The sequence below is a fragment of the Cornus florida genome, unplaced genomic scaffold, assembly GCF_030987335.1.
Source record: "Cornus florida cultivar Cherokee Brave unplaced genomic scaffold, ASM3098733v1 CherokeeBrave_3.0.0_Hap2_Chr01, whole genome shotgun sequence".
NCBI lineage: Eukaryota > Viridiplantae > Streptophyta > Magnoliopsida > Cornales > Cornaceae > Cornus > Cornus florida.
In genome coordinates this window covers 117,123,728-117,195,372 of record NW_026775571.1, presented here as the reverse complement: position 1 = coordinate 117,195,372, position 71,645 = coordinate 117,123,728, and the positions used below count along the sequence as shown (strand labels likewise).

General features: G+C 33.4%; 7 protein-coding genes across 7 annotated transcripts; 5 read left to right on the top strand and 2 right to left on the bottom strand.

Annotated features, from left to right (window-relative positions):
• Positions 1–5,287: 5,287 nt before the first annotated feature.
• On the top strand, positions 5,288–8,416 carry LOC132316660 (probable polyol transporter 4). The gene is made up of 2 exons (XM_059815136.1): positions 5,288–5,734; positions 6,563–8,416. Exons 1-2 carry the CDS (start codon positions 5,545–5,547, stop codon positions 7,933–7,935), a joined length of 1,563 nt encoding a protein of 520 aa, XP_059671119.1. The 5' UTR covers positions 5,288–5,544; the 3' UTR covers positions 7,936–8,416.
• A 3,950-nt stretch (positions 8,417–12,366) lies between these two features.
• LOC132269730 (uncharacterized protein At4g19900) lies at positions 12,367–14,104 on the bottom strand. Its single transcript, XM_059771010.1, has one exon. It carries the CDS (start codon positions 13,876–13,878, stop codon positions 12,781–12,783), a length of 1,098 nt encoding a protein of 365 aa, XP_059626993.1. The 5' UTR covers positions 13,879–14,104; the 3' UTR covers positions 12,367–12,780.
• Positions 14,105–21,534: 7,430 nt separating this feature from the next.
• LOC132269648 (uncharacterized) lies at positions 21,535–24,642 on the top strand. Its single transcript, XM_059770930.1, has 5 exons — positions 21,535–21,845; position 21,943; positions 23,339–23,499; positions 23,598–23,833; positions 24,242–24,642. Exons 1-5 carry the CDS (start codon positions 21,561–21,563, stop codon positions 24,486–24,488), a joined length of 930 nt encoding a protein of 309 aa, XP_059626913.1. The 5' UTR covers positions 21,535–21,560; the 3' UTR covers positions 24,489–24,642.
• An 18,493-nt stretch (positions 24,643–43,135) lies between these two features.
• LOC132281568 (uncharacterized) lies at positions 43,136–45,455 on the top strand. The gene is made up of 5 exons (XM_059783268.1): positions 43,136–43,579; positions 43,646–43,736; positions 43,953–44,081; positions 44,188–44,354; positions 44,535–45,455. The coding sequence occupies exons 1-5, from the start codon at positions 43,136–43,138 to the stop codon at positions 45,453–45,455; spliced, it is 1,752 nt and encodes a 583-aa protein (XP_059639251.1).
• Positions 45,456–45,865: 410 nt separating this feature from the next.
• On the top strand, positions 45,866–48,982 carry LOC132316653 (uncharacterized). Its single transcript, XM_059815129.1, has 4 exons — positions 45,866–46,291; positions 47,612–47,779; positions 47,875–48,110; positions 48,428–48,982. The coding sequence occupies exons 1-4, from the start codon at positions 46,007–46,009 to the stop codon at positions 48,672–48,674; spliced, it is 936 nt and encodes a 311-aa protein (XP_059671112.1). The 5' UTR covers positions 45,866–46,006; the 3' UTR covers positions 48,675–48,982.
• Positions 48,983–51,943: 2,961 nt separating this feature from the next.
• Positions 51,944–56,021, top strand: LOC132316646 (uncharacterized). The gene is made up of 4 exons (XM_059815121.1): positions 51,944–52,426; positions 54,302–54,469; positions 54,556–54,791; positions 55,480–56,021. The coding sequence occupies exons 1-4, from the start codon at positions 51,959–51,961 to the stop codon at positions 55,727–55,729; spliced, it is 1,122 nt and encodes a 373-aa protein (XP_059671104.1). The 5' UTR covers positions 51,944–51,958; the 3' UTR covers positions 55,730–56,021.
• A 1,956-nt stretch (positions 56,022–57,977) lies between these two features.
• LOC132316638 (wings apart-like protein 2) lies at positions 57,978–71,365 on the bottom strand. Its single transcript, XM_059815114.1, has 13 exons — positions 70,430–71,365; positions 68,274–68,373; positions 65,800–66,136; positions 65,211–65,323; positions 63,789–63,917; positions 63,584–63,677; positions 63,370–63,480; positions 62,328–62,929; positions 61,554–61,831; positions 60,196–60,343; positions 59,245–59,342; positions 59,078–59,159; positions 57,978–58,388 (listed from the first exon to the last, which is right to left on the bottom strand). Exons 1-13 carry the CDS (start codon positions 71,005–71,007, stop codon positions 58,305–58,307), a joined length of 2,754 nt encoding a protein of 917 aa, XP_059671097.1. The 5' UTR covers positions 71,008–71,365; the 3' UTR covers positions 57,978–58,304.
• Positions 71,366–71,645: the final 280 nt, after the last annotated feature.

Genomic DNA, 71,645 nt, shown 5'->3' with positions numbered 1-71,645 from the left:
TATATATATATACACAAGGGCGGAGCTAGTGTATACCACGCGTCCCTGGCCCAACTTACAATAATATATATATATATACTAAATGTATATATGGAAAAATTCATATAATGACCCCTAAAATTTTTATTTTTTAAAATTATCTCTTAAATTTTGTATTTCTTCTATTTTTTTACTCTTTAAATTCGTTTAATTTCCTTTTTAAAAAGTCATATTTTCCTTTTTAAATTAAACTCCAATATTTTTTGTTACAAAATTCTCTCATTTTTCTTTCCTTTTTAAATTTTTTGTTAACTATTTATCTTTCTTAAATTTCTCATTCATTGATATATTATTTTGAGTAATTTTTTTTCTATCTCTTGATTTATAAAATTTATATTTATTATCGTGATTATTGAATATATTTTACACCGTACCCTCTTAAATTTAATTTTTGACTTCACCCCTATATATATATATATATATATATATATATATTAAAGAGATCGAGTCCCCCTTTAAACGAAAATGAACTACTCTATCATTTTTATATTATTAATGCTTGTGTTATATTTATCTTTTTTCATAATTTATACCGCATCTCGATCGATATTGAGTTAATTTTATGTGTTGTAAGTAAATTATCATGTTTTATTTTGTAGGATTTTTTTATGATCTTTTATGAAAAATACAGACCAAGCTAGGGATGTAACCTTTTCGTAATTACTTATTTATTTTTGTAAGTAGAATGTCAGATGGTAATTCAAATTTGTATAAATAGGGACAAATTGGGTATCTAAATTTTTATTTTTTAATTTAACATTAAATAATAAGATTAAATATCTCATTTTATAATACGGTTCCATAGTAATATTAAGACAATGTGATAAATTTTTTAAAGTGTAGGAAATTTTTTAAACAAGTTCGAAAGGAATTGAAATTTTATGATTTTAACCCTTATTATTATGTTTATTTCCATATTTGGGCATGGCCTTTCCGGGTTAACCATTAGTCAGTCTCTCTCTATGTCCTTTGTGTAAAGTAAATTTGAAAAAACCATTACTTGGTGTACTTATATAAGGTAGAATATGATATTTGAATATAATCAGTTTGTGAAAATAATATTAAAGTAATCAATTTATTCAATATGTTCCTCCATTGCAACACATTGATTAATCTCATTCAAGACGGTTCCATTAAAACATATTAGTAACAGCCTTTAAACAAATTGTTCGACCCCACTGACTTTTATAGAGTAAAAACTACATCAATACCGACTAATTTGCAGTAAAAGATAATTAGCATTTACTAAAATTTAATTTCAGTTATAATTATAAAAAACACTAAAATCCTTGAAAAACTATAATATTTGATATCCAATTCGGATATGGCGCAGCGGTTTACTCGTTGAATTTTGGAGCTTAGTAAGCCCAAGGTTTGGGATTCGAGTCCCGCTTGGTATTCTTTGTGACTAGTCTCCGTTGTCTCTGCAATGACTTACCTTGTTCAGGTGGGGAGGAGCCATTCCGGGTCCTTAGGAATTAGTCCGGTTGTTGAAGATCCCTAAGGGTTCGTGTCATTCCAGACACCCCGAGTTAATAAAAAAAAAAAAAAAAACTATAAAATTTGATATATGAGATATGCTTCAAATGGTTTTATCAAATTATAATAATAAAAAAAAAAATAGAAAGGGTTAATTACACTCATACTCATTTGGCCAAATATCACACTCAATACTTTTAAAAAATAATTATCACTTATATTACAAACGTTTATTCTATTTTTTACTTACATCCTAAAAGTTACTTTTTAAGTGTATCAACCCTTTTGCAGGTAAAATGACTATTTATTGACCTAAGAAAGGATTGAAATAACTTAAATAACCTTTCACTCTGATTATATAAATTTAAAATAGAGACCGGCCAATTCCACCATCACCACCACATTTTGTGACCCAACACCTATGGTTAAATATCACCATGACTACCCTGCTCCTCTATTCTTCTTCTTTTTCTCTATCGGTCCATCTCTCATCTCCACTTCTTATCGGCAGCAACAAAGCTATGTGGGAACTGATTGCTATCTCTTTTGCACTTAATTACGAAGTTTGTTAAGTTAGGATTTATAAATAAGACACGGAAGGGACTTTGCTGCAAATACATGCAAACTTTTGAATCTCCTTTTCAATGCAATGTTAATTACCTTTTACTTACATTTGGTGTCAGTTTATTGCTATCTCTTTTGCACTTAATTAGGAAGTTTGTTAAGTTAGGATTTATAAATAAGACAAGCAAGGGACTTTGCTGCAAAAACATGCAAACTTTTGAATTTCCTTTTCAATGCAATGTTAATTACCTTTTACTTACATTTGGTGAAGTTTTTTCCTCTGGCAAAGTATTTAAATTTTGCTCAAGTTCTTTGCATTTGTAACCGGGACAAGTGCATAAAATACTTTTAAAGTATATTTTGTATAGTATTTTTATCGTTTATTTGAAAAAGTATGTAAAAAAAAATCCCTAATCTTTTCACATTGTGCAAAAATACTCCTTACAGAAATTAGTAATGTAATACCCATTTTGCTCTTTTACTAAGGATTTGAATTTTTTGAGATTTTAGTTTACTCTTTTTTACTAATTTTTTTTTCTTCTTTATTTTATTTATTTATGTACCAACATTGTTTTAAAAAAAAAAAATCTTAATATCAATGTGCACTGATTTTCAGAGTTTGGAAAAATTTTATTTTCTTTAATTTTCACTTTATTTTCTATTTTTATCTTTACTTCTCTTTTATACTTTTATTTTTATTTTATATTTTTATCTTTACTTGTCCATTGCCACGTCCTCCAATGGTATCATTTTCGGTAATTTTTTAAAATTATTTATTTTTATATATTTTATAAAATGATACAGTAAAGACCTATTTGCATCATATTGAAACTTTAGGGGTATTTTTGCACGAGAGAGACATCCTAGAATAGTGTCTTTTTTGATCATTTTACAAATTTTTTTATTTTTATACATTTTATAAAATAGTAATTTAGTCAACTTAGAGTTTAAATTTGTTAGAGGGACCTATTTGCACCAAATTGAAATTTTAGAGATATTTTTTACATGTGAATGGTGTGATATACACTGTAAACATACTTTAAAGGTATTTTTTGCATTTGACCCTTTGCAATTTCATGTTTATAGTGTAATTCTTTTTCAAATAAGACAATTAGAACCTTGGTGGAAGTTAATTCTCTCTCTAAACTCAATTTGACCACACCAATACAACTGTGAATCAAGTAACAAAATCAATTTACCCAAAAAAAAAAAAAAAAAAAAAAAAAAAAAGAAGAAGAAGAAGAAGAGAAGAAAAGAAAAGAGGGTAACCAAATCACTCTCTTAAAAATTTTAGTTGGTTAGATGTCTCAAGTATTGTTGGGTTGTTTTAATAACAGTTGATTGTGAAAAAGAGTTATTGTCGATTTACATTATGGGCTAGTTTGGTGTGGTGGAATGAATTAGAATAGGGGTGGGAATGGAATAAGAAGAGAATGGAATATGAATGATGATTCTTATTCTATCGTTTGGTTGTAAACATGGAATGTGTAAAAATGAAATGCTCATTCTCATTCCTGTGTTTGATAAGAAAGTTGGAATGGAATGAATTTATATTATTTCTTTAGATTATATTTTATTATTAGTAAAAAAAAATTAGCTAAAAGGGAGAAGAGATAAGAGCGAGAGAAAATAAACAAGATAGAGAGAGAAAATAGACGTGAAAAAAGAAACAGAGGGACAAGAAGAGACGATGGAGAGAAGTAGGTGATTGAACAGAGGGGAGGCGTCGTCGCCGGAGAATTTGTATCGCGGTGGTGTTTCTATGTATCCGGCGGTGGTGTTTTTAATTGAGACCACCGATTATATAGCAACAAATCACAGACGAAAGTCTAATGTACCAAGACGACACGGTGCAAAGAACAACCCCATACGACGCTACGTGCCACCTGAAGTTCTGCATGTAGATCTCACTTGCCCGACGAATTTTTTGATCATCTTCTCCGGTGACGTTTAGCAAATTGGTCAAAATTATTCATAGTCGCCGCCGTTTCAGTTCACTTCATCATTAGATCAAACCCTTTTTTTGCTCGAAGGGGCCTGCTTCGCTTCTTTCTTCTTTATTCATCGCTGGTGTGTTTACAAGATTGATGTGGGTGTGTTTACGGGATTGATGTGGGTTCGTAATTTGTTGAGACTCAACTTTATTTTTTATTTTATTTTTAGGCTATTTTTTTTAAAGTGAGAATGAAATGGTCATTCTTTTTGTTTGAAGGTGGAATGATTTTGATTGAATGATTTTGATGAAATGGTCATTCCCAAGAATAGTGAGGAATGATGATTCCAACTTTAAAATTACGCACCAAACACCAGAATTAAAAAAAAAAAATAATAATTCCATTTTACTTTCTTTTATTCTATTTCACCTCACCAAACTAGCCCTAAATTCTTCTTCAATCTTCAATCTTCAATCTTCAATCAACACTTGGGCAATATGTCTCATGATGAGTCACGGTCAATGCATTTGGGTACTTGGGAAACAAAGAAAGTAAGGTTATTTTATTCCCTTCATTTCTTTTTATTAAAGTTGACTGGGTGTCAATAAAATTAATTTAAATAGAAATTTTTTTATCTTTATTATTTTTTATTTTTAAATAATTTAAATTTAAAAATATAAAAATAATTTTAAATAATCAATTTTTAGTTATTGGACTCGCGGGGTAGAGAATCCAAACTCCTATTCAACTCTCTCAAACAAGTTGAACCTTCAATTTTTCACATAAGTTTACTGTGCATTTGAGTATTAGGCTCCGTTTGTTCTTTTTCAGATAAAATATTCTTTTATTTTTACTTTGTCGGTATTTAACAAAAATCTAATGGAGATTAAGATCGAGTCTATAGGACTGGACATGTAAAATAACTTGTCGAAAATTTATGAATAAATTATTTTTGTTAAATTTTAATATTTTACACCAATCAAACACCGAAAAATAAAAAATATATATTTTTGTATTTTTAAAAAATATTTTACGTACGGAGCCTTAATGTATAATTTTCTTTAAAGTTATACTTGGTACAATATAATTTGAGAAATATTTTATCAAATTATATTTCTCTATTATTTTCATTCATAATTTTTAAAGTTTTGAAACAGAAGAAATCTGAGAACAACAAAATCATTCGATAAGTATAAGCAACAGTAAAGCATCGAATTGCAGGTAATAATATAATAACTCAGCTTTTACTTCCTTTTGCCGGAACAGGAGAGGTGTTCTTTGCTTCCTAATGGAAAAGACGATGTACTACCTAAACTATAATTTTAGGTGGGACCCACACTAACACACAGCTTCCCCTCATACCTTTCCTGGTCTAAAACCAAGAAAAATTTAGAAAATTCAATTGCAGTCAACATTCAGACATAAATTTTTCTCTATCTTTCTCTCTCTATTTCCTCCAATCTATGATCAGCTAATGTTCTTTTTGATATATTTGAGATAGATCTCAAATTTTTAGTGGAAAAGAGAGATGGGATTTCAGGAGAATGTTGAAGGTGGCAAAAACAAGTACAAGAGAATGGATCCTGATATTGTGGAAGAAGATGGTGTCTCACTCTCACATGATGATTATCATCAGCAACAAAGGACCAACAGTACGAGGACATATATTTTTGCCTGTGCCGTCTTTGCCTCTTTCAATTCTGTGCTTCTTGGTTATGGTTAGTGTCTCTTTTTTTTCTTTTTTTTTTTCTTCAAATCTCTTCTGTGTTTTGATCTGTTTCTCTAATTGATCTGTTTATTTGATATGTTTCGCATCAAATTATTATGGGATTGATGGGTTCAATCTAATTTGGATTTAGTAATGCAATATTAATTGTATTAGATTAATACTAATGAAGGGAATTCATAATTTTTTTTACTTGTAATCTCTATTCATAGGGTTAGATTAGAATGCCTTAAAAAGAGCATAATGAAAACATAGGATTCATGTAGCTGACTCCAAATAAACGGAAAAAGGCTTGGTTGTTGTTCTAATTACTATTCAATGTTCAAAGATAGATTTTTTCACATTCACACGCTACAAAACCCTATGTTCGGTTAGCTCATATGGAGAACTTTTTTGGCGAATTCGATTAAACTGTTCCTTGTGAAATGTGTGTGTGTAATACAGTGGGGACAAGTGAGAGTAGTTGAAGGAACGCATTTACATAACTACATTCAAACTATATTTGGGATCACCGAATTGGCTTCTTGGAATTAGATTGAACTAATTTTCTCCAATTTCAATTCTAAGATGCCAATTTGGTGCTCCCAAATGCAGCATTAGTGTCGCTACTCAACAGTGGGAGGCACCTAAAATGTAGTTGTTGCTGAAAAGTACCCATGTTGGAAAATTGATAACCAACAGCTTATTGTACTGCAGTCATCCATTATAGATAATGTTTAAAAGCTGAACTCAAGCTTTTTTTTAATCGCATTGTTCTGCAAACTAATTGCTAGTATTGACCTAATTTGTAGTTTGTTAACACTATATCTTCTATATGCAGATGTGGGTGTCATGAGTGGAGCAATTATATTTATTCAAGAGGATCTGAAGATAACCGAGGTACAAGAAGAGGTCCTTGTTGGAATCTTAAGCATAATTTCACTTCTAGGTAGTTTAGCTGGGGGTAAAACATCAGATGCCATTGGTAGAAAATGGACCATGGCATTCGCCGCCATTGTATTTCAAACAGGTGCTGCTATAATGGCTCTTGCTCCTTCCTTTTTTGTACTAATGATAGGAAGACTCTTTGCTGGGATTGGGATAGGCTTCGGAATCATGATTGCACCCGTATACATTGCTGAGATCTCACCTGCTGTTAGCAGAGGCTCTCTCACCTCCTTCCCTGAGATTTTCATTAATCTAGGAATCCTTCTCGGTTATGTCTCAAATTATGCATTTTCAGGACTTCCGGTACATATAAACTGGAGGATAATGCTTGCTGTGGGAATTCTGCCCTCAGTTTTTATGGGGTTTGCACTGTTTTTTATCCCGGAATCCCCAAGGTGGTTGGTAATGAAAAACCGGATTGATGAAGCAAGATCAGTTTTGTTGAAGATAAATGAAATTGAAAGTGAAGTGGAGGAGAGATTAGCAGAAATCGAATTAGCTGCCAGACATACTAATGCTGGAAAGTATGAAGAGAGAGCTGTGTGGCGTGAATTATTGAATCCTTCTCCTGGAGTACGTCGGATGCTGATAACTGGCTGTGGAATCCAGTGTTTCCAACAGATTACTGGTATTGATGCAACTGTGTATTATAGCCCCACAATTTTCAAAAATGCTGGAATCAGCAATAACACTCAGCTTCTTGCCGCAACTGTTGCTGTTGGATTCACAAAAACCATTTTCATATTGGTAGCAATATTTCTCATTGATAGGGTAGGTAGAAAACCATTGCTTTTTGTGAGTACAATTGGAATGACAACCTGTTTGTTCAGTCTAGGCCTTACCTTATCTTTACTGGGGGATAGTTCAATTGGGATCAAATTGGCAATTTTATCAGTGTGTGGGAATGTAGCTTTCTTCTCAGTGGGAATTGGCCCGGTTTGTTGGGTTTTGTCATCTGAAATCTTCCCTCTAAGACTTCGAGCTCAAGCATCAGCACTTGGGGCAGTGGGGAGTAGGGTCAGTAGTGGCCTGGTTGCTATGTCTTTCCTCTCCGTGTCCCATGCAATTACAGTCGCTGGAACATTCTTTGTCTTTTCAGCTATTTCAGCCCTCTCTGTTGCTTTTGTTTACAAATGTGTTCCGGAAACAAAGGGGAAGTCTTTAGAGGAGATTGAAATGCTATTTCAGAATGAGACACAATTGCAAGGAGGAGAATTGGAGCTTGGAGATGTTGAGCACCTAGTGCAAAAGCAAATGAGTAGCTGAGCATGCTCGGTTGCTAAACCATGATCTTACATTCTTACATGATTTGTCGAGACAAAAATATGCTGGCACAGAATAAAGGGCAAACACCCATCAGAAACTCTACATTCAGTCAGGGGCAACCAAGGGGGTAAATTTTTTAGTCCCAGAGTTGCATTGCTTTTGTTCAAGACTCATGCCTGCACTTGTTCGGAGCATATTGCATACATATCTTATTTTAAATTCATTTACATTAAATTTTTTTGTAAGATAAAGAGTTTAGATTACATGTGGTTCACAATGTGCTAGGAATTATATTGATGGCTTTGTTTTGTCCAAAGTAGGGCAAATAAAAGAATTTAAGGACAACATAGTTTGTGCTTCCAAAAAGTACAATATTTGGACAAATCACTTGTATTTGTGTTGATAATTTCCCGTTATGTTGCAAAGAAGATATGGGAATAAAGAGAACATATATTCATGGTCATATTTGACTATTTTCAGTTTTCATTTCTTTGATCTTTATTCATCTGAACTGTGTATGATATAAACCCATAATTTCAAAATTGCAACATTCCAGATATAAATATAGTGAATATATATATATGTGTGTGGGTGTGTAATTTCTTGAATTCCTCTAAAAGGATGAAACCTGGTGAATTCCATAGGGATCAAAATGCATTAAGAAACAACAAAGTATAAAAATTCATAAAGGTTTTAGTAGCTTGATTAGTAATGTTCGCAGGTTAGCGTGTGCCCACAAGGGATTTGGATTTGGATTCTCTTCTTTGCCGGACAGTCCTAATCTCCACTATTCTCTATGTATTGGACTGTTTAGTGCACAAGAGAGGATTCGAGTTCGATCCAAACCTACTAACCCCTTTGAATACCCTTGTAGGTTTGAGAGATCAACACCCTTGATTCATCAAGAAGATATCAACAACAATCCAAGTCCACGGGAAGATAGCGATTAGACAAAATATGTAGCCCTAGCACGGTCCGTACACAGGTAGGTAGAGAGAATATAGCCATGTGCAACCATAAATTATTGCAAATCTTCTCACCAACCACGATTAAGCATAGCTGCAAAGGAAGCGCTGTTACATTCAGAACCAAACTATTTGGTTCTCTTTCTAGAACTAATTTGAACCTATTACCCACTAACATCTTAATATCTATTATGATAATTTTTTTTTTTTTTTTTTCTCAGCATAGGCCCTATTTGAAAATTACTTCACATCGGCTCCGTTTGTTTAAATGTAAAATATTTTTCAAAATATATATATATATATATATATATATATATATATATATTTGGTATTTGGTTGTCGTAAAAGATTTACGAAATAAAAAAATATTAAAATTAAACAAAAATAATCAATTTTCGACAAGATATTTTACATGCCACACACGATGAACTCAACCTTGACGTATACTTTTACTAAACACCGAAAAAGTAAAAATAAAAGAATATTTTACCTGAAAAAAGAAAATATTTTCAAAAAAAAAAAATTACGTCCAAACAAACAGAGTACGACAAACAAAAATAGTACTCACCTTGTTTAACTCAATAGAACTTTTTTTCCAAGCACTTAGATAGAGTTGGTTACATAAATTCTATTTTTTTTTTTATTTATAATTTTGCTCTATCTGAGATCACAGTCCTAGTCGAACCACCTGCTAATATATCAGTTTTCTATATCATTACTTACTAAGTCTACTCAAGCTAGCTTTTGTTTTCTCCTTCGATCCCCCAAACATTAATTTTAATGCGAACTATGTCATTTTTAAAAAAAAAAAAAAAATTGATGCACTTAATGGTTTTTTTTGCAACGGACTAAAACCATCTTAGTCGACTTTCACTCAATTTGTTACTTTAACCACCCATTTCACTAATGTGTTAATTTTGAACTTTGATTTTATTAAAATATTGTTGTTTATCGAATTATCAGTGATTATAATTTATAAGCATTGTTTTTGAACAATTGAAAACAGAAAATATTACCAAGTATTTAGTAATATAGAAAGGCTTAAAAAATAGAAAACAATAAATGAATTAAAAAGGCGCAATGACCCGGTTTAGGAGCGAGACCCAGGGTTGTTCCACTTTAAGGAAGAGGCGCTGCTTATATATACTCCTACATATATACTGTATATAGTTATTAACTGATTATAGTAGATATATTTTGGTACGCAATGTAATTAAAAGATTGGATATTAGTGTCCACTAAATCTATCTGATGAGTGGTGTGTCTGCAGAGAAATCGTCATCCCTAATAGTCAAATATGAAATGAGGGCGTGCTAATGGTAAATTTTGGGCAGTGGTTACCAACTGCATGTATATTAATGCATTTCTCATTTAGTTTTTGTTCTGACTAATTCTTGATAACCCATATATCACAACTGTAACTACCCCATTTAAATATATATATATATATATATATATATATATATATATATATATCTCAATATAAAATACTGTAGATTGTATATATAAATAAAATGAAGAAAGCATATATGAAAAAGTCATCGACAAAGACGAGAGACGTCCCTATCCTTGAAATGCCTACGTTTTCTATTAAACAAGTAAAGCTTAGATACATGAAACTTGCTTAATCAAATGAACTGAGAAGATCAGTAATTCACGCGAAGATGATCCTTTTTTCAATTTTATTGGGTAAGTAGGCAATAATAATCTTGCTTCAACTTCACCTAAAAGTGTGTTTCAACTAATATTAGTAGTCATAGGCAGTTGGATCACAGAAATTGCAAGTTTAAGCTTCCAAAACCCCACACTATTTTTGTGAGGAATTGATGACCAGATGCTACAATCATAAATCAAAATGGAAAATTTGTATTTGTTCAAAAGATTTCTTGCCTTAGTATGTGTTTTACTACTTTAATTAATACAAAATTATTGCTGTAAGATGAAAAATAAATGAATTGGGCTATTTGAGATTTTTGTTACATAAAAATCAGAAATAAGATAGATTGAGTTGATTTTTTTTAGAATTTAATGAATTTCATTATTTAAAATACTAAAATTTTGTAGAATACAATTGTGAAGAAAAAGGGCTGTATTTATTAAACAAATTCTTATTTTACCAGGCTTGCAACTGACATAAAACAACACACAGCGTGTAAAGATGACACCTTCACACTCTAAACAAGCCAATAACTTTTAGCTAGTTCAAAAAAATAATCAGATAAATAAACCTGAAAAAAAAAAAAAACAAAAACAAAAAAACAAAAACTATGTAGCCGAATAGTGGAACCAGGAGGCTTATAAGTAGGGATGGCTATTTGTCCCGTGGGGATGGGTACTTGCCCCACCTCGCCCCATTTAGGTAGGGATGGCAATTTGTCCGTTTAGTTTATTTGGGCGGGGAATGGGAGGTCACTCCACTCTGCCCCGCCCTATTTAGGTAAGTAAATTATTAAATTATTCTTTTCTTTTCTTTTCTTTTCTTTTTTCTTTTTTTTTTTCCTAAATATTATCCTTATTTTCATAGTATGTACAGTTAGCGCTAGAAATCTTAAGTTATATTCACTCACTTTCTCAACCGTTTTAATGAACGACAAAACCCTGCGAACTAAGAATGCTTATACCTTTGAATTTTATGTTAAATTATTGATTGTGAACTAAACGGAGCGGGTGCATGCGGAGTTAAAAAAGTTAAACAGGCGAGGTGTGGTGGAAAGGTCCACCATTTAGGCGATTTTGGGCGAGGACGGACGGGGTTTCAAACTGTTGTGGGGACCGTTGCCATCTCTACTGTAAGCTAGTATTAGATCTAGGGATGTCAATTTTTACAGCCCCGTCCCGCTCCGTTAATAACGGATATGGGAATACTTTTATACCGTTGGGGCGGGCCTGAATACAAATTTTGTATCCGTCGCGGGTCACGGGGCGGGTAAGGGTTCAATATACATATTCTATGAGCCCTGCCCCGCCCCGCGAAGCATATAACTATATTATATATATATATATATATATATATATATATATATATATATATATATATAAACTTGGTATTAAATTTGCTTTTGTTTTGGTTATGGTGGAAGTTGGAGTTTAGAACTTCTTGTAATTTGGTTGTATTAAACTTTTATTTTTATTTATTATGTTCTCTGAATTATGTTATGTGCATGTTATTTTTTTTTATTTTTGTTAGGATATATAATTTCATTTATGTTGTGCCATTCCCAGACTTTCCACATTCAAATAACAGGAGCTTAAGTTCCAAAAAGTGGGAGAAAAAAATTTGTTAGCGGGGCGGGCACGGGGGCATAGTATTTTCCAACGGGGCGGGGCTGAATATGAAAATCCAACCCGTCGAGAGTCTCGGGGTGGGCATGGACTTGACAAAAAATAAATGGGGTGGGATGGGATTTAGGGAAACGCGCTCCAAGCCCGCTCCGTTGCCATTCCTAATTAGATCAATATCTTAGGTTTTAGATATATTTTTTTTCAAAAAAGAAAACAGAAAATAAAAATGACATGATTATTCACTACAATACAATATATTTCAGCACCTATATAAAAAATAATAAAAAATAAATAAAATGAGCAAGAGATGATGAAAGAAAGAAAAAAATTACAGTATTCGTCACCATGCCCAATTCACAACTTGTAAAAGAAAGAGAAAAATATATCGTGTTACATAAAGATGAGACACCACTCGCACAATTTGATTTTTTTCGTTTTTTGTTTTCCTATGACAACTTAAACCGAGTATAAATCTTGATGAGTAAAATGGTGGAATGAACTGAGTTGGTCCATAACCACGTACAAACAACAACATTTCAACAATTTGTATGAGAGAGGATTCATTGCTTCATCATCCTTATTCTATACTCACTCACAATCACATACTGGATGCCGAAGAATTGCAGAAGACACAACAATCTTGCTTTATATGACCAATAATGCTTCCTTCTTCAACCTCAAGCTTCCTGCTCTGCCTATTCCAAAGATGCACCGCGAAGCTTTGGCTCCGAATTTGCCTCAGCTTTGCCTTCAGCCATTTGGAGTGAGCCCCATTCATCGGTCCAATGAACAGCGTCTGAATTCGATTCCAGTCAACCGGATAAAATGCCATGGGAGGCAACACATTGAAGTCCAAACCAGGCCCTCTTTTCAGCCTGGAAACAACCCTAGAAACCAAATAAGGCCCATTGTGACCCCACTTGTTACCATTGAAAGTGAGTGCAAATTCTTCAATGAACATGTAAACTAGTGGATGACCCTTGTCAAATATCATCACAGCATTGTTCAGTCTGCTCCAATTACCAGTTGTAACATCCATAGTTTGTGCACCTATTGAATTTCTCAATTTTGCAAAGCTTTTCAAAAGTATCACATCAGTGTCTATATAAACACCCCCAAATTTGTAGAGCAGAGCAAGCCTAAGCAGATTGGAGAGGTTTTGACCTAATGAGATCCCTCCGGGATCAACATTCCCTTTCTTTAACCGATCAAACCAAGATTCAGCCGCCGTGTTCTTGAACAAGTAATCGAAGTCCGGTGAAATAGATGTAACTCGAAACCCTTTATCCGAAAAGGGCCTTAAAATTTGGAGTCCACCTCTGGAGTCCATTGAATTCGATACTATGATTAAACAGGCATTTGGGTGAGATTTGAACAAACTCTGTATTGAAAACAATTCTCTTTCACTAAATGATTCCAGTGAAGAAATCCAAGTCATGAAAAACCGAACCTTGCACGAAGAATTCGACGACTTTGACTTGAAAAACTCCTTCACTCTTGGTGAAAAGAGCTTTGTGCGAGCGTCCGATTGCAGAATCTTGAACAGGGATCTCTGTTTTTGCCTCTGTTTGATCGGCTTGTGAATCGAAGAATATTTCCTGAAAAGAACCGAACTTTGTGATTTCTTCAAAAGGGGCAAATGGGTTTTCGGTATAGAAGCCATAGAAGGTGGGCTTTCGTCTTTCACTGCGAGCATCAGAGAAGAAGAGAGCTTCGTGGAAGAGGACTGCCATTTTCTTGATTCTCCGGCGGAGGTTTCAGGCGTGAAAGGTTCGGGCGGGGTTTTGGCCGGAAAAGGAACGTCTACACAGAATATAGAGGCGCCATTGTAAGCCAAGAGGAGAAGCAGAAGAAGAGAGAGAATAGCACAGGCAGATCTCTTACCGATCCTCTGGGAGTAATGAGAAGAGAGAGAGTGAAGAAGCTTAGATGGGTCGGTGGTGTTGTTAATGTCCATGGTCGTAATTGGTGTCATCTTGGTTTTTCGGTTTACTCATTCTTGAGAAGCTGTGTTTCTCTCTCTAGGGAGAAAGAGAGTGAGAGAGTTGCATAAGAGCATTTTTAACGCGCCAAATGAAATCGGTGTGTGTTTTTGTGTTTTGGACTTTGGGAACCAAAAATATATATATATATATATATTAATAGGAAAACAGAGTCGTAAGTTAGAGAAAATTAGTTGATGAAGTTGGGCTTGGCTTGGCTCTCGACCCGGCTCGGCTCATTTTCCAATTGTAGCCCAAGAAAATTGCTGTACATAATTGAATATTGGGTTAGATAAGGAACCATTATTAAATGATGAATCTTGATTAAATGATGAATCAATAAAAAGGGTAATAATTAGATGCTCTACTGCAATCGAAATTATTCAACAAAGGAAAGTGAAGTCAAAACGATTGAACATGATAGAAAATTTTATCAATTGTGACAATTATTAAATTAGACACTTAGAGAGAAATTTTATCTAAATTATCCTTATTTGTTATGAACATTGTTATTTTTAGCATTATTCTTAATAAGATATCACAAAATGACTGAAATTGATTTGGTAACTTTTGTTGTGATTTGTAAAATTTATATCTGTTGTCGAAAAGAAGCCCAAATCGAAAACATATTAATTTTTCAAGTGTAGCAAAAAACTTTAGCTGCAAATAGTATCCGGAAAAAAAAATTCCAAATGGGATTTTTTAACTAACTATTTTTTTTTTAATCTTGCAACAATTTTTTTACTATAAATACGTTTTATATTTTTGCTTTCAAAAATTCTATATCAAAATTTGTATTACCAAATATACTTTCAATTATTATTGAGCACAATAAAGTTATTATTTTTTGCTTTGCATAAAAATAAAAACGCAAAACGAAATTACTATCCCAACAAATCCTAAGAAGTCTACTGTTGAAGTCTATCAAATTATTTATTGTTAAAAAGAATTGATAATTCTTGTATAGGTGGGGCCACCTGATAGATCAATGAATGATCAGTGGGTCAAAGTTTGTAAATTGCGAGGAAAATAGTTTTGTACGAAATTTTCATCAATGCTGTAATGTTGACAATTTGCCATTTGAAAACAAACTTGGAGAAAACTTTGGGTGCAAATATTTTTTTAATACAAATATTTTTGTAGAAGAGAGAAAATTGAGTCTACATAAGATCATCATATTACGGTTAAAATTTCACATCAGACAATTATTTAAAAAGAGAATTTAATATTCATTTTGGAAAAAAGATTTTCTTTTCCCTAACAAATAGAAAGAAATATATTATAATAAAAAATAAATTACGATCTTTAGAATCCTCCAACATAACATAACATAACATAAGAAGGATTAAGGAAGTTTCAAAATATTCTGGCAACCAAAATAATTAGTTATGAGTCTTCTGACTCTCAAAATATAAGCCAATGGCCACAATCTCTCTTGGTAGATGCCATACAATATCTCTGTTATTTGAATATGTGTACATATATATATTTCATTGATCATGATTCTATATATTTATTGCTATCTCAGAATATCAAAGAAATTTAATTACTATAATAATCTCATTGTCTTTTTTATCACAATTATTTTTTTGGCGTTTCAATTATAAAATAAAAAATAAAAATAAAAAAAATAAAACACTTCTCCAATTTCTATAAGCATATCATGTGCTGCTCCTTAAATTTTGCTCATTTCATATGTTTTGGCGGCTCAGTATTCAAGTGTGAAAAGTCAACTTTGACTATGAACATTTCATAATATATTGGATCTATTTTCTGAACATCATTCCCTTAAGTTTGCATAATTACAATAATTTCTCTCTTTAATTATTATGTGAAACCAAAATCAATATTTCATAATGCTTTTGGAAAACTTAAAATCTCATACATTTTACTATAAATGAGAAAAAAAAAATGGTAGGTCAGGAATTTTTGACGTAAGTGGAAGTGATAAATTTGTTCACGAGAAACAGATTATCTTGAGTCCACAACGTAGGTGTTTTGAATGCACAAAACAAAATATAATTTCAGAAAAATCTGATATTTGTATTAATAATTAAATGAATAAAAGTTAATTCCACACTTTGCAATAGAAAACCTAGCTCTAGAAGAAAACTAAAATATAAAGAAACCTAATAGTAAAAGAAAAATAATTCATAAAAAACTAACTAAAATTAAACTTCCTATAAAAAAATTATAAAAAAAAATAAATAAGAAATCTAAAATATAAAAATTACTAAACACGGAAAAGTGTCTTACATCAGTTTTAGTGGTTCATCCTAATATATTTATTTTTGTTTATTATAAATGTCCATTTTTAACAAGTATAAATTTATCAATTGTAGTAGGCATTAATACACAATTGTTTCCTTGTACAATGATTTATGATCTAGCTGCGATCTCACTGTTAGGGTTATCTTCAAATTAGTAAAAAATGGTCTCATTGAATAGTAACTCCGACTTATGTCTAAACTATTAACTCGAATAACTGATAGATTTGGCCAGTGAATACTTCTGCAATATATATGTTCTTGTCTGATTTTAAAAATTTATTAATTAAAAGTGTAATAAAAGGTATTAAAAATAAAAATTTTGTTTTAGGAGCTGACAAATAATCATGCTAACCTAGCTCGAGCATGCATGCTCCGCTTGTCAAGAGCACAGGCAGAGATTGAACTATTCATCTCAAACAAACTCGATTCATTTTAACTTCAAATCATTATTAGAAATTTAATTTCTTGGCAAAAGATGTGACTTAATTGCACCAACTTATCTAATATTTTATTGGAATATGCAAATTCATGAATTTCCAAATGAAGTGTTTTGTGGAATTTCATTATTTTTCAAAGGAGAAAGTCGAGAGTTCAAGTCTCTTATATGGTTGTGTGTGTTTTTCTTCCCAAAAAAAAAATAAAAATAAAAAAATAAAAAAAGGAACCTTCACTGACATTAATTAGCCTCCCAGATTATTAACATGTGATTGAAGTCCTAATTAGTAGAAAAAGTTTATTAATAATATATATTGTGTTATTTTTTTTCTTCAATATATATATATACACGTGTGTGTGCGCGCGCTCCCCTTTTCCAATAATTTTCATACAACAAATATTGATTCTTCAAATAATTCCCAAAATTAGTAAAAAGTTAATCAATTTCCTTTGTGCTATTTCAACCATGTGAAAAAACCTTTGTATATTTACAAGTATTTAATGAAAGAGAAAATGGGAAATTCCTCAAATCTAATTTGGTTAAGCCAAGTCAGAGTTAAAAAAAGAAAGTGTAGTATGGTATGTGAAAGGATAAAAAAGGAAAGAAAAAAAAGAAAGAAAAAAAAAAAGAAGGAAAATATGGTGCTTCCTCTTTTCCCTCACAAACACGAAACTAAAAACTTTTCTCTTCCCCTTGTTTTGTTAAAATCAGTAGTTAAGGAAGTTTTGACTTTTGAAATGATTTGATATATACAAATTGTATAGTTATAGGAATTTTTACTTCATAAATTTAGATTTAGGAAATACGGGAACAAGTAATTTCCGGATAATGTTTATTTTCTTTTGTTCTCCCTCTCCAATTATGGAGAGTTTTTAATTTTCTATTTGTAAGGGGAAAGAGGAAGGTGCTTTCCCTTTTTCTTTTTCTTTTTTTTGAGTAAGAATCTTTTATTTTTAAATTTTAACGTGACTTAACCAAATCAGATTCGGAGAGTTTTCGCTATCAATACTCTTTAATTTAATTGAGCCACTCATTTTTTCTAAAAACCTCTTTTTAAAATATCAAAACCTGTAGTATAATAATATGTCATTCTCTTTTAAAACACATGATGAAGGGTTGAAACAAAAATATTTAGTGTTATCATTCAATGGATATCAAACAACTAATTAATATGATTTTTACCATTTGATTAAGCTAGGCACCCGATATTATATAATAAATGATGTCAATAGCAAGCACTTATCTTTCATCTTTTAAATATGAAGATATTCTTGCACAGTGAATCAAATGAATATGATTCTTCATGTCAGGCATTAAACGAGTTTTTAAATTAAATATAATGTGACATATCTTTAATGGATGATTGATGTTCACAAAAATTGAAAATGATAAAATTAATGGAGTGAGTCCAACCCTGATCCGATTATGCACCTAGAAAAGAAGAACAAGTTCAATTTAGCTTAGCTGAGCTGAGCCATGTAGCCAAATAATAAATATATTCTTTTGTGCACGCTATCGGCTCATCCATCACCGTCCAATAGTAATACCCCACGTCATGATAGATCTTGGACGTCCACGCCTCACACATTTTTCTATTCACTTGTATAATTCAATGGTAGTAGTAACATGTGGTTTTTCTTAATGTTCCTTTTAGTTCATTGGGCTAGATCGTGGGTTGAGTGGAGATCCTGTGCCATGGACCTAAGTGGATATGGATCATGTGGAGGGGATTTTTTTTCCTTAGATATGTGTTACTAATATATATATATATATATATATATATATATTTCTAACACATATGTTTATGGAGGATCAAAATTTTGATCTCCATTTGATAAGATAGGGCCACTAGGTCACTGAAGTGTTGATTGTGCCACTAATATATTGCTAATGCATGTACTACATTAAAGTGCAATAAATACGTGAAGAAAAAAATGTTGTCGCATAAACTATTTAATGACACACGATATGACAAAGAAAAATATCCACATTCATAAATACAAATGTTTAATCATTTATTTTAATTATATATGTGAATTAATAATAATAATAATGATGATAATATACATTTCACAATTTTACTAATGTAAATAAAATACTATAACACTTACAAAGGAGGAGGCATATGGGTTATTTCTAAAGACAAAACCATCAACTTGAAGAGGAGGTCTAAGGAGGATGAATCCAATTTAATGTATCTTCAATAACTGAGGAAAGAGAGATTTGAGGCTTGCTCAAGTTTTTGGCGTGAGTATTCTACTCTATGTATGTTGAAATGTTGAATATTATCTTTTTCTTGCATGAAACATGTTTCTAAACATGAACCAACGTCCATAAATGAAAAACCCTCAAAAATATTTTTAAAATCTCCATTTACTTAAAACATATGACAAGATCAAAAAAAATATATGTGTGTGTGTGTGTGTGTGTGTGGAAGTCTCAGAAAAAGAGGAGAGAGATATCAGCATTTGTGGAAGTTGCCAAAAAAGGAGAGAAATAAAAGAGAGAGAACATTTGGGCTGGTTAAATAATCCATGCATGATTCAACCCAACCCAACCCAACAGAGGCTGTTGACATTGGGCCTAGTTGGTGGCCTGGTTTGCCACAATTTCTAATTGTTTTGTAAAGTGATAATTGGGCCAATCAACAAATTAGCCCGATAAAACATACTCCATACATATTGCCTCTAACCTAAGATAAAACAGCTGAATAAGAAAACAGTTAGAAATAAGGTAACTTTTTTTAATCAAAATCTTTATATTTGGATAAAAGTTTTCACTGTTGAACATTGTTGAAAGGTTGGCTGGGATATTGTGAAAATCTTGCAAAACATAAAACTCTTTAAGTAAATAATTGTACTGTTAGGTTTTTGTATTTTAAAACAACGCATTATTTTTTTTTTTATAATTAAAGGTTTTTTTTTTTTTTTTTGGTGGCAGCATTAAAGGAATAGTCGAAGTCCCATTCATTATATTGCATTGTTATTACACGATTTGACTTTATTTTATTTTATTTATTAGATGGGAGTTGGTGTGCGACTACGACCCCATTCTTTACATTGCATTGTTATCCCACAATTTGATTTTTTATTTCATTTTATTTTAAGCAAACTAAACTTCCTGAAGTGAGATAATTTAAAAGGAAAAAAAAAAAAAAAAGGTTAGATAATGTGTGGTTAGTTTTTTAAAAATAAACAATATTTTATGGAAATTATAAAATAAAAAAATGTCTTTGAAAAAGAAATTTTAAACTGTCATTTTTCCAGTCATATAAAATAGAAAGCTTATTGAACAAAGCAAAATCAGAAAGCTTACCGAACAAAGCAAAATCTTATGTGATTATCTGCATTCTTCATATTTCTTAAAACAAATTATTGATATTTTGCCTTTGAAACCCATTAAGATATGTATTCTTTACTACTTATCAAAAAAAAAAAAAATGCATTCTTTACTAAATGCACTCTACTATTAAATTAAGCAGAATGACATTACTGAACCTAACTTGGAATCAAAGTATTTACCGGAAAAGTAAAAAATTATTAGGAGCTTCTTGTCATTTAAATTAAGAAAAAGACAAAAGTATATTTATATATAATATAATAATGAAAATAAAAAATGTTGCATTTTATTTCATTTTACTTCACTGCATGTTTCATACACATGAAAGATTATACTACTTTTATTTTCTTGAACAACTTTATTTTTAGATTAAGCCATCAACACTTATCTTTTTCTTTTATTTTCTTATTTTATTTTATTTTTTATTTTTAGTGATTAGCCATCCAGGCAACATGTAATAATTTATTGTTATCCCACGCATTGTCAATAATTATTCACAATAATATCTACACACCGACAAGTAAAAAAAATTATTCACAATAATTAGATGAATGTTATACATATATATATATATATATATATATATATATATATATATATATATTTCTTTATTAAATACTACTCCTTTTTGTGTCAAATAAGATGGTGTGAATAAATTTTTTATTTTGAATCTCGATGTATAAGGACAAATGCCAATGCCAAAAGTATCATGAAATAACAAAATAATCAAAATAAAAAATTCAAGGGTGTGTGTGTGTGTGTATATATATATATATATATATATATATATATATATATAACAGTACTATATAAAACAAAGGACAAATGCCCAATGCCAAAAAGTTGATTAAAGTCACCCAACTTATAAAATATTCCCTCCGACTTAATTTAAGTGTCATTTATAAGGAACAATAATTTTTAAGATAGCACGTGCAATATGCATTATTTTCTTAAAAAATTACTAATTTTGTCTTTTAAATTTTGAATATTTAAATTTAAAATTTTAAACTCAAAAAATATATATGAAAAGATGTAAAATATATTATTTAAATAAAAAAATAAATATTTATTTTAAAATTAAAAAAATAAATAAATAAAATATGACACTTTAAAAACAGCATGACCAAGGAGGGAGTATATAACAAAAGTTGATTAAGTCACCCAACTTATGGAGTACATAAACAAAGGAGAACACTTGCCTACGTAAGACATATGGTCAGTTATCAAAAAGTTACAAAACACGAGGCCTGCCTATCTATATATATATATATATAGAAAACAAAATGCTCAGTAAGGCACTTTCTAAAGACAAAGATACCCTCTTTATCTCTCTCCAATAGAATTGAATTCAATGGATCAAATAGAGCACAAGTACGTAGACGTCAATGGAATGAAGCTTCACGTGGCCGAGATCGGAACTGGCTCATCGGTGGTGGTTTTCTTGCACGGGTTTCCAGAGATTTGGTACAGTTGGCGGCACCAGATGATTGCCGTAGCCAATGCTGGGTTCAGAGTGCTCGCACCCGATTCCAGAGGTTACGGACTGTCCGATCCACCGCCCGAACCAGAGAAGTCCTCCTTCTCTGACCTTAACACCGACCTGCTTGCCATTATTGATGCACTAAGCATTCCCAAGGTACTTCCTCACTCTTCCCACTTCTCAGTTCTCATTTTGTAGTTGAAAATTGGAATTACTCGTTTTATGTATACACAAGTTTTGGATTTTTATTTAGGGTAAATTACGTTGACTCTTTTTTTGAAATTTGAACTAATTACAATTAAATCTCATATTTGTCATTTCGTAACAAGGGGTACTTAACTTTGTCATTTTGTAACAACGTACTCAGTTTTGCCCATTTTTGCAATGCCCTTCCATCAATCTTTTTTGTCCGAAAAAATTATTTGAAGTGATCAAAATACTCCTCAATTAAATTTAAAAGACCATATTATCCTTAAAATATCATGAAATAACAAAATAATCATACATTAGTATACAATACCATTATTAATAAATGAGTGACAATATTAATGTATTGTGCATACTCTCCATCATCGACCCTGACAATATTGATTTTGGGGATTTTTCTATGGCCTTAGGCTATGTGGGTTCTTGATTGGGTTCCGCCGGATTGGAGAAAATACATGGAGATTGGGTAATTGAAGATGAGTTATAGAGAGAGAGTGGTAGTTGGTCGGCAGTGGCGGCAGCTCCCTCGTCGGTGCCGTAACTCTTCATCGTCTCGTTAGTTTCTCATTGCTGACGTCGAGCCCCGTCTGGTCGTCGCTAGGAGTTTCCTGTGGTCGTCGCTGTGGTTTGTTATAGTGTAAATCATTTGGGACATGATATATAAACATGAATGAAGGTCGTTGTGATGTTTGCACCGCTGTCGATTCCGAAGCCGGCGGTGCTGACGGTTGTGGTGCAGAGAGAGGTTATAGTTGTAATTAGTCCAAACCTGAACAAAGGTCATTGTATTTTACCCTTTTATTTATCATTTTAATATTTAGAAACCAAAAAAATAGAGTTCATCAAAATGGTGACAGATATAAAAAAATAATGTATTTGCATAATTTACTTTTATTATTTTTAGGTACCACTTTTGTGCAAGAGGTATCACTCTTTTACAATGCAGTATTTTTTTTTTTTTTTGTATAAACTATGTTATCAAAATAGTTAACAGAAGGAAAAAAAAAAAAAAAAATTACTTACGCGCACAAAAACTAGTATATGTGTGCACAAGAGGAGTACTTACGTATACAAAAGTGGTACCCGAATATAATAAGTGTTAATTTGGGATGATGAACAATATTTTTTCACACTCACATCAGCATTTTGGTTAACCTAATTTTTTTCCAAACATCACAACTTTAACCCTATGAAATGATAAAAAAAAAAAAGTAAATGTCCAAAAGTCCATGCATATGTAATAATTCCTTAATAATTTATATACATTTTTGTTTTTGCAAAATAACAGATAGATGCTCTACTTTATAGTCACGCGAAGCCAAACCTGTGAATTCGTCAAAAATGCTAATGTGAAGATGAAAAAGTATTGTGCATTTTTTTTCTTTCTAGTTTGCAATCTTCTCTTTCAAAAGTACTTTCTCTTGCTCATCATATTATGTGAGTTTTTCTCATTGGTAAAGATTTTGGGGCGTGGCCAGCTTATCAATTTGCCATTCTCCACCCAAAGAAGGTCTTAGGAGTTGTGACATTAGGTGTGCCATGCATGCCCCCAGGTCCACCTACATTCTTTAATGATGAAGGCTTCTACGTTTCCAGATTTATGGTAATTAATTTTCTCCATATATATTTGTTCATAAACGAAAAACCAATTTTATCTGCTTGCAATTTAACTTCATTTTCATTATCTTAATGCACTCAAAGGAACCTGGACGGGCTGAAGCAGATTTTGGTCGGCTTGATGCTAAAACAGTTGTGCGGAACATTTACATCCTCTTCTCTAAAAGTGAAATACCAACAGCCCACGAAAACCAAGAGATCATGGATTTGGTGGAACCATCAACTCCTCTGCCCCCTTGGTTCACAGAGGAAGATCTTGCAGTCTATGGAGCTTTGTATGAGAAATCTGGATTCCGAACTGCATTGCAAATTCCATATAGGTAATGGATTCCATCCATCTTTCAAAACAAGTGGCTCCTCGTTTGTACGTACGTATAAGGCAACTGCATGTTATATATCTTCCCCTACTGTTCTTTTTGTCTACAATGATAACAGCTACCAATCCAAAAAACGTATGTGATGCAACTGTTATTTCACTATAAACACCCGCCAAGAAATTATTACATGATTTGGAATTATATGGTATTGGTCAATCACAGGAAAACGTACAACCAAAAAGCTTAATAATGTTGACATGTACATTTAGGTACATGTCATTTTGTGTTTGATCGGGATCATGTAAATTTTTTTCTAATATTGCAGCTTTTATAGCTGATCGACAACTGCCTGCCTGCTTTCTAATAAGAATAAGTTTGTTAATGACGTGTTTTTTTTTTTTTACTTAATAGGTCATTAAATGAAGGGTCTGAAGTAGCAGATCCGAAAGTTGAAGCCCCAGCCCTGCTGATTATGGGTGAGAAAGATTATGTCCTCAAATTTCCAGGAATGGATGAGTACATAAGGAGTGGACAGGTGAAAGTTTATGTTCCGAAATTGGAGATAACATACTTGCCTGAAGGAACCCATTTTGTTCAGGAACAATTCCCTGACCAAGTGAATCACCTCATCCTCACCTTCCTCAGTAACCATAGCTGATTAGGAACTCTCAACAAAGATTTTTCATTGTTGAAGATTGTTGAAAAGATGCATGGCTGGCATTGTGAAAAACTTGGAAAACATTAAAAACTTGTATTTATATTATGTGACTAAATAAGTATTGTATTGTGCCACTATCAATGAGACTAGTTTTGCATTTCATCTCCCACTTGTAATTGTGCTTCAAGAAAATTAATTGCGCTTTTGCAGCCAAATTCAAGTGAGAAATGTTGGAAAATATATGTTTGAAATTACATTTAAGATATAACTAAGTATATACTAATATGCGATGAGATAATTAATAATTAATTAAATATGCAACTCGATATTTAATTAAACATGCAAATTAAAGTAATAAAATTAAAATAATAAATAAAGAACCTGGACCGAGGCTAGTATTGAATACTATGTCTTTAAGACAATTTACGTCCTGCATAGTACTGACGGACTCTATGGCGCTTGTCTCCCAGGATACAACAGTTTACATCCATCAGTAGCAGCACTACAGACTCGTGGATACGGCAAACCTCCTCTGTGTAATACTCTCTCCGACTCAAAAATGCATCTATACTACATAAATACTGAATTTAGAGCAATCCGAACCAAATGATTCGGACCAATTTTAATATGGCTTGATGAAATTATTTCTTTAGAGGTCTCAGGTTCAACTCTCCAAGGTGCACAATTTATCCATCATTCCACGTCAGCATCAGCGGGTCCACCACTTACCACGTCAACATCACCAACAAGTTGCCACATCATCATCCAGACCAACCAAGAAAGATTTGTCCAGAGGACAAACCCGCGTGATGGAGAAGGAAAAAAGAAGAGATAGGAGAGAAATAAATATAAAAGGAAAGTAGGGAATGATGGGAAATATGAGCAAAATCAGGAGGAAATAGAAATAGTCAAGAAGAATATTGTTTCAGGATTTCCACTATAAATTTCCATACAAGAATTAGATTTTTCAAGATTTTAGCTATACATTCCCATAGAAGACTCGGAGGGAAGGTAGAAGAACAGAGCCACATATTGGAGTCCAAGAAAGGGCTCCTGCCCCTTCAGTGTTTGTTTTTTCTATTTTCATTATTTTGTTTTTGTTTGTTTTCTTTTTCTTATTCGGGATAGATGTAATTACATTCAAGTAATATTTGTTTAATTGTGTTTATAATTGGGGAAATTTATTCATATGTATGATAGTTGCATAATCTAGACAGCCCATACCAACCGAAGATGAGTTATGCTTAGTTCTTGATCATATGTGCATTTATCTTCTTGACGGTATTGTAGTTATCATTATGTTTCTTTAATTTTATTGTTATGAAACTAGCAATATGTAAGTTTGGGGGTGTATTAAATGCTGATTGTTATACGTTTTAACCCCTTAACTTATATATTTTATGCTCTTAGTAGTAGTTTTATTTGTGATTTTACATTATTTTAGTATTTTTATTTATTCTATGGCTTTAGTTGTAATATCAGTCAAGACCAGTGATTTTGGGCTTTAAAAGATGATATCCAAAAGGCTAGAAGACCACATCCATTAGACGGAGCAATGATGAAGATCCGAGTCTAATTAGACTTAGAAAAGAGTCCAAGAAAGGCGACAAGCTAATGAGAATGGAAATAAGAAGAAAATGAATAATATTTCTCTAATTAGGGAACTTTCTCCAAAATTGGTAACTTGAATCCGTTTTGGTATTCTCTCTGTATCTTTTTCCTCGAGTGTCAAAACAGTTCAATTCTTGTGAAGGTTGAAAGGAAATTTGAAAATCTACAATTTTGCAGCTGTTTACTTTGTCAAAATTGGGCTGGAAGTCCGTATGAATTTTGTAGTTCTTGTTTGACAGAATTTCCATATATATCTTCCATTTGTAAAACGGAACTTTGGGACTATTCTTCTCTTATTTAAAGGGAGTTCTCTACATCATTAAGATCATCATATAGAGAGGAGCTAGAGGCTCAGATTAGAGAAGAAGCATACAGAAGAAAGAAGGAATCGATCTATGGTGGTGAAAATGTCTTCCTCAACCATGAAAAAGTCCATTCCTCATGAGCGGCTAAAAGTTTTGCTAGGGCTGTGATGTAGCCCTAGCTTAGCACCACTAGTTTTATTGTTTTTGTTTATTGGAGAACAATATTTTCATGCATGATTGTGTAACCTATAGAATTTTTACCTAACTTTTTAATAGAAATCGGTTTTAAAGTTTTAATTCAATTGCAAATTATTTTTTATCTTGTCTTAGGTATTTAAATCTTGTGATTGAACACAACTCATTTACTTCTTATAGTTGTGAATGAGATGGTTATGCAATGGTTTTTCACTGAATATAATATTAGAGATTTGATGGGTTATGCTTAAAAAAGATATACCATACTATACCCTAAAGTAAAGTAGTTAGGTAAATGGTTTATGTTAATAGAAGATAGTACATGCTTATCTTTAATTTTATATCATGTTCTAGCTATGTACTTATAGCCATAATTAATTTCTTATGCATGTTTCATATCTCTCCAATAAATTGATGCAATTGACTGGTAGTACGACGTTAGTAGTGAAATCATATCCCTAGTCTCTTCTCTCATATTTTCTCCGTCTAATTTGATTATTGCCTTTAATTTAATTTTTTATTTAGTTCATTTGATTAAATCATCAAAAACTTATTTGTTCTACTTCTAAGTTAATTTAGAATTTAAGAAGTCTGTTAACAACTTAATGAATACAAGTCTTTTGGGTACGACACCCCTACAAGAAGCTTTACCTACAAAGATTCGTACGTTTGACAATGACTATAAATTACTTTTTTAGAAGCAAGAATCACTAAAAATGCTGTCTGTTTAAAAGTCTGTTCATAGAAGCCCTTTCAGTGCCTTCGTGGATCAGTCCACTGTCACCAACACCTGTGTTTGAGAGATGCAAAGGTACAGAACTAGTTTCCTTCAAATTTTAATATTTGGCTTTGGTTCCTTGCATCTCTGATTTGCATCTCTGATTTGCAAATTCTGAATTAGACTATTTGTTAATGAATAAACACTTAGGAGTAATAAAAAAATAGAGAGGAAAGAAGTGGATGAAAAAGTATGGAATTAGTTTCCTTCAAATTTTAATATTTGGCTTTGGTTCCTTGCATCTCTGATTTGCAAATTCTAAATTAGACTATTTGTTAATGAATAAACACTTAGGAATAATATAAAAATAGAGAGAGAGGATAGAAGAAGACGTAAAATTAGTAATAATAATATTTTTATAATATGTAAATATTATATATATATATCAAAAAATTATATTTAGGTAGATTACATTGTCTTCTCTTGAGGTTTGAACAAATTAAATACAGGTAGTGTCTTTGACCTTTATTACTTTGATCTACCTTAAGATTTTGCACGTGTGCTCAACGACACCCCTTGTTGCTCTGTTACTAAAAATTTAAAAATGACTTAGTTGTCATTTTCTTGTGTTATAAGATCTAAATAACTTTATTTGTTTTACATGAAATAACAAAAATACAATGAAATGCCATTAAAATGCAAAATATAAATTTTTATACCAATTTCATATTATTAAATTTTATGAAAGTAGTTTTTTTTTTTTTTTTAATGACTTTTGATTAGGTTTCTTTTCATAAAATAATAATAATAAAAATAAAATTAGGTAGGCTAATATAGTGTTTAGCATAAGGGAAGAAAAAAAAAAGAAGTTAATATTCTCTTTTGGTTTGACAATTTTTTTTATTAAACTATTATTAAATTAAATAAGAGTATGAAAGATATTTCACACTTTTAACGAATGTAAAAGTAATAAAGATCAAACCCTCTATCCATGTGTAATTTTTTCAAATCTCAAGGGAGGTTAGTATAATTACCCATTATATTATGTATGTTTAACATATTATATAAAATATTATTTTGGATTCGATTGACCATAATTCATATTCAATTTGTTTATCTAATAGATTATCAGATTCATATTGTTAACGATGTATCGGATTAAATCTTCAATATATATTCGAATTATCAAATTGGATTCAGATCAAAATTCGATCCATTAACATATCTACATTGAGTTAGTAATTTCAAGCCTTCCTTGAAGACAATAGCCTCAACCGATTTAGTACTTTAAGCGTTGAGCCTTGGTGGTCTCTCATAATGGTTACACCGAATACTTCCTTGGAAATATTGAAATAAGTTTCAATATTAAGCTTTAAAAAACCTTTGGGCTCAGTCAGTCAAAAAAAAAAAAAAAAAAAAACTTTGGGCGGAGGATCCATAACTTTTAATGATGATTTTGTATTGGAAAATTAATGTTGACCTTTCAAATTATTTTAAAATTTTCATTTGTATAGATAGTAATTGAAAGTACTTCTATAAGATGGTTTGCAGAGTAATTAATACTTGTGATACTTTCAAAGTCTTTAATCTTGCTTTTAAAATTTTAAATCTAATAAAAATAAGTGTTGCAATCCTTGCTACAACATATTATTACTATGTTTATATATATATATATATATATAGATACACAGACACTTAAATAATAATTATTATTATTTTATGATTTAAAGAGAAGAAAAAGAGTGATTACAACCTCATTTATCTTAAACAATCCTTTCTCTTTATTTTTCTCATTTTATTTATAGATATACTCTAAAATATATATATATACATTAAAAATGCACCCCCAAAAAATTTGTTACAATTATTTTCTTTTATTTTTAAAATTTAATTTTATATTTACTACCTGGGCCACCAAATGCCCTGTGTCCCATTTGACATGGCAGTGCCTTTTAGAATTATTATTATTGTCTGAATAATTTTAGAATTAAATTATTGTCTGAATAGTTTTAGAACCAGAACTCTCCTAATGTAACAAGGGTCATTCCTGTGACACCTAACCATTAGATCGTTAAAGTGTTTATAAATCTTAACTATTCATTGTAAGGTTCTTGGCCTATATGAGGAGACGTAAATTCATCTGCTCTTTACCAAACAATCTGAGTTGTAATATTCTCCATCACTTGAACGTAAATGAATATAATTAAGACAAAGTGTTCACAAGTGAAAAATGCTTTACTCCACAACAAAAATATCAAGTTATAAATAATATATATTACTTTGTTTAAGATAAAATATCAACAATAATGCAATTTAAGGTATGCTTTGTTTCAATAATGCAATTTAATAATAATAATAATAGTAGTAGTAGTGTTTCATTGCAAAGTTATAAATAATATTTTATGTAGCTTGAAATTTTTGTGCATCAATTATAAAATTTTGAGTTCTCATGTACTCTATATAGTAACCAAAATGGTGTATGGTAATGGTACTGACAAGTCCATGAGAAGGTTAAAGTCAGTTGCTACAAGTCCATCAGAAGGTTAAAGTCAGTTGCTATAACTTGTGACAGCAAACAAAATACTAATATTTACCAAAATAATGAAAAGGGCCAAAAAATAAGAGTACCTAACAAAAAATAGATCGGCGTGTTAATTTTTTTAAAATAGAAAATATTTTCTTTCAAAATAACCCATGTTTCCACCTTAATTTTTAAAAACTGTTCAACCTATATATATATATATATATATATATATATATATATATATATATATATATATATGAACATCAATTTGTTTTGCTATTTTCTTTTTTTTCATTTAAATTAAAAAAAGAAAAGAAAATACAAGGCGCATTTATAAAAATAAAAAATAAAAATAATTTTTTTAAAGAGAGCGGAATCCCAACACGAACACAATCGTTTGGGAAGCTCAACGCTCTATTAGCTAGGTAGGTTTAACGAGTGGGCGCTTACTTGCTAATCCAAAAACTTAAGTTATTGGATAGTACTGCATACCCATCCATTTATATTCATTTCATCTCTCATTCGAGTCCGATGTGGGACACCTCTAAGGCTACATGGTTAGGGATGACAATTTCCTCTACGTCGCCCCTAATGGACGGATGTAGTAGGGTCCTAAATTGAGTAAGGGCGGATATGATAATAAAAATTAAAAATCGTCTCAAGTTCGTAGTAGGGAGGATTTAATGTTTAACTCACCCACCCCGAAATTGATTATATATGTTTTTTATTTTTTATTTCTCATTTTCATGGTAGAGATGTTTATTTATTCATTGTTTTATATTTTTGCATCCCTCAATGAGGTATTAATTTTTATTTTCTGCTGCAAATTTTACTTCTGATTTTATTAATAAGCGACTCACCTCTATTTATTTACCTAAGGAAGAAACGGGGTGGAGTCCGTACTCCGTTTGCCCCGCAAAGAAGAAGATGATATACCAATTTAAAATTGAATAATATTTGGGTTCGCTCCTAGGAGGATGTAGTTAATTCTCTCAGCTTATGTGACCCAATATAATTTAGACACATGTCTAAAATTTTAATTTTTTTAAATATAGTCATTACTCATTTTCTTATGGGTTAAATTGAACCCAAATTTTTTATTTTTTTTTCCCCAAAATAATCACCATTATTTTTATACCCAATCTCCATCAAAATTGGAAAATTACATATAGATTAACGTATTACTGGGAACGGGAGCTTAAAATATTACAAGAAAATTTGATGTTAATCTATATGAATAGAGTTTTTTTTAGTAAGTCTATTTTTTTATCAAAGTTAGGTTTACGTTTTTCATTCCTCCCAAGTACCCAACTCCTTCAATTGATAGGGCCAGTAGTTTGGTTTTTTTTTCTTTTTTCCTCTCATCGGTGAATATTATGAAAAGAATTATTAGAATTTTGTGAATATTCCAAATTTTGATTGGTGCAATTTTGTGTTGAAGAGAGAGAAGAGAGTCACCCTAAAAGTGGGATTCTAAAAATTTTAAAATTGGAAAAGAAAAAAAAAAAATCGGTTTAACCTGTAAGAAATTGGATAATGACCATTATAAAAAATTTAAACATGTGTCTATATTGTATTCCACATCAGTTGAAAAGATAAACTTTATTTATCCTCCTAAAAGCGAGGACCAAGCATTGTCCTTGAAAATCCACCCTAAGAGCATCTTGAGCAGTATGTTGAATTTTTTTTTTTTTTTTTTTGTGTAAAATATACACTATCACGTATGATGTGTAATTTTTTTTTTTTTTTTTTTTTATCTCCATTAAGATACACGGCCATGTCACGCATATGTAAATTCCAAATTAATGGAATTTTATGAAAGTCTGACATAGATATGGAAAATTACTATACATCATCTTTTTATTCTCAAAATACACTTCTATAGTTGTTATGAAATTATACTACTACCCCTCTCATATCTAGAGAGAGAAACCCATCAATGTCAATCCTCTCAAATTTTCCTTCTCGGGCAACTCCTCCTTCCTTAAACTCCCGAAACACACTGTCAAAATCACCGACGTCACCAAGTCCAACCAAACCTTAGAAATTAAGAGATATTTGCAATTATTATTTTTTTAAAAAAAGTTAGATATTTGCTACTTTGATACTATAAACCTTCCAGGAAAATGGAGAAAGGCCTAGTTCTCATTTGTGAATATTCCAATTTTTATGGTGTGACTTGGATTTCACAAAACCACTTGAAGATTTCTTGTGGATCCACAAGCATTTGCATCAACCTTTTGTATTGCTGAGCCGTGGATCAACCATTACAGAGGATTGTGTTGATTTTTTCATGATGTTTCGTGTTGGTTTTTTGAATTTCAGCTTGGATCTTGATTTTTCTTTTGTATGATATGGATTTTGGGTTTAAATTGAGTTTGGAAGAAAAGATATTTTGGAGGGAACGTGAGAGGGAAAACAAAAGATTTACAATTTTTTTTTTCCTTTTTAAATGGATTTGCTGATAAGGTGGGTGAAAGAGAGAGATGGCAGATAGGATTGTTGGTTGTTGTTTGGGAAGAATGGTTGCCATAGATGGGTTTCTCTATCGAGATATGAGAGAATGGTGTTTTGGGAATAAAAAGATGATATATAATAATTTTTCATGTCCGCGTCAGACTTTTATAAAATTTCATTAATTTGGAAAACTTAACTTTGACACCATTCTTTTGTCATTTGACCCTCAAAACTCCATTTTTATGGAATTAACCCTAAAATTATTATGTATTTTATACAACATTTTTATATAGTCGCATCAACATATTGATAAGTGCTTAAATGTTGTACATTTCAGCACCTAAGTTAGGGTATTTTAGTCTTTGCATCTATCTTAATTTTATGTTTTAGTCCTAATTTATGTTTATGTGTATTTCAGGGCAATAAAGTTAAAATGAGCTAAAAACGGTCCATTAAAGCCTTTTTGAAGTCAAGCAAAGATATTCAGAAAAAGTTCAGAAAATGACAAAAAGGAGGTCGCAGCCCATTGCTCATATAGTGTGTTTATTCTTCAAAAACGGTCAATCTCAGGCCTTTGATGATGTTCCCAAAGATGACGAAGCAAACTAATGAGCTCGGGGCCAAAATGGAGCTAAATAGGGCTTAAAGGAAATTTCCAACTCTTAGGGGATCCATCCCCCAGGACTTGGCAGCATTACAGATTTTTCTTATTGTTTGGGCTTATTTTGTGAACTATTGGGCTTTAATAGGGTTATTACTTAAGGCCCAATGAGCCATTAGTTTAGGGTTAGTTTTTATTTTATTTAGGAGAGAGTTTGATTATTTTATTAGGAAGTTTTTTTTTTATTATGGATTTTTTTTTATTCTGTACCGTGATATCATGTTCTCTCTGGGAAAAAGGAAAAGTTAGGGTTTGAAGAACATTTTTACAGAGGTTTTGTCTACAATTGAAGGAAGAAAAAGAAGGAGCCAAAAGATGGAGATGGAGCTTGTTGACACCATGATCATTTTCTCCATGAGCTAGTTCTTCACTTAGGGCTTGGATGAGCCCTAAGTTCATGTAACCCTAACCTTTGTATTTCTTTTCTTGGGGAATTATTATGTTGTAATTAAATTATATGGCCTTGTGATTTCTTTATATATACATGCTTGATTTGATAAATTAGGGTTTGTATTGATGAATTCTTCCATTGAAATCTCCAATTGATTGTATGTCTATGTATGATTAATTAGGGATTTTATTCTTCATTAGATGATTAGAACTTAATTCTTTCATTAATTCTATATGTAATTTGCATGTCTATGTGTGATTGCTTTAGGATTATATTCTACATTAAATACTTCTTGTAGTTGTGTTTAGTGATGGCCATAATATGATACTTATTTGATACAATTGTCAATTAATTTGATGGATAAAGGCTTAATCTTGATGGGTTGTTCTACAAATTAGCTTTCTTATTATTAGTTAATTGTAGTTAAGTAGGCAATTTGTGCTTAATTATGTTAATCCATGCTTCTAATTACAATTAGTATTATTCTCTTGATTGATGTGTGCTCTTATTTGATACATTTGTGAATGTGTATGGTGGGTTATGACGTAGTCTTGAATGGGTTCTACACTTTAGTTTAATTGTCATTAAGTAGACAACTCATTCTTGATGTTGATAATCTATGCTTACAATTGTGATTTGTGATGATAATATGGCTACATCTATAATTATACTAATGATTTCTCCATTAATTGAAAGTACATGATTAATTACATGAGCTTAGTGGTGAATCCTAACCCTAAAACTCTCTTTATATCTCTTTAATTCTTAGTTTAATTTAATTTAATTTACTTGTATTGTCATTTCTATTTCCATGTTTTCGATTTAACTCTAGTTTAATCACTTCACCAAAAATCTTTTTTTTTTTTTTCTCTCTCTCTCTCTTGTGCAATCTCATTAGCACTAAAATCACGTTTAATCCCAACACGTGTTCAATCCCTTGGGTTCGATCCCTACTCGCTTCATACTACATAGTATAAGTGTTTAGTGGTTTTATAAATTTTAAAATATGATGCCCACTTGACATTATTTCTAAACCTAAAGTGTTGTGCATTATTTTGTGCACACGCTCGGGTCGCATCATAATTTTGGCACCGTTGCCGGGGATTGACGGTTTAGTTGGAATTGAATTAGGCATTAGGGCTAATTTGATTGTTTTCTTTAAATTACTATTTTCTTACAAATCCCTCTTGTTCAATTAGGTACTTGAAAAGAAGAAGAACAAGCATTGGATATTGGCACCATTGTGACGTTGTTGCTACAGACTTTCGTGAGCTTCCTTGAATTTCTTTTACTATAATTGTTCAATTCTCTACATGCTTGCGAGATAGCCCTTGTCGAGGCTATCACATTGTTTAAATTCTTATCCAAGCATAAGCCCAAAAGGAGGCTATTACTTTCTTGATAGAAAGTATCGGCCCGTGTGAAGGCAATTTAATTTTGTGCATTGATATAACATGGGAGTATGGGAACATCGTATGTGGAGGTGGTGAATTGTTGTTGATTGTTGTTGTGGTTTGTTGTGAAGTTGTTGTGTGGTCTAATCTTGAATCGTCAATTTTTTTTCTTGATTATCCCACACTTAATGGAAAATCAATTATAAGATCTAAGGCATATGGATAATCTAGGTGAGTATCACCCTCTTAATGGGCATCCATCTCAAGGTGCGCATCCACCCTTGGGAGTTCCTCGTCCTAATATGTTTCCACAACCCAATCAAATGCAACAACCTCCAATAATACCAATCCATCATCAAGATCATGTAATGTATCCCCCAAATCCTCAATTATCTCTTCGGGATCACTACACTCCCAATGGATACAATGCATCAACATGCATCGAGTTACCAAACTTCCGGGCAACCCATTATGAAATCAAGCCTGCAACCATCCAAATGTGCCCCATTTTCTATGGGGTGAGCAATGAAGAACCACATAAACATTTGGATGAGTTTTTGGAAGTTTGTTCAACCGTGAAAATCACGGACCTTCCGGAAGAAGTCTTAAAAATGAAGTTTTTCCCTTTCACTCTTCGGGAAAAGGCTAAATATTGGGTCAATAACTTGAGGGCAAATTCAATCACATCTTGGGCTCAACTACAATATGAATTCCTAAAAAAATTTTACCCCGCAAGTAGAACCAATGCTATGAGAGCTTCTATCCGTGAATTATCCCAAAATGAGGGAGAACCTTTACATGAAGTATGGGAGCGTTTGAACGATTTGCTACGGAAGTGTCCACATCACGACATTCCAAAGTGGCAGTTAGTTCGCAGCTTCTATGAAAGCTTATCCGATACCCAAAAAGATATGGTTGATGCTTCATGTGGAGGAGCCTATTTGGACAAAAATGAAAACGATGTGTGGCATCTTTTTGATCGCATGAGCGAAAATTCAATACATCATTCTTTATCGTCCCGATTGGGCCAAAATTTGAATGGAGGAGGGCAGAAAACCTCCAATCTTTCTCAAATAAATACTTCCATGGAAATTGCCGCCGAGGTCAAAATTCTTACTCAAAGGTTTGATAAATTCCTTTCGAGCCAAAACCTGGCAATTCAAACATCCAACTCTTTCCATTCTCAAAGTATGACGTGCATGACTTGCTCTAGTTGTACTCATAATACTTCCAATTGTCTTATTGGACAAAGTTTTCCAAATGAGTATCAAGAACAAGTCAATGCTGTTTCCATTCATACGGGAAGTAATCCAAATTCCAACTCCTACAATTTCGGATGGAATGATCCTAACTTTTCTTGGAGAAATCAAGGAGGAGGTATCATTCCTCCTCTTCATAAAAATTCTCAAGAAAAGTATGTACCGCCCCACCTCTGAAATGTAAAGTCTCAAACATACCATTCTCTATCTTATCCTCTTCCAAATGTGAATCAATTCTCTAATTCTCATTCTTCAAATCATCAATCTTTTTCTCATCCACCTCAAGAGCCTCCTAGAAATCCCACTTTTGAGGATAAGGTTTTAGAAGCTTTGGGTGATCTTCGAAAGGAAAATCAAGTTTTTCATTCGCATTCTTAATCAATTGCAAAACTTGAAGCCCATATTGGGCAAATGGTTCAAACAATGAAAGGGAAAGGGCCCATTCAACCCAAACTTAACTAAAAGGCATACTCCATTTCCACCTTAAAGAGTGGGAGAAAAATTGATAACAAAGTTGAGAGACCTAGTGAAGTTAGTGTTCCGGTACAACCAAGTGTTAGCCCATTTACCATTCCCAATTCCATTCCTACTTCACTAGGGACAAATGGTTACATTAAGGAGCAAATTCCATCATCATCATCTTCCTCCCATGTAGAGAAGTTTTATGAGCCAAAAGTTCCATTTCCTCAAGCTTTAAACTTGACTCCATTTTCGAGGCAAGAAGGGAAAATCAATGATATGATGGTAGTTTTTAAACAAGTTAAAATCAACCTTCCTCTTCTCGATGCTATTTGACAAATTCCACCACATGTCAAGATCTTGAAGGACTTGTAGACTCAAAAGAGGAAGAATAAGGGACCAAGCCCAAAGAAAGTGCTTCTTACGGAGCAAGTGAGCTCTATCATTAAGCTTAACACCCCACCTAAGTTCAAAGACCCCGACGCGCCAACCATCTCTTGTACCATAGGGAACCATGAGGTCAAAAGGGCTCTTCTTGACTTAGGGGCTAGTGTTGACGTTATTCCTTACTCCGTGTATCTTCAATTAGGTTTGGGAAACCTTAAGCCAACTTCGGTAGTTATTCAACTCGCCGATAGGTCTACAAAACAACCAAGGGGAATTGTTGAGGACATCCTCATCAAAGTTGACAAATTCTATTTCCCGGTTGATTTTGTTGTACTTGACACTGAGCCAGTTCCCAATCCTACCACTTACATTCCAATAATCTTAGGAAGACCATTCCTTGCCACTGCTAATGCGACAATCAATTGTCGGTCCGGCATTATGGACATATCTTTGGCGATATGATGGTTAAGCTTAATGTGTTCAACACAAGCCAACATCCCATCGATGAAGGTAGGTGTTTCATGGTGAATGTATTGGATAAACTCGTTGAGAAACCCCTTCCTTCTATGCTCTCAAAGGACCCTCTTGAGGAGTGCCTTTCTCACTTTAATATGGACGAATTTGATATTGAAAATTTCATATGTGAAGTGAATTCTCTGATGGACTCCGTGGCTACCTTGGATTTTCTGCCATGGAAATATGCAGAGGAACCTTTTCCTCCACTTTCTAGTATTCCACATGTTTCATTCCTCAATTCTACATTGATATATGAGGACATTCCTTGTAATTTTGAGCATAAAGTCATTGAGGTGCCTTTGGTAAGTGAGGAGAAGGTCATTCATTTAGAAATAGAGGAAAATAATGAAGAGATTAAGTCTTTTAAACATCCTATTATGTTTTTGAAAGACACCACCTTGCCAAAAACCAATGGAAGCAATTTTTCAAATATGCTTCAAGAGCACCCAAGGTTGCAAGGCCTACTAATGTTTGTTTTGTGTTCCAGACCGTGGATGAAAGGAAACAAATCGCATATTCCATTATTCATTTTCAAATTATTCTTTTGGGAGATACATTTATTGTTGTGAGAGAAGATCCATTGGGGAAAATAGATAAACAGATTAATGTGGATGTGTCATATCCGATTTTTGATTCTTTTGACTAGTGAGTCGCCCCAACGTCTTGTTAGAAACGTTAAATACTAGTTGTATCGATTTTTCCTTCGTTGCATGTTAATTTACATTGTATTTTTTCTTTTTCCTTTTGTACATTTATGTATTTTTAAATTTAAAAAAAAAAAAAATTGTAAATAGGTAGTGTAGGTTGGTGTTTGATTTTATTTCTATTTTATTATTATTATTTTTTTTATTTTTATATATATTTCATGTTAGTTTTGATTTATTCAAAAACATAAAAAAAAATTAAAAATAAAAAAAAAAAAAGTAAAAATAAAAAGTACTAGTTAGTATAAATTGATAAGTGATTTTATTTTAATTTTATTTATTATTATTATTATTTTTATATTTTATCAATTTTTATTTTAGTGTATATATTCTTTTTAGTTTTGTTAAGAAAAAACATTTAAAAAAAAAAAAAAAAAAGATCGGTCCCATTTTACTTGTATTTTTCCTTCTCATTAAACAGTGAAGGGGACATTTTTTTGCCTAAAATTGTCGATCCCCTATCAAAGCAGATCGATCACCCCTTAGCCCGTGAAACCACGAAGACATTCCTCTTCTCTGTTCCTTGAAATTCTGCTTCTTCCCCCAAAAATCTCTAAACCCAATTTCATCGTCTAACCCTCACGGTTCGCTCCTCTCTTTCGCGGTGTGGCAGGCCTTCAATTCCGGCGGCTTTGTTTTCCTTTTTAAAACGTTGTTGGGTGCGATTACAAGGGTGGGGTTGCCGTTCCTAAAAAACAGCAGCGCCGACGTTTAAGTTTTCTCCGATCGCATCTGGTTCATTTTCCGGCGAGCTTCCCAGCGATTCGCGGCTGTTCGCGAATCAGCTGTTCTTTCGGCGATTTTGATTTGGCCGACGGTTTTTGAGTTTATGAATCGCCGTTTTCCTTCCGGCGATTTTTATTTGGTTTTCCCCAGCGATTCCGACGGCTGGTTTCGCCGGCGGTCAAGGCTGGTTCTTCGACTTGGTTGCTGGGCTCTTCTCGCAGGTGCTTCTCTTCCAGCGACGTCATCTGGGTCGCTTTTCTTCGCCGTTATCTGGGTCATTCTCCGGCGTTGCGGCTTGGCTGCTGGGTCTCGCCGGCAATTCTTGGACTGGGTTTACCCAGCGCTGCCGATTGTCTTCTCCGGCGAGCTTGTGATGTTTCAAAAAATAAATAAATAAATATAAAAATAATTAAATAAATAAAATAATAATAATAATAATAATAAATTAAATAAAAAATATACATAAAAAAAATTTAAATAATAAAAAATAAAAATAAAAAATTTTGAATTGATTTATTTTAAATAAAAAATAAAATAAAATAAAAAAATTTCACTAGCATTCCGTCTTGCTAGAGACGTTAAACTTAGCCCATTTTTCTTATTTTTGTTTATTTATTTTATTTTGTTGGTTGTATATACATGTTCTTTTCCTTTGTTTCTTTAAAAAAAAAAAATGTGTTACCAGTATGCCTTTATGTTTGGTTATGACTGTTTTTATCTTTTATCAAGGGCATTCATCTCATATTTCTTTGCCTCTTATTATATATTGTTTTAAACTGTATGCATTGCTTATTTCATATGTATTCGATGTGAGTTTGCTAGTATGGTTATACAGTTAGGTTTTTGCATCCAAGTTTGGGGGAGACATCTTTCCTACTGGATCATTGCCGGACTTCATAGTCTTTGCCATTACGGTATACTTTTTCCATCATTTTTCATTGTTCTCATTGCACATTGAGGACAATGTACAGTTTAAGTTTGGGGGTAAAGTCATCATGATTCATTCTATTTAAGTTAAGCTTTAAATGCATGATGAGATTTGAGATGTGTTTGGCAATGATTTCGAACATTTAAAGTATAGTTCCTTTGAAAAGCAAGTTGTTAGGGTCTAATACTTCTTCTATACTCTAGGATGCCATTTAGGGGTAAATTTTTAATTTTTGATATCATGTTTGCTCTTGTGGTACACATCATCTTGTTGGTTGAAAATGCTTTAAGAGTTGATTCTAGAATTCTACACTTGCACTTGCGCACACTAGCATTCAATTTGTGGGGTACATGCTTAGTTGATTATTGTCTTGGTTTATCCCAATTGAGCTAGTATGCTTTGAAAACTTTCATTCTTGATAAAATGACCTTGTGAAGAAAAGAAATAAAAGCACTCACCAAAGGTGAGGAATAAAAAAAAAAAAAACTGCATTCTTTCAACATGTCAACTGATTAAAAAGGAAGACAAGGAAAGAATGTAAGATGTATGATTAGTTTGAGTTCGTAGCCTAGCCATTCCGAGTCATTACGCCCTTAGGAGTGTCTTTACACTTAACGCCCTAAGACCATCTGGTTTGGGAGTTGTTGGCTCAACGCTTGTTACATGGGGTGATTAGAGAACTTAAGGAACTTGAATATTACATATGGTCATACATATAAAAAAATAAAAAATAAAAAAAAAAAAACGTTTGTTTGAATAACAAGGTTCATTCAATGTCTTGATATCTGGTACTATATCTGTATGTTAGTTTGAGGGTAAGGCTACGCCATTACTTTGATTTGCTAGGATAGCAACACATTTTTATGCCGATTCACTCAAAAAGGATGATAGAATTGATTCAATTTGTATGATTAACTTGCTTGATGTGTGGAGGACCATTTTTGCTTACATGATGTTGAAATGTTGAGAATAACTTAGAAATGGTAGAAATTTGCATACTTGAAGTAGTTTACTTTCAACACTTATTTAATATGTGTCGTTACTTCTCAAGTAAGAAAGAGCTTTTAATGTTTGTGGGTACCATTTCTGGAAACCCTCACGAGACTTCACTCGCCCACTAGGGGTAACCTAGGGGTTTAAAAGGCTTGTTGCATATGCTAAATGTAACCGTGATCCCTACGAAAGTGGTGTTATCTTTATTTGCTTTATTAGTTCATAGTTGTATATATATTTGTTTCATTTCCATGCTTTAGTTCATTGCTAGGGACTAGCAATATCTAAGTTTGGGGCCGTGATAAGTGCTTAAATGTTGTACATTTCAGCACCTAAATTAGGGTATTTTAGTCTTTGCATCTATCTTAATTTCATATTTTAATCCTAATTTATGTTTATGTGTATTTCAGGGCAATAAAGTTAAAATGAGCTAAAAACGGTCCACTAAATCCGTTTTGGAGTCAAGCAAAGATATTCAGAAAAAGTTCAGAAAATGACAAAAAGGAGGTCGCAGCCCATTGCTCGTATAGTGTGTTTATTCTTCAAAAGCAGTCAATCTCAGGCCTTTGATGATGTTCCAAAAGATGAAGAAGCAAACCAATGAGCTCGGGGCCAAAATGGAGCTAAATAGGGCTTAAAGGAAATTTCCAACTTTTGGGGGATCGATCCCCCAAGGTGGGGGATCAATCCCCCAGGACTTGGCAACATTACAGATTTTTCTTATTGTTTGGGCTTATTTTGTGAACTATTGGGCTTTAATAGGGTTATTACTTAAGGCCCAGTGAGCCATTAGTTTAAGGTTAGTTTTTATTTTATTTAGGAGAGAGTTTAATTATTTTATTAGGAAGTTTTTTTTTTATTAAGGATTTTTTTTTTATTCTGTACCGTGATATCACGTTCTCTCTGGGAAAAAGGAAAAGTTAGGGTTTGAAGAACATTTTTACAGAGGTTTTGTCTACAATTGAAGGAAGAAAAAGAAGGAGCCAAAAGATGGAGATGGAGCTTGTTGACACCATGATCATCTTCTCCATGAGCTAGTTCTTCACTTAGGGTTTGGATGAGCCCTAAGTTCATGTAACCCTAACCTTTGTATTTCTTTTCTTGGGGAATTATTATGTTGTAATTAAATTATATGGCCTTGTAATTTCTTTATATATACATGCTTGATTTAATAAATTAAGGTTTGTATTGATGAATTCTTCCATTGAAATCTCCAATTGATTGTATGTCTATGTATGATTAATTAAGTATTTTATTCTTCATTAGATGATTAGAACTTAATTCTTTCATTAATTCTATATGTAATTTGCATGTCTATGTGTGATTGCTTTAGGATTATATTCTATATTAAATACTTCTTGTAGTTGTGTTTAGTGGTGGCCATAACATGATACTTATTTGATACAATTGTCAATTAATTTGATGGATAAAGGTTTAATCTTGATGAGTTGTTCTACAAATTAGTTTTCTTGTTATTAGTTAATTGTAGTTAAGTAGGCAATTTGTGCTTGATTATGTTAATCCATGCTTCTAATTACAATTAGTATTATTCTCTTGATTGATGTGTGCTCTTATTTGATACATTTGTGAATGTGTATGGTGGGTTATGACGTAATCTTGAATGGGTTCTACACTTTAATTTAATTGTCATTAAGTAGACAACTCATTCTTGATGTTATAATATATGCTTACACTTGTGATTTGTGATGATAATATGGCTACATCTATAATTACACTAATGATTTCCCCATTAATTGAAAGTAAATGGTTAATTACATGAGCTTAGTGGTGAATCCTAACCCTAAGACTCTCTTCATATCTCTTTAATTCTTAGTTTAATTTAATTTAATTTACTTGCATTGTCATTTCTATTTCAATGTTTTCGATTTAACTCTAGTTTAATCACTTCACCAAAAATCTTTTTTTTTTTTTCTCTCTCTCTCTCTTGTGCAATCTCATTAGCACTAAAATCACGTTTAATCCCAACACGTGTTCAATCCCTTGGGTTCGATCCCTACTCGTTTCATACTACATAGTATAAGTGTTTAGTGGTTTTATAAATTTTAAAATATGATGCCCACTTGACATTATTTCTAAACCTAAAGTGTTGTGCATTATTTTGTGCACATGCTCGAGTCGCATCACATATTTCTTTTTTTCTCCCTCTTTCTTATTAATCAACCCTATATTAAGTAGGTTTGTAAAAATTATGTGGGATGGAGGCATGACATTAGTTGATTGTTATTGGGGATATATTTTTACACAAAAATTATAAAATAACCGCTGATGTTAAAAATAAATAATCTAAATTTTTTGTATAAATATATTATAATCAGATTTACAAAACAAAACAAAACAAAACACTATTCCTGATACTTTCATTGCTCAGTTCAATGTTATTCCTTTTAATGAAGAGATCATGAAGTGTTTTTTCTCCCTCAAGAACAACAAATCTCCGGGCCCTGATGGGTATAATGCCTACTTTTATAAAAAGGCTTGGTCTGTCATTGGTGAAGACACCACTAAGGCTATTAAGGAGTTCTTTTCAATTGGTCATTTACTCAAGGAGATAAATGTTACCTATCTTGCTCTTATTCCTAAAGTGCAGAACCCCAATTGCATGAGAGACTTTAGACCCATTGCCTGTTGTAATACCATTTACAAAGTCATCTCCAAGCTTTTGGCAAACAAACTCAAACCAGTTCTTCTTTATTTATTAGACAAATGCCAAATAGCCTTTATCAAGGATAAAAGACTTAAGGACAGTGTTCTCTTGGCTCAGGAATTGATGAAAGGGTATCATATTAGTTCCAACAGTCCTAGATGTACTTTGAAAGTTGATCTACGGAAGGCTTATGACACTGTGAATTGGACTTTCTTGTTAAACACTCTCCATATTCTCAAATTTTCAGCAAATTTTGTTAATTAGATTAGGGCTTATATTACATCTCCTGGTTTTTCAGTATCTATTAATGGTGAACTTCATGGTTTCTTCAAGGGTACTAGAGGCCTGAGGCAAGGTGACCCTCTGTCATTCTTCCTCTTTGTTATAGTTATGGATGTTTTATCCTCTATTACGCATCAGAACATTGCCAATGATCCTCTTTTCAGTTACCACTGGAAATGCAAGAAAACTAAACTCTCTCACCTTATGTTTGCTGATGACCTCATGTTTTACTGTCATGGTGACATTCAGTCCCTCTCTACTATAACTAAGTCTATTACTACCTTTTAAGAGTTGTCTGGACTCTTCCCTAACCTATCTAAGAGCTTGTTGTTTACTGCCAGTGTCCCTGAGGATATCCAACAGCTCATGACAAATTTGTGTGGTTTTGAAGTGGGAAACCTTCCTATTAGATATCTTGGTATGCCCTTAAGCTCTAAAAGACTCAATGCTAATGACTGCAGAATTCTAGTTGAAAGGGACAGGTAGAATTATATGTTGGACTGCCAGATTCCTATCATATGTAGGAAGATTGCAGCTTATAAAATCCATCCTTGTTAATATGATTGGGTTCTGGTGCAGCCTTACTATCCTCCCTAAGATGGTGATAAATCAGCTCAACACTGTCCTTAGGAATTTTCTTTGGACAGGGGTTGAATTGAAAGCTTCTAGAGCTCAGGTTGCTTGGTGGAATGTATGCAAACCAAAAGATTTTTTGGGAGTAGGCATACCTCAATTAGCTACTTTAAACCGAATATCCATGCTCAGGCATTTATGGAACTTGTTCAAAGACAGAGGCCAATCAATTTGGTTCCAGTAGGCTCATGTTAATCTTATAAAAAATAGAAGTTTTTGGATCTTGGAGCCTCCACAGGTGTGCTCTTGGAATTGGAAAATGCTTCTCCACCTTAGAGATTTGGCCAGACCTTTTATCAAACATGTGGTTGGGGATGGAAAGGATGTTTCAATCTGGCATGATTACTGGCTTCCATTAGGTCCCCTTGACACTAGAGTTGATCATAATCTCATCGCTTGTTCCCAGTGGGAAGATTGGGCAAAGGTTCAATGTTTTATTAGGCATGAGCAGTGGAGAATTCCTACTTTGTTCAAAGAAATCATTCCTTCCATAGGCACCACAGAGCAGCTTCCTATCTTGAATGCAGGTTCACATGACTCTGTCACTTGGACCTTTTCCCTTACTGGCAGCTTCCATCTAGCTACCACTTACAGAGCTCTTATCTCTCTATCACCGACCATCTTATGGCACTCTGTTATTTGGTTTTCAAATCATATCCCGAGGTATTCATTCATTGCTTGGGTTGCTCTCACTCACAAACTCAAGACTAGAGACAGCCCAGCCCTGGCAAAGAAAATCGTTCCAAATTACTGCTCTCTGTGCCTTGCTGATGCTAAGAGTCATCAACACCTTTACTTCAAATGTAGTTTTGCTTCGGAGGTGTGGATGCTTTTCCAAAACCTATGTGGGATTTATGTTGGGGATTCTAACTTATATGACATTACCAACTGGATCGTGTCTATGTGGAAGAATGGAACTAAAGCTCCAGATGCTTATGTATACAAGCTCTGCCTTACTACAACTGTCTACTTCATATGGAACGAGAGAAATAGGCGACATGCCATGAATCAAGTTGCCTCTGTTGCTTCAGTTACTAAGCTGATCTACACTGATGTTAGGATCCGTCTCATGTCCTGCAAGCTGCGTGATTCGAAGGCTGCGAGATCTATTGCAGCTGCTTGGAGTTTGCCAAGTTCAGTTTTTTGTGAGGGGCAATAGTGTGTCTTGCTGATTTCTCGTCGCTGCTGCATCTGTCTTCTCTAGTTGCAGTAGCAACGGGTTTTTTTGGTTTTGGTTTTAATATTTGTTGCCTGGCTAGGCCTTTTTTTGGCTTTATGGTTTTGTTGATTTCGGGCCTTGGACTTTAGTCCCCCCTGTACAAAAAAAAACAATTACAGATGCTCTGATACCTGTAATTTAAATTCAAATACGTGTAAGAGTTTGCAAACGTGCAAAGAGTCCAAACTAAACAAACACATTGATTCGTTTAAACAAAACAAAAAAATCTGTTTCTTCCCACCTATCGTTGCTCAATGTCAATTAATGAGTTGAAATTATGTAAAGTACGGAGACAAATGACAATACAATGTACCACACATCAAAAACAAGTCCGGATTCACTTTCAGACCAGGATTTACGCAAATGGGAATCTCGCTCTCTCTCTAAAACAAATGCTCAACAATGTGATTAAAAAGTCACCCTCCCTCTAAACACAAAAATACACACACACTCACTCTCTCTCTCTCTCATTGTCTCTAAAATTGAATTCAATGGATCAAATAGAGCACAAGTACATCGACGTGAATGGAATGAAGCTCCACGTTGCCGAGATCGGAACTGGCCCATCGGTGGTGGTGTTCCTGCACGGCTTCCCGGAGATATGGTACACTTGGCGGCACCAGATGATTGCCGTAGCCAATGCCGGCTTCAGAGCTCTCGCACCCGATTACAGAGGGTACGGACTATCCGATCCACCGCCCGAACCAGAGAAGGCCTCCTTCTCTGACCTAATTACCGATCTACTTGCCATTGTTGATGCTCTCAGCATTCCCAAGGTACTTCCAACTCTTCCCACTTCTTCTGAAAATTCATCCACTAAATTAATTTTTTTTTTCCTGTTTGGTTTCCGAGACAGCTCAGTAAAATATGAACAAAAAGTGGGTTGCTTGAATCATATTTTAGCTGGAAAAATGTTTTAGCTTTTTAAATGAAGTATAACTTCTTTTTGGGGGTCAAAAATTGCAGCCACTTTGATCTAAGGTTTCTCTGGATAATCCCATTCCATGATTGGTAGGATTTAGTTTTATTGGGGTTGCAACTTCTTTCTTTTTTTTTTTTTCCCCCTAGTTGGATTGCACTTTTTGTTAATTAGAGAGCATTTAAGGTGAATTTATCAATTAGATGCTCTAAATTTCTGTAGAAGAACTAATCAACCTTTGTCCTAGTGGCTTTGGGTCTTAATTTACATGATGTTTCTTCTGGTGTGCTATGTAATAGTGACAATAATAAATTTCTTTGTTAATCTGCTAAAATCAGATTTCATCTTTGGACTCGCTCAATTAATTTGACTACTAAACATACGATCTAATGACAAGTTTTTCTAGGAATTAAGTTGTAATCCATATTGCATAAACTCTTAAAAAATACACAGAAAGTACCAGTGTTCAAGACACAACAATTTGACATGGGTATAGTTTAGGTATCTAACAGGTATGGGTGGATGTGCTCATAACAAACATACTCAAGAATCTAAATTTTTCATAGACATATATATAAAACTCCTTTATTTTGTTCGTTTTACTTCAAATAAGTGAGATCAATTATTTAATTCTAAAAAGATAAATAATATGAACTTTTAACCTAGTCCTTTGTCCTTGACTGCTTGGTTTGGAGATTTGATAGATTTGATGCTTAGACACATATAGGCACCTGATACATCATCAAATCCATGTAAAATATGTTGTCTTCTTGCTGACTCTTTGGACTGTGTTCGGATTTAATAGCTCTTTTTTTTGGCAAGCTTTAGTAGAGAGGGTTTGTGGTAGTTTATAGTGGGTTTATATTCGGAATGGCTCTTACAATATCAATGAACAATTGCTAAATCACTCCTCTAAACAATACTACTTTTCCGTTCTTGACTTATTTTTCTCTATAAGGTTATATAGCCTTGGTATAAAATGAGGTGGCATTCTGCTTTGCATTCCTATGAAACTTTGTGAACAAAGAAACTGAGCTTTGGATGTTTTTTGTATATGGATGGTCTGTTATAGATGTAGTAAGCCTTATCAAGTACTAGTTACCTAGCTTGACCAAAAAATTAAAGTATTTTTTAAGGTCAAGTAGCATTAAACTCCTAACTCTATGTCTCTATGCAGGTTTTTCTTATTGGTAAAGATTTTGGAGCCTATCCAGCTTATCAATTTGCCATACTCCACCCAAAGAGGGTATCGGGAGTTGTAACATTGGGTGTGCCATGCATGCCCCCAAGTCCGCCTACATTCCATAACTACCTTCCTGAAGGCTTCTACATGTCGAGATGGAAGGTGAGAATTAAGTAATGTTCTTCATATTTGTTTAGTAACGAGGAACCAATTTTAACTACTTTCCATCAACTTCATTTTCATTATCTTCATTGAAGGAACCTGGACGAGCTGAAGCAGATTTTGGTCGCCTTGACGCTAAAACAGTTGTGCGGAACATTTACATCCTCTTCTCCAAAAGTGAAATACCAATAGCAGGGGAAAACCAGGAGATCATGGATTTGGTGGAACCATCAACTCCTCTACCCCCTTGGTTCACTGAAGAAGATCTTGCAGTGTATGGAGCTTTGTATGAGAAATCTGGATTCCAAACTGCATTGCAAGTTCCATATAGGTAATGGGTTTGATCCATTTTTCGAAACAAGTGCTCGTCCTTTTGGTATGAAGCAAGCTTTTGTTTACAATGATAACAGCTACTAATCCAGAACCCATAGAGTGTGTGATGCATCATGTCATAGATTTGCATCTTATTAGTCCACTTTTAATTTCGGTATAAACCACAGCAATCTGTGTTCCATGATGTGAAAAGGTTGAATTGCAGCTTTTATTAGAGGGGTTTTGTAACTTTGTGTAGCTGACTTCTAACTGCCTGCTTTCTAATAAATAAGTTTGTTAATGATGTTACTTTTTTTTTTCCTCTCCCAATTATAGGTCATTAAATAACAGATTTGAAGTAGCAGATCCGAAAGTTGAAGCCCCAGCCTTGCTGATCATGGGTGAGAAAGATTATGTCTTCAAATTTCCGGGAATGGAAGAGTACACAAGGAGTGGACAGGTGAAAGTTTATGTTCCGAAATTGGAGATAACATACTTGCCTGAAGGAACACATTTTGTTCACGAGCAATTCCCTGACCAAGTGAATCACCTCATCCTCACCTTCCTCGGTAACCATAGCTGATCACGAACCTTTAAGAAAGATTTTTCATTGTTGAAGATTGCTGAAAGGTTGGTTGGGATTGTGAGAAACTTGGAAGGCATAAAAACTTATATTTACCTTATGCGAATAAATAACTGTAGTGTGCCACTATCGAGCAAAGACCTATTTTGCATTTTCTCTCTCGCTTGTAATTGTGTTTCAAGTGTGTTTTTGCAGCCAAATTCAAGAGAGAAATGCCTGTAATAATGAATGCCGGTTTCTATGCATTTTGCTGGGTGATTATGGGATTGAAAATTCACTTTCATTTTATGCGATGTTTTGTTTCAATATAGTCATCATTTTTCAGAAGAATAGTGATTTTCTGCAAAATTGTAATTACTTCATAACAAAGATATCAAGTTGGGTGAAGTGTTCACAATTAGGGGTGCACAAAAAAAACCGACAACTCGAAAAATCAAACCGGACCAAGCTGAATCAGGTGGTCTGTGCCGGTTCCATTGCAGTTCGGTTCAATCACGGTTCTAAAATAATGGAATCGTGAATTTTTTTTTTGGTTCTGAATTAAGTGTAACGGTTGGGCGCTTACTCACTGACACAAAAGCTAAAATTATTGGATGGTGCTACATACTCATTTATTTATATTCATTTCATCTCTCATTCGGATCCAATGCGGGACACCTCTAAGACCACGTGGTTAGGGCCCTAGGGATGACAATTTCCTTTACGTCGCCCCTAATGGACAGATATAGTAAGGTTCTACATTGAGTAGGGGCGGATATGGTAATAAAAATAAAAAATCGTCTAAAGTTTGTAGCAGGGCGGATTTAATGTTTAACTCACCCACCCCGAACTCGATTATATTTGTTTCTTTATTTTTTATTTCTCATTTTCATGTTAGAGATGTTTATTTATTCATTGTTTTATATTTTTACATTTCTCAATGAGGCATTAATTTTTATTTTCTGCTCCAAATTTTACTTCTGATTTTGTTGATAAGCGACTCACATCTATTTATTTACCTAGGGAAGAAACGGGGTGGAGTTCGTACTCCGAGGCCCCATATAATTTAGACATATGCCTAAAATTTTAAAATTTTTAAATATAGTCATTACTCATTTTCTTACTGGTTAAATTGAACCCAAATCTTTTTTTTTTTTTTTTTCCCAAAACAATCACGATTATTTTTATACCCAAACTCCATCTAAAATTGGAAAAGTACATATAGATTAACGTATTACTGGGTACAGGAGCTTAAAATATTACATGAAAAATTTAATGTTAGCCTAAAATATTATATGAAAATTTAATGTTAACCTATATGAATAGAGTTTTTCTAGTAGGTCTATTTTTGGTCAAAGTTAAATTTACATTTTTCATCCCTCCCAACTCCCAAGTACACACCTTCAATTCAGTTGATATGGCCAGCGGTTTGGGCTTTTTTTTTTTTTTTTTTAATCTGTGAATATTATAAAAAGAAATATTAGAATTCTATTGATGCACAAAATTGTAGGGGGAGAGAGGGGAAGAGAGAGAAAAGAGTCACCCTTTTAGGGATTCAAAAACATTTAAAAATGGAAAAGAAAAAAAAAATTAGGTTCCGGTTTAACCCATAAGAAATTAGATAATGACCATTATTAAAAAAAAAAATAACATACTCAGAATACTAGGAGCGAATTATTTAGTCAAATAATTTTTTAATTAATTATTTATATTAAATACAACTTAATGCAAAGTTTTATTTTTTTTATTTGTTGCATAATTGATAATTCACTGCAATTACAATCATTTTTCTTAAAAAAAATTTTAAAAATTTAAACATATATTTAAATTGTATTGAATCACAATCATTGAGAGATTGCAAACCTGCAAATTGTTAAGAGTCCAAACTAAACGAACAGATTGATTCGTTTAAACAAAAAAATATATATATATATGTTTTTTCCCAAATGACAAATGACAATACAAGGTACCACCACCACACACACATCAATTCGGTGCCGAACAGAAACAAAAACAAAGTCACCCACCTTCTAATTTCTAAACACAAAAATACAACCCCCATCTCGCTCACTGTCTCTCTAAAATTGAATTCAATGGATCAAATAGAGCACAAGTACATCGACGTGAATGGAATGAAGCTCCACGTTGCCGAGATCGGAACTGGCCCATCGGTGGTGGTGTTCCTGCACGGCTTCCCGGAGATATGGTACACTTGGCGGCACCAGATGATTGCCGTAGCCAATGCCGGCTTCAGAGCTCTCGCACCCGATTACAGAGGGTACGGACTATCCGATCCACCGCCCGAACCAGAGGAGGTTGATTTAATTCTCAATTTATATATATATATATATATATATAGCAAATAGCAAATAAATTTCAAGAAAAAAACTCTAGATTTATATTGGAAAAAAAAAAAGGCATTATTTCTGGTTATGCCCCTTTAATAAATCTATATAATATGAAAATAAAAAAAAAACCAAATAAATGAATGCACAATATAATTCTGAAATATATATATATAGCAAATAAATTTTAAGAAAAAAAACCTAAATTTATATTGGAAAAAAAACCATTACAATAACATGTACTCTTCTTCTTATTCATATTCTTTTATTTACCCGTCATTATAATATTATATATAATTTGTATCATAATATAATGGTATATATAATATGTATCATTAAATATTATTTAAATATATTTTCATTTCCATGTAGCCTTAAGACCAATATAAATCTAGGTTTTTTTTCTTGAAATTTATTTGCTATATATATATATATATATATTTGAGATTTATATTGTGCATTTATTTATTTGATTTTTATTATTTTTCATTTTATATAGATTTATTAAAGGGACACTATCAGAAATAATGTCTAATTTTTTTTTTCTAATATAAATCTTGGTTTTTTTTTTCTTGGAATTTATTTGCTTTTTTTTCTTGGAATTTATTTGCTATATATATATATATATATATATATATATATATATATTTGAGAATTATATCACCTCCCTCTAATAGTTAGTTAACGGAAATTAGTTAAATCACCCCCCTCTAATAAATGAGGGGAGTTTTTTTGATAAAAAAAAAAAAAAAAAAAAAAACTAGAAAATAGGAGTTTAGTGAAAAAAACGTATAGAAAAGAGGGGTTTAATATAATTCACCCTTTATTATATATATATAAATAAATATTAAAAAAAAAAAAAAGGAATTATCACATGAAAAATAATTCCAAATTATCACATGAAAATAATTCCACCCATCCTCGGTTCCTCAACCATTGTCAATTGGGACCCAAATAGAAATGAAGACAAAGTCCCGCATCACTTGCAGACTAGATTTACTCAAATGGGAATCTCTCACTGTCACTCTCCCTCCGTCTCACACTCTCTCTCTCTCTAAAACAAATGCTGAGCAAGGTGATCAAAAAGTCAACCACCTGCTAAACACAAAAGAGACCTCTCTCTCTCTCAGAAAATTGAATACAATGGATCAAATACAACACAAATACGTCGACGTGAATGGTATGAAGCTCCACGTTGCCGAGATCGGAACTGGCCCATCGGTGGTGGTCTTCCTGCACGGCTTCCCGGAGATATGGTACAGTTGGCGGCACCAGATGATTGCCGTGGCCAATGCTGGTTTCAGAGCGCTCGCACCCGATTGCAGAGGGTACGGACTATCCGATCCACCGCCCGAACCAGAGAAGTCCTCCTTCTCTGACCTCATCACCGACCTACTTGCCATTATTGATGCTCTCAGCATTCCCAAGGTACTTCCAACTCTTCAATTTGCAGATGATGGAAAATGATTTTAAGCCTATGTGCATTTGTCTACTAGCCTAAGGGTTTTTATGCCTTTGATATGCTGATAAGAGAATTTATTCCCTTCGTCAAAAATTAGCATGAGAAATCGGATTATATCATTACTTGTTGAAAATTTATAATTTTATTTTTCTGTTTGGTTTCCGAGAAAGCTCAGTAAATATAGCTTGAATCTTATTTTAGCTAGAATAATGTTTTAGCTTTTTATATGAAATATAACTTTCTTCTTTTGGTTTTGTTTGGGGGGTCAAAAATTGCAGCCACTTCGATCTAAGGTTTCTCTGGACAATGCCATGATTGGTAGGATTTGGTTTTATTGAGGTTGCACTTTTTGTTAATTAGAGAGAATTTAAGGTGAATTTATCAACTAGGTGCTTTACATTTCTGTAGAAGAAAGAAGTCTGCAGGAAATTATTATTATTATTATTATTTTTTATAGAGATGAATTTTGAAGGGGTGTTTCAGATTTTCTTTTTTTTCTTTTTTCTTTTTTTTCAATTCTGCAAGGGACCTACTTTTCATTTGGAATCAGTTTCAATAATTAATCTTTGAAGATTTAATCAGCAGAAGGGTTGCTTAGAAGTTAGAAACAACTAGTTTGATTTTGGTACATTAATCAGTACATGATGTTCATTCTGCTGTGCTATATCAATATGTGCTTTGTATTTCATGCAAATAATGTGGTTTATGAATCCAAGTTTTTTGGATTTTATTCCAACATCCATTCACCGGCTTTGTTATGAGTTCTATATAATATGGTTACACCAGTTAGGCTTGTTGGAACTCGGAGGTTCTGCCACAAACATCCACCTGACTTGGGACATATTTGGCTGTTTATGCATCAAATAAAGAATAATAATAATAATGACAATAATAATTTTCTTTCAGGTAATCTGTTAAAATAAGATATCATCTTTGGGCTCTGTCAATTTCTTTATCTACTTAGCATTGATCAAATGGCAAGTTTATCTCTTTACTTTTTAATTGAAAATGAATAGATATTAAGTTGTTATCTATGTTGCATGAACTCTTCAAAAATACATGAAGTAACAGTGTTCAAGACATGAGAATTTGACATGTGTATGGAATGCATATCTAGCACGTATGGTTGGACATGCACATAACAAGCATACTCAATAATCTATTTTTTTATATAATTATACGTAAAACTCCTTTATTTGGTTCCTTTTACTTCAAATAAATGAGATCAATTATTTTACTCTAAAAGTTTATATGGTATGAAAATTTAATTTAGTCCTTGTGCCCTTGGTTTGGAGATTTGATAAATCTGATTCTTAGACACATAGGCACCTGATATGTCCTCAAATGCATGTAACATAGGTTGTCTTCTTGCTGACTTTTTGGACTATGTTGGGATTTATCAACCTTGCAGTGGCAAACTCCAGTAGAGGGTTTGTGGTAGCTTGTAGTGGGCTCATATTCGGGATGGTTGTTACAATATCAATGAACAATTGTTGAATCATTTTACAATATCAATGAACAATTGCTGAATCACTCATCTCTAAACAATACTACTTCTCTGTTCTTGACTCATTTTTCTCTATAAGGTTATATAGCCTTGATATAAAATGAGTTGGCATTCTGCTTTGCATTCCTATGAAACATTGTGAAGAAAGAAATGGAGTGTGGGTTGTTTTTTGTACATGGATGGTCTGTTATAGATATAGTAAGCCTCATCAAGTACTCTTTACCTTGACCAAAAAATAAAAAATATTTTGTCAAGGTCAAGTAGCATTAACACTCCCTCTCTCTCTCTCTCTCTCTCTCTCTCTCTCTATATATATATATATATATATATGCAGGTTTTTCTTATTGGTAAAGATTTTGGAGCCTGGCCAGCTTATCAATTTGCCATTCTCTACCCAAAGAGGGTCTTGGGAGTTGTGACATTGGGTATACCATGCATGCCCCCAAGTCCACCTGCATTTCATAAACAACTTCCTGAAGGCTTCTACATTTCAAGATGGAGGGTAAGAAGTAATTTTCTCATATTTGTTCATAAACAAATAACCAGATTTAACTGCTCGCAAATTCATTTTCATTATGTTCACTCAAGGAACCTGGACGAGCTGAAGCAGATTTTGGTCGCCTTGATGTTAAAACGGTTGTGCGGAACATCTACATCCTCTTCGCCAAAAGTGAAATACCAATAGCAGAGGAAAGCCAGGAGATCATGGATTTGGTGGAACCATCAACTCCTCTACCCCCTTGGTTCACAGAGGAAGATCTTGAAGTCTATGGAGCTTTGTATGAGAAATCTGGATTCCGAACCGCATTGCAAGTTCCCTATAGGTAATGGATTTGATCCGTTTTGTAAAACAAGTGATCATCATTCTTTGTATAAGGCAACTGTTATCTTCCTCTACTGTCCTTTTTGTCTACAATCCATTCCCGGAGCAGCCTCCATGATCCCAAGCTGCTTGTTCAAAACTCCAATTTCTCATCTTGGCTGACCTCATAAGGAGGGATTTCCACCAAAGGAAGATGTTACCGGTCTAGTGGTAGTGGCTCAGAAGCTTGGTTCACCCCAGAGCTTGAAATCCCGCCTCGCTGTCTCAGTTGATAACAACTACCAATCCAAAGCCCATGAGTTTGTGATGCATCATGTTCTAGAGTTGCAACCACTGTTTCACCCAATAACAGGGTGTCATCTTAGTAATCCTCTTTTACTGTTCTCAGTATAAATCACAACCACCAGTGTTCCATGGTTATTATTTTTTAATTTTGGTTAGGTAAGTAGTATTCACAAACGCAATTCACACATTGCCCACTACAGTGTCACTCACTTCCCCTTTGAGGGAAGAGAGGTTATACCATTGGACTAATGGCCCATTGGTACCTCTGTTCCCTGACGTGAAAAAGGTAGAATCGCAGCTTTATTTTTTTTTTTTTTTAGGTTTTGTAGCTTTGTATACCTGACTTCTGATTGCCTACTTTGTAATGAATAAGTTTGTTACTGATGTTAGGTTTTCTTTTATAGGTCATTCACTAAAGGAGGGTTTGAAGCACCAGATCCAAAAGTTGAAGCCCCAGCCCTACTGATCATGGGTGAGAAAGATTATGTCTTCAAATTTCCAGGGATGGAAGAGTACATAAGGAATGGACAGGTGAAAGTTTATGTTCCGAAATTGGAGATAACATACTTGCCTGAAGGAACCCATTTTGTTCAAGAGCAATTCCCTGACCAAGTGAATCAGCTCATCCTCACCTTCCTCGGTAACCATAGCTGATCACAAACCTTTAAGAAAGATTTTTCATTGTTGAAGATTGCTGAAAGGTTGGCTGGGATTGTGAAAGACTTGGAAAGCATAAAACCTCCTATTTACCTTATGTGAGTAAACAACCGTACTGTACCATTATCAGGCAAAGACTGGTTTTGCGTTTCCTCTCCCGCTTGTAATTGTGTTTCAAGCAAATAAATTGTGCTTTTGCGGCCAGATTCAAGAGAGAAATGCATGTAATAATGGATAGAGATTTAATTGCATTTTGCTGGGTGACAATGGGATTGAATTCACTACAAAATGACTTTCTTAAAAATGTTTTTTTGGGGCACTTCCAAAGCTCATAATAGGATTGGCAACTGAAAATCCACCAATTCTTCATTTACATACGCAGGCTGCCATGCTTTATTGCATTTCGAGTTTCAACCCAACCTAATAATTTAACAACCTGGAGGTTTTGAGTTAATAGATGGTCTAATGATGAAAACTAGGGGGCACTAGTACTGCTATTTCCATGCTTTATCTTCACGGATAGTACCAGTCAGTGGTGAAGTCACGTAGGGACAAGTGGGGGCAGCTGCCCCCACTGAATTTTTAATTTTTTTAATTTTATATGGAAAGATTTTTATATTTGTATAATTGTCCCCACTAAAAGTTGACATTGTCCATATATATACTATATATATATATATATATATATATAACCAAATGACCATTCATGGTATTATATTAAAAAAAAAAAAAAAAGAATATAATCTTTCCAAAACATATGATATTTTGTTTCCACTTTCTCAAAATATTATATTCTTTCCCACTTTTCTCAAAAATACAAGATATTCTTTCATACTTTTGACTTTATTACAAACAAATGCGTTGTTAATTTTCATCACATTTTCGATCTTCAACATTTCTCTTTCAGCGAGTCTTCAATATTTCAAAAATTCATAAAATTCAAACAAATACTGCAGTTTAGTACTGTTTAATTTTTACATATATTATTTTGGTTCAAATAATATATATATATATATATATATATATATATATATATATATATATCCAGTTGTAACTCATAACAAACACATACCGTGAATAAACATCAAGTTGTTTGACTGTCCCACATGGCCGAATGAGAAGTTGTTGCACTTATATATGTGGATATCTTTTAACTATATACATACGTTTTTAAAAACAGTGAATAGAGAAGTGTGCAAAGCAGACTGCGCAACAAAGATGGATCGTGACTTATGGTATTAGAGCTGATTTTCGGCCGAAAATGAAGGAGCATACAGATGTGTGAATTTCTTATAACTAAAACTACTTTTTATTTCTTTGACAGGAAACACAATCAAACACTTACTTGTCTCTACAGGAATCCGAACTCTCTATTTTCTACTCTTCTATGATTTTTTTTTTTTTTGAATAAAATGAAGAAACATACTTGATTCAGCCTTTCCCTTTATTTCGTTTTTTGGAATATAAATACAAAAATAAAAATAAAAGGTTATGCACATGGATGCATCACTTGCAACTAACATGGAAAAGATTTATTCAACTCATTTGGACTGGAATAAGTTGGTGTTAACATGTTTATTAGGATCCATTTAGTTCTGGAGTGGGACTGAGCAGCTGGGCTTTGCCTCAAAACTAACCCATGGGCTCTATGGATCGAGTGGAAATCTGGTAATGGGTCTTATTCTGATATTCACTATGATATTATTCTGACATACAAGTCTACCAGCAAGGGAAACGAAGGCATATGACAATTTTTTCTTTTCTTCTTCTTTTTTTTTTTTTTTTGATAAATCATTTCATTAAAACCGAAAGAACCATACAAGAATATAACAAATAAATAAAATAATAAAATATAAATAATAAATAAAGAAAGAAAAAGAAACACTCCAACCAGAAAACCCCGCTTCCAAGATTGTTGGAATTTGATAATCTCTCTTTCATACATGATTTGATTTGATCAAATTTATATTTTAATTTCTCTTGCAGTTCCCTTCAAACATAATATTTTCTGACCTTTATGGGAAATGTAATTTCTTCAAACAGATTACTTTTTCCAATATTAACTTGGCTCTAACTCTGTGCCATTACTCATTAGTTTAGAAGATGTAAGTTTGCTCGCAGTTTTTTTTTTAGATTTTTGTAAAAAAATTAATTAAAATACCTAATCCTATAGATTTTTATTTTTTTTATTGGTTGAATGGATGTCCCGGTAGGAAAAAAAAAATGAAAATTGCACACTGACATAAAACAGATACAACAAAAAAAAAAAAAAATACAAATTACACAATGCATGTAGGAGAACATCTAGATTTGTGCTATCATTTTCGTATACAATCATCTTTAGCCTGCACCACAGATGGTGAAAAAGAGGTGGAAGAATAATGTAAATGAAAAAATCAAAGGAGAAAAATACAAACAAGGGATGGGGTAAAGCAGACTATATGACAGGCCCCTGGTCAGTTTGATATTGTGCAGCGGCCAGCAGTTCCATCTCCACGGGCATCGTGGAACAACAAATAGTTGATCCGAAGAAACAATGAAGCTCACACAAATTGTCTATGCTCTCAACATCTCAAGGAACCCTACACGATTCAATTACTTCAAGCACCGTTGTATGAGTCTCCGGCGAGATCATGTCTAGTGTCAGATGAAATTCCTGTAAGGCAGATAACAATAATAATAATACATAAAGATCTGTGTATAAACCACGATGTAATACCAGAAATAGGCCAGTTCAATGCTGGAAGCTCTTCAATCAATGGACATCCCCCCCAATATTTATAAATAACACTCTGATTGAAGTCTCTCGGTTTTTTTTTTTTTTTTTTTTTTTTTTTGCTAAATCCAAGTTAGTATGTCTTTCAGGATCCCACAAAATCCTAAACCTCCCATGCAAATTAGCTTTCTTGGGCATGGAACATGGTAAGATATTCTTATGAAAGAACAGTTCTGTCCACAAGGTTAGCGATCATAGGGTTTCTTAGTTGTAAAAATTACAAGTCCCCGCAATTTCCTCGCAGGTTGTCATTCACCAACTGCAGAAGGCCAAGTCACATTGGAAGTGCAGTGATTTTACCCAATGAAGTAAGGATGCCTTCAATAGGCTGGCTTGCTTTATTGGTGAATGACAAAATGACAAGTATGCCACTGCTGCATTGTAGCCCAAGCTCATAATTTAACAACCAGGAGGTTTTGAACTGCATTGGACCTGCCGCTGTGGCGGAACTAGTAGATGGTCTAATGATGAAATAAATCAACCAAAAAGAAAAAGTAGGGAGCAGTACTGCTACTTTCATTCTTTATCTATGCAGATAATACTAGTTGTAACTCATAATATATACATACCACGAATCTTTCCAACACAGGTACAAGAACCGCCAGGTTGCGATCTGGAAGATATTCAGCAATTCCATTGCGTATGCTCATACTGTTAACAGCATACACAGATTTTCGTTGAGAAAATATAAAGAAACATTTATCAAGGGAAATGATATCCATAGATGCACACAAACCTTTCAGTTGAAAGGAATGCCAGAAGAAGCGCTGAATAAGCTTCTACAATCATCTTCTCAGCTTCTCTCTCTCCCTGTAACACAGCTGCCTCGTCATCCTGCAGAATGCAACAAAATCCGAATTTAGGAAACGTCATGTTAAGCCTTCAGTGGGCTATATCTTGAAGATTTTCCACACAACAATGCATCCATCAATTGATTTGAACTTCTTATTCTAAAATGGTCAATTTACAGACAAAGATAACTTAAATTTCTTGTGAATGCACTCATTTATAGAAAAGAGATATTATTAAGGAACTAGATTTACAATCCCAAAAATTAGACAAATTTCAGTAAGAACTAAGATTTTAAATGCCAGAATACTTCTTTATTGTTGCCCCAAACTACACAACTTCCAAGTGGAGAGTAATTTTTTAATTATATTTGCATTAGCAATTCAACGATTGAAAAGTAAAATGAAAATAGGACACCATGATCGTCTTTTAATCTATTTCCAAGCTTGATTTGATAATATTTTTCCCAAACAATTTAACAATGATCTTGTAATGGAATATCATTCACCCAATTGCATAGACTTACCACAACCAATAAAGTAACTAGTCTACCAGACCTCATTCAATCTTAAACATGAACCTATAACAGCTTTAATTAGGTGCTGACTGTAGTTTTGTTCACAAAAGAAAGACATATTTCACATTATCAACTAAACTCAATCACATAATTTATAAGATGTAATCACTGAACTTTCTTGGGGACCAAAGTGATGGATAATATAAGACTAATTTTTTACTTTACTTTCTTTTTCTTTACTGCTCTAGCTTCTCAGAAACAAAACTATAAAATTCCTTATAAAAGAATAATCAAGCAGAAAAAAGATAAAAATAAAAAAATAAAAGCAGATTAGCAGAATAGGCTGAAATCTCAATAATATAACACCACCAGTTTACTTACCCACGTCAACTGCTTCCCTTCATCTGCTTCCCCTGCCCCCTGGTTGGCCAAAAAGATGGAACACAGAAGTGGGATTACATCCCTACAACTTTCATCTTCCACTGCTTCCAAACCGGGCAAAGAAACACTGGCTGATGCGAGCCGTGATCTGCCGTGAATCATATAACAAGATTTGATTAGTGAAATATATGAAGCTAACTTTCCGTGCTTCAGTGATTGCGATTTTTACAAGTCATCACAAGCAAAGATCATCTAAAAAGGGAATAAAAATTAAAAAAAAAAAGGAATAAAAGAAGAAATCCCAATTTACAGACCCAAATTTTGCTAGCATCAAATTAACAACTTGAAAGGCATATCATTTCACAAAATGTATGGGTCAATGGTGTCTGATATCAATCACCAGCAATTACAAAATCTTCAATATGATTTTTTTTTTTTTTTGCCATATTTGGTAATACTTTATTAACTGTTTTGCCGGTTTTGGGTGAGGGGAGAGGAAGGATGCAGAGCCAGACAAGGGCAGTAACTATCTCCCATTTATTCTTTTTGTAGAAAAGTAAATGGGTCAAGATTTTACAGGTGTGAAGACTCATCCCCCTCACCCTTACCATATTTCTTGTATATAACCATGTAGCGGCATTAAAAATTCCACTGAATAATATCTCATCTGGGAGATTTTTCAAGCCTCGTGTCATGGCAGTTCTAATTGGATTAGCAGTATCATCCAATGAAACGTTCTCTTGATACATGCATCCTACCCTTCTTTACCTTTTCCCTAAGATCAAAATTCTAATAAAATTTACATTTTAAGATTTCTCAGATAAAGATAAATATCTAATATTTTAATTATTTAATATGATGCATAGTTTCTGCCATATTTTCACTAGATAACTTGAAATTAGAGAACAAATACAACAATGTTGAATTTTGCATCAAATGTTGATAAAGTTCAAAAATTGGAAATAAATAAGTCCAAAATTCCTAGAAGATTATAAAAGTTCTGGAAAATGCATGGCACACTCGCAATCACTTCTGCTGCTCATGTGATACTTTTAAAAGCTTACAACACCCTGCTCATGTGATACTTTTAAAAGCTTACAACACCCGAAGAATTCCACAACAATACTTTATGCAAGTTTTTGAGTTGGAGAATGTCATGAAAAGATAAGATGCACAAATTATCATTTAAACAAGGATATTGCCAAAAGTAAAGTTTTATAGATAAATGTATTTAAAGAATGAGTTGAAGAAAGGACGTCCATAATAAAGTTAGACAAACATATCACTGTCACATGCAATAACAGCTTCATGGTCAACTACAAGTAAGCTAGTAAAGAATACTAAAAAGAAAAGGTTACCTGTTGCAACTATCCTTCTCGACCAAGTTTACAAGCAAACCCAAGATAGCAACAAGAAAATCTAACTCTTGATCAGTGAGATGTCCGTCATTTTGATGGTCAACTTCGATACTTGATTTGGAGAATGAGGTAGTATCTCTCATCTCACTGACAGGAGGCAAAAATGAGCTGAATAATGGAAAGTGGTTTGCAATCAACGAGGACAGAGTCTCCAGTCCTCCACATGAAGCAATTTGCTGACAGCCCATAGGGTTGTCATTTGTTAAGTTCATCAGAACCTGCCATGAGGAAATTAATATAAATTTCAGAAACTCCAATGCTTCATAAAGTGTTGACAAACATTGCCTGAATCGGAACCAATTTACACAGACTTCAATCAAACATTTACGCTCTATCAGAGAGAAAAACTAATCAAAAATTGAAGATTTTGGATAGGATAGATAATCCTATACTTTCCTTCTACAAAGCCAACAAATAAATAATTAAACATTAGGGAACCCAGAAGTTGTATTAAAAAAAATCTCAATTAGGAAAAGATCTACTGAAACATATTGAATGTACAGGAGAAGTCTTCTAGATTCCAAAATGCAAATAAATGGACCATTGGCGACTATATAATAACTAGTATCTAGATATATTTCAAAGGTCAAATCTAGGATATCCAATACGCGGATAAGCAAACCCACATAGTTTGAAGTATAGATTCAAGTTAAAAAGAAAAGCAGGAGTTGTTGTAGACTATTTTTATTACACTTTTTTCAAAAAAATTAATACCTTGACAGCTGCAAGAAGGCAGTCTACTAGAAGATTGGACTTCTTTTCATCAACAGCAGATGAACAAGAGACCTCATTAGAATGATGATTTTCGCCATCACCTGATACTTGATGGCTTAGCATCACTATGGACTGACATCCATCTTCATGTTCTCTTGATGTTGCCTTTGGTTTTTGAGTTTGAGATGCTCTTTGTCTTCCCGACAGTAAGTCCCACTTAGATGGCTCAAAATCGTCTTCATCAAAAGCAAAAGGATCCTGGCTGTCCTCTGGAAGTTCGGAGTTGCTTTCTCCAGTAAATTTGGGTTCCTTACCAAGACCAAAGTTCATCCTTGAACAATCATTACTTGCAGATACTCCACTAGTTGAACTCCTTGAAGTTCCACTGCATGAGCCTGACGTGGAAGAATTGATTCTCATTTTTAACAAACAATTATCAGCTGATGTGTTGGTAAATTCAGAACTGGGATTAGAATTCCTTGACAGGCCAGAAAACAACCATTCACTGTTCTGAGATTCACTGAGACTCCTCTGAGAAGTGGTCTGCTCTGTTCTACTGAACCTTATAGAAGAACTGATGGATATGATCTCATCACTGTCCACTGCAGATTCAGAAGATTATATTAACTTAATTATCATTTTATTCAAGTCTAGGTGCTTAACAATTTCTTATTAGCTAATAAGTGATAACTATAATTATATAACAATGTAAAATTATTTCCAGTAAGAATTTCAACTGAAAAGAATCTGTTAAATCAGCTACACCGTTAATTTCTGTGCAAGCGTCCATCACATATCTTTGAACTTTTTCTTGACACAATAAGGACACATCAATGACCAAGCTAGTTCAAAATTGTTCATCTCTGGCCCAGACCACTGCCCTAGAACAAGAAGATTGCTCAAGTGACATCAAACCTCCAAGGTTGACTTCAAAATCATTTCATGAATTAAGTGCTATTTTACTCGTGTCTTCGTCCTATATTTTCATTATTTCCACGGGGAGAGGGGAGAAAGTAATAGCTGCCAGGATATCATAGTGTACCTTTGCTATCTTCCATTAAAGGCATTTCAGAAGCAGCACAAATCCCATTGGAAAGATTATAAAACTCTTCCTCGTAGGAACTGCTCGAGGAACTCTTCAGTAAAGATAGACCTAGATATCAATGCCACCGTCATCCAAAAATAAACTATATTAAGCAAAAATTTACGTGCTAACCAAAAGTTTTTGAAAGCAACCCTCTAACACTAACAGATACCTGAAAGGATCTTGATGACTTTAATAACGAGTTTTGTAAAAGATCGAGGGGAACCCTTGTGGTCGAACTTTCCTTTCATTCCAAGCAAATGAATCTGTTATGATAATAATACCAATCAAAATGACTGGTAATTTGTCAACAGGCAGTTTAATTTTCAAAATTAAATTGGAAAAGGAAGGGGCTAAAGAATCTAAATTCAGTTTACCTGATTATCCTTACTAAGAAATGTGGCATTTTCCATGATTTTCAAACATTTTAAAAGCAGCACCAAACTTTCTAGATTGACATTATCCTTCGATTCTTGAATTGAAGATGAATTTTGTTCCAGCCATCCCTGCAAGCAAAATTTATGAGTTCACAAGGAGTATATATTCTCCAAATAATAAATGAACCACATTAATTGTTTGTTTTTAAAATTCAAATAACAGACAGAAGTTTGCAGTGTGTTGTTGTTTAATAATTACAGCACAAACTTGCTATAACTCAAAAATTAGATTTCACTTGCAAGTACAATTAAACCATTGTGCCATTCCGTTATAAGTGCATTTTCTATTTTATAGGCAATATGAGAAAGAAGCGCAGAAAGAATGCTATGTAAAGCGATGTTCAAAGCTTCTAGCGCAGGTGGAAGAAAACAGATCAGTGGTAAAAACCAAAAAGCTTTACTAGCTAACAGGAATAATAGTCAGCCAACAATAAAAATGACAAACCCATAAAAAACATCAAATGACTTTTTTTAGGAAATCTAATACATTGATAAAAAGACGGCCAAATCTTTTAAGTTTTCCCCTCACGTATTGGTTATTTTACCACACATAACTGATTTCAATCCAATAAAGCCAAACAGCAGAATGTTAAAAGAGTATCTGTATGTTATTTGATGCATGTATAGCCAAAAAGAACAAAAATGAAAAGAAGAATTAACAGAAAATAAACAAAAATCCACTGGACATAGAAAGAACTTCAGCTAATCAAAGCTATATAATTAACATTGCTTGACATCATTCACTGAAGGATGAACTTTGAGATACAAATATACATATATAATATATGACCATGTGGGGGACAAAAAACAAATTAAGAAATAAAAAGATGTTAACCCCATGCATGGTAGTAGGGCTGCATATGGTAATATAGCAACATCAGCTTCGCTGAAATTAGAAATTCATTATATGTATATTTATATATAGAATGTGAAGAAACAATAGAAGGCGGCATAACGGTGTATCCGTGATACATTGGTGCACATTCCAATTTGAAATATTGAATCACAACTCTCAACTTCTATTAACTATAGGAAATTTTGAATATTATAAACTTCTCCATAAGTTGATCCTATATAATCTTCAATTTGGGTCATGCATGTATTAGGGCACATTTGAATTCAGAATCCTGAACCACAGTTCTCAACCTATGTTTTCTAATGAACTTCAATTTGGGTCATGCATGTATTAGGGCACATTCAAATTCAGAATCCTGAACCACAGTTCTCAACCTATGTTTTCTAGAGAAAACAATAGCAAATTTCAAGACTTCCTCTACAAATTGCTGCACTATTCTCATCATTCATGTTAACCCATTGCAGTTCAGCTGGAAAATGAGATCCAAAAAACATACAATCTCACACCTCCATAATGGAATGACAATTCCTAGTGACCTCAAAGACCGCATCAAGTCCTCCAAGCTCTCGTAATTTTTCCTTGAAGTTGCCACCTGTCTTCCTAACAGCACCGGTGGTGTCTGAAAAATTGCAAACCAACAGGAAAAATCAGTAAAATAATTATAGAATGAAATGAAAAAACAAGAATATCAAGGGGAAAAGGGATTATAAATCAAATAAAAATAGTAAGTGGTTTACCAAGTTACAATTTAAAAAATAATAATAATAATAATAAATAATAAATAAATAACTTACTTCATTACAATGAACTGAAACCAAGACTATCACTACTCAATGTAAACAAGACATGGTTTGACTATTCAAAAAAAAACTAAGACCTGTTCAAGCATCCAAAAAGAAGTGTCTGAGGAATAACTGGAAGGAGAAAGAGGGGAGATTGGGTGTGGGTGTGGGTGTGGGTGTGTGGTGGTGTCTCACCATTAGAGGGTGATAAATTCTTGCAGTCCCAGATAACATATCACATCAATGGACACCTAAATTCAGAAACATGCACTACATATATATAAATGCAGGAGAAGATGAGGTTAAATTCAACCTTCAAGAGAAATTGTAGATAAGCAAGCTTTCTCCATCACCAACAAAGCTATCCATTTTGGGCTCAACTCCGGCTTCCCCATTCCAGCATCATTGCCATCACTTGACTTCATTTCCTTGCAACTTACAAGAATCTCCTGAACTTTGAGCATGATTGCAGCAGATGTGGAATCCACTCCGTTAACATCTTGTAAGATACCAGCATCCTTACGAAAAGCTAGAAGCTTATGGCCGATGGTTGGTACTTTGTCTTTAGTAGCATCAGAGGTGAGTGGTGTCAACAATTTTATTAGGAAACGAATGCAACCCGGCGAATCCAAAAGGTGATCCTCCTGACCCTGAAATAGTGAAATTTGAAAAGCTTTAAGATCCTTATGAAGATGAACAAAATGTATCCAGTGAATGTAGATCATCCAGTTAAACAATCGCATGAATGTACACATTTTAGATTTTAAGATAGCCAACAGAAGTAGAAAAAACAAATGAACCACCAAACACATTTTTAGTTAAAAAAATATTGTAGCATCAAGCATTTCAAAAAAAGATAGATTCTATATGAATATAAACTTGAAAACAACTAAAAAAAATTGTCAAATGCTGATGCAAGTTTTAAGAACAAAAGAGTATAATGACAAATGGCTTCAAACCTCCACAATAACTCAACAACTTATCCAACAAAGTTAATAAGTAATGCAAACAAGACAACATGCAGATAGACGCAAGTTTTAAGAACAAAAGAGTATAATGACAATTGTCTTCAGACCTCCACAATAACTCAACAACTTATCCAACAAAGTTAATAAGTAATGCAAACAAGACAACACACAGATAGACGATCATACCACACTCATAACAATGCACAAATTCCATTATAATCCACTGATCAGAGAACTAGTAATCCAAGTCACATAGAGCAGGAGCAGGAACGGGGGCTGGAGCAGGAGCGAGAGAGTTAGTTTGCCAAAATCTAAAACATGTGAGAGAGGATAGCAAGAACTGTTAGTCCTACTTACTGCTACAAGATAAGAAAGGTGTGTTACTCTCTTAAGTATCCCTCGGGGGTAGATAATAGGAGTAGGAAAGGTCAGCCCTCACTCCATTCTTTGCGGAATGACATGCCAGGGAAGAGAGTTCCTCCTTAAAGAGCTAATAGCTTATTAAGAAATTACTCTTCCAATCCTAAAATTATGGTTACATTGGGTCATTATGTTGTGGGAGCGTCTCTACAGCATTTATATATTCAATATCATCTTTTGTCCATTTATCTTAAAGAAGTACAACGTGTGCAAATATATTTATCAAATATTTATAAGATATATCAATTATGTTTTTTTTATTTTTTAGGAATAAGATAAAATAGTTTAAAGGGTTCACAAATCTAGCTATCAGAAGTGGGTTATGCGGTATGATTTCTATAAAAATGATTATGCACAAAAATGAGAGAATCAGAAAGCAATACTCTAATACATTTTTCCAAGCAACTCAGGAATCTCTATACGTTCATGCCTAGCTCAGCATCCTTTATAATCAGTTAAAACCAAAGCCCCGTTGTATAGGTTAAAACTTGGAATACAAGCATGGGTGAATGCAATTAATTATTTTGAAGGGTTAGTTTCCTAATGGTTTGAAGTTTGAATGTCTGGCAGCAGAAAATTCAATATTGACTAATCAACTAAACAATATAGAATAACACGCTGATAAAGACACCGTCCTATTCCAAAAAATTGGAGCCACATACAATTTACAAACTTTTGTGTATCTCACCAAATATCATCTCCCCCCCTCTTTCCCTCCCTCCTTTCTCGCGGGATGGCAGAAGCAGTCGAGCAAAGGATCGAGGAGAGAAGTTACGGCTTTTTAAGCCCTTAAGATCCCCGATCAAGATCCTCATTTTAAAATAAATCTGCAGAACCTTATCCAAAACTTATGATTATTTGGGGCTCGCGAAACAAAACTATTTCCTCTACTTAGTTCATCAAGAGCTATATGCCACAACTTCCTTTTCACCTTATAAAGTATAAACCCACTGGTTTTACAATTTCTATATCATTTTAATTCACAATGCTCACACCAGATTCCTTGAAACTCACCTAAAGCAAAAAAATTAATCTGATCATTTCATTCTCATTGAGCACAATGAAACCATCATCCTTGTCAGTTGGTTTAAGATTCAAATAAAAAGAAACTTCTGTGAAGGTTTGACAATACTTATCACCCTTCCAAGCTCTTTGGATTCAAAGGCATATCCTTAAGTGTACTATCATAAATTACTAATAACTCTGGGTGAGCAAAAGGTCAAATGCCACAACATAAGTACACAGTTCAGAGAAGGAGGCGCTTCAGGTTTTAGGCCTATGAATGAAATATGAATAGTTTTTCACCGAAAGGTAACACCTAATATCAAATACCAGCAAAATTACTCAACGCAACGTTAGCATTCTCAGAAGCTAGCATTTCAGATTATCCACCACTTACATCACTAGTCAAAATGTAGAAGAGTGCTGCAGCAGCCAGATTGCTAGGTGAATCATCAAAGCTGAGTTCCAAAACAGCATCAATAATTGTTTTCGCCATCCTGAAAACAAGGTGGCAAAAGAATTCTGAGTTCGGACAGTAGAACAATAGGAAGAATGCACCTATTTAGTATAAGCAAAATATGAATGTATATTTAACTAAAGATAAACATCTACTCGTGTAAATGGACCATGATGACAATCCCTCGGTCTAACATCTTGTGATTTGCCTATAACTATATTTCAGTCATAGAATTGAAACATTATCAAGTAAAACAGTCGGAAGTATAAAAAGTCAGCCAATGTAATTTGTTAATTTGGTTCTGCGGACTAGGAGAGATTCTAAGTATCTTGGCATTCTCTACTTCCTCCCATACACCCAAAGAGTACCTTCTTGGGTTAAGAAATCTGAGGCGAATTTCAATTAACTTGAAAATCAAAAAAGGATAATATTGCTTGTCATATGGAATAAATTAGCTTGGATACCGAATTTACACCTTTTGCATAACTTCTTATACCCTGCAAACAATCCAAAACGCTTGGTAAGAGGATTGCCCTCAAGCTTCTCGGATCATGATAAAATGACCAAATTTTCTTATTATTTGGTAGAGGAAAAATTCTTTGGGAAGGTTTCACTTAAAATTCGTTGGGAAGGTTTCACAAACCTCAAGCAACTCTATCTAATTGTTCTTTACCATTGACTCTTTGTTTCATCATTTTTATTTTTTTATTTTTATAAGTAACTCTTTGTTTCATCATATCACAAGCTCAAATTTTGGAGCATCCATTTCTACAATATGAAAACCTTTTGAGTGTGGTATTTTAAGACAAGGGGAGACATTAGTTTTCTGCTTAAATCTGTTTGACAACATCTGTATGTTCATCAGTCTAATGCTTTGGGTGTTTAGAAAGCCTTTGAAACAGCACTACATTTTTTATGGACAATCCCTGGAACCAAGTTTTTAAGCGGAAAAGTGCATGGTAGCATCAACTTCCACAGAAAAATTCTCTATGTAATTGAAAGATTCTTTAACTTGATTTGGATAGGTTTCTGGGATCACACCATATAACTACACCATCAATTTGAAGATTGGTTAATAAAAAGGAAGCCAAAGATTGGTTAATATCCTCAAAAAGTGAATAACTTTGTTGGTTGAAATCAAAGATTGATCAATGGCCGAAGTTTCAGACAGTTATTTCATTGTCAGAGAGTCAAGAAATTAAAGCTTAACCAAGAAGAACAGTCAAAAGCATAGAAAGGAAGATGGTCTAATCATTTGTGTGCCCTACGAGGGTTCATCAGAGCATAATTTACTTATTTATCTTAGTTAGTTGACCACAAACCCTGTGCAGAATATACTGCACTCATCTTGGGACTCCATCCATCCATTCAAAAGGTACCTTGTATTACTCCATTACCACACTTCCTAAAAATGGATATCTAACAGATAGATTTGTTGTGAGAGAGAGATGCAAAGTACAACATCTGAGCTTATTTGCACCTTATGATGATTCCTTGATGAGCAAACGTTAAACTATAACAACAAATATAATCTTCAGATAATTCACTGATTGGACTGTTTAGAACGCATGAATGACATAGATACCAATACATCTCAATGTATCCAACTTGAAATCATTACAATCACAACACAATATCCTTCCATACACTGTCATGTTAACTGGAATATTAGATATTTTTCCCCGAAAATCATCTTAAAAAATTTCTATGACAATTTTTATCTAAAGCAAGCCGAACCATATCAATTGTTTCTTGTATCCAGAATGATAGTACAAGGTCCAACTAAACATTTCTCTTTAAACAAACTACAACTACAAGATGGAAGTAATTAACACTTGCCTCAAAACTAACTTCTAAATGTTATAAACTCTTCATTGTATATTCGTATATTGTTAAGAGACTTAATATATATAGACAACATTAATAAAATGTCCAAAACCATCAAATAAAATGTCTCAAAACCTCGTTAATCAATATTACTTGATCCCATTAATGGGTTTCTTTCAAAAATATTATTAAACAATTTAAACTATAAAATTGATACTTAAGAGCATATTCAAACACCATTGACACAAAATATTTAAAAAGTCACATACCCATGAGTTCTTAAAAGCCGCCGCTGCTGCGCAGTGCCGCATATAGACAACAAAGACAGCAGACTCGCCCGCCTAATCCGAGCAGGCTGGCCCTTCCTTAATCCATCCAAAGCGAAATTCACCTCATCCACATGTTCCATCATTTCCCCAAACTCCTGCGTCTCCATCAACGTCGCCGTTGACATCAACGTGGCCGGCACCACTGACACCGATCTCATCCGTTTCGATTTCAACTTCTTGGGCACCTCCAATTCGCTCTTCCCGTTTCTCGCCTTCTTCGATTTCCGGATATCCCCATCGCCGTTCTTCAAATTCCCGCCGATCAGTGGCTTTCTCGGAGGCAGAATCGCCAATTGACGCGATTCTTGAGGCAAATTCGAGCCTAGGGGGTCCGAATCGAAGGCCCAGTGGGACGAATCTTGGGACGAGAACGCGAAACTGTATATATCTTGGGGGCTTTCTTGGGATGAAGAGTCTCTGAAGCTGTCAGATACGTCGTCGTCAAAACCGGAGTCGGAGTAGCTTCTTGCCATGCCTCGATTCCGACTATTCCGACGACCGTACGTTCTAACTATCATTTTTCCGTTGGCTGTAACGTTCCAAAGAATTCAAATCTTTCATGTAATGAAACTATCAAAGAAAGAAAGATAGGGTTTTTAGGGAAATAAATTCGGAAATTGAGGGTAAATCTGAAGAGTATAGGAAGGTTTGTTGAAGGTCCTTGGTTCAGCTCTGGTTTGAAGATTTGAATCAAGATCGGGAGAAGAGTATCGAAAAATTTTAAGTAAAAGGAGTGAAAGATTTTAGGTTAACGTTTTTTTCATAAAAATCTGAGCGTTTATTTTGAGGGTATACCGATTACGGTATGTGGGCCATAGAGTTGAGGGTAATCTAGTAATTACAATTTTGAAACTAACCTCGTGACGTTATTGTTGCCGTTGATCTTAATCAGGAGTCGAATTGCTTTTTTTTTTGTTTTTTTTTTTTTTTTTTTTTTTCTCGTTAATCCAGTTGAAAAGTAAGCTTGGATTTGGGTTTTGGGTTTAGACAGACGATTTCTCTACAGTGCGTTTTTTCGCCTTTGTCCGATTAATATTTCAGTGTTCTCGCGTTATGGTACGGCTTCGCAAGTAAATGAGCCTCAGCCGTTGGATCAAGGACGATCCCATCATAACCTCGATCAACTGTGTGTTTTTTTTTTTTTTGTAAGTGATAA

Excerpts from the sequence above, each read along its gene's own strand:
- LOC132316660 (XM_059815136.1), top strand. The coding sequence starts at position 5,545 with ATGGGATTTCAGGAGAATGTTGAAGGTGGCAAAAACAAGTACAAGAGA. Across the intron at positions 5,735-6,562 it reads TTCTGTGCTTCTTGGTTATG|ATGTGGGTGTCATGAGTGGA; the intron begins GTTAGTGTCTCT and ends TTCTATATGCAG.
- LOC132269730 (XM_059771010.1), bottom strand. The coding sequence starts at position 13,878 with ATGCTCGCAGTGAAAGACGAAAGCCCACCTTCTATGGCTTCTATACCG.
- LOC132269648 (XM_059770930.1), top strand. The coding sequence starts at position 21,561 with ATGGATCAAATAGAGCACAAGTACGTAGACGTCAATGGAATGAAGCTT. Across the intron at positions 23,500-23,597 it reads TCTACGTTTCCAGATTTATG|GAACCTGGACGGGCTGAAGC; the intron begins GTAATTAATTTT and ends ATGCACTCAAAG. Across the intron at positions 23,834-24,241 it reads GCATTGCAAATTCCATATAG|GTCATTAAATGAAGGGTCTG; the intron begins GTAATGGATTCC and ends TTTACTTAATAG.
- LOC132281568 (XM_059783268.1), top strand. The coding sequence starts at position 43,136 with ATGAAGTGTTTTTTCTCCCTCAAGAACAACAAATCTCCGGGCCCTGAT. Across the intron at positions 43,580-43,645 it reads TACGGAAGGCTTATGACACT|ATTAGGGCTTATATTACATC; the intron begins GTGAATTGGACT and ends TTTGTTAATTAG. Across the intron at positions 44,355-44,534 it reads CTCAGGTTGCTTGGTGGAAT|GTGTGCTCTTGGAATTGGAA; the intron begins GTATGCAAACCA and ends GAGCCTCCACAG.
- LOC132316653 (XM_059815129.1), top strand. The coding sequence starts at position 46,007 with ATGGATCAAATAGAGCACAAGTACATCGACGTGAATGGAATGAAGCTC. Across the intron at positions 46,292-47,611 it reads ATGCTCTCAGCATTCCCAAG|GTTTTTCTTATTGGTAAAGA; the intron begins GTACTTCCAACT and ends GTCTCTATGCAG. Across the intron at positions 47,780-47,874 it reads TCTACATGTCGAGATGGAAG|GAACCTGGACGAGCTGAAGC; the intron begins GTGAGAATTAAG and ends TCTTCATTGAAG.
- LOC132316646 (XM_059815121.1), top strand. The coding sequence starts at position 51,959 with ATGAAGACAAAGTCCCGCATCACTTGCAGACTAGATTTACTCAAATGG. Across the intron at positions 52,427-54,301 it reads ATGCTCTCAGCATTCCCAAG|GTTTTTCTTATTGGTAAAGA; the intron begins GTACTTCCAACT and ends ATATATATGCAG. Across the intron at positions 54,470-54,555 it reads TCTACATTTCAAGATGGAGG|GAACCTGGACGAGCTGAAGC; the intron begins GTAAGAAGTAAT and ends TGTTCACTCAAG.
- LOC132316638 (XM_059815114.1), bottom strand. The coding sequence starts at position 71,007 with ATGATAGTTAGAACGTACGGTCGTCGGAATAGTCGGAATCGAGGCATG. Across the intron at positions 65,324-65,799 it reads ATCTACAATTTCTCTTGAAG|ACACCACCGGTGCTGTTAGG; the intron begins GTTGAATTTAAC and ends GCAATTTTTCAG. Across the intron at positions 59,343-60,195 it reads AAGGGAAGCAGTTGACGTGG|GATGACGAGGCAGCTGTGTT; the intron begins GTAAGTAAACTG and ends TGCATTCTGCAG.